At 40.7% G+C, this 72,089-nt stretch overlaps 1 long non-coding RNA gene across 1 annotated transcript; it reads right to left on the bottom strand.

The window, feature by feature from the left end:
* Positions 1-6,643: 6,643 nt before the first annotated feature.
* Positions 6,644-35,750, bottom strand: LOC137152222 (uncharacterized). The gene is made up of 3 exons (XR_010919490.1): positions 35,385-35,750; positions 33,779-33,849; positions 6,644-6,950 (listed from the first exon to the last, which is right to left on the bottom strand). It is a non-coding gene; the product is annotated as an uncharacterized lncRNA (long non-coding RNA).
* Positions 35,751-72,089: the final 36,339 nt, after the last annotated feature.

Here is a 72,089-nt window from a genome sequence, read left to right on the forward strand (position 1 = left end):
TGATCAATACATGCAACATCCTACAAGCATTTTATAAAGTCTAAACACTAAACACATTCTTATCAACTTCACATCTAATATCTCTATTGATACTGCTAACACACAGGTAAGCAAGACTGGTTTCCACCTGTGCATTTGTAAGTGTTCAGTGAGGCCTGAAACCTTGGCATAAGTTGGCATCTGGTCTGCCAGCATCATAATATTGATTAGCTAATCCAATTACAAATATCCATATAATGTTTATGATAACTCAAAGGGAATACATGGAGAGTGACTATTTGGCTATCTACCATAAGGCACAAGAAAGAGAAAGCTATTCTCTAGCCTCTAGCAGGGGTACCCATTCATTTACAGTGGACCCTGATTGCAATGAACTCTGATACACAGAAACTATGTTTATAGTCACGTAGCGTAAATGTCAGTGCATTGCAATGTGCAGACAGCAATTCTGGTTTAAAGTGAAACTTTACAGTTAATTTTATAGTGTTTACAGTGAAGTTGTTCTGTGGAAAAAATGACTTCAGCCTGGATAAAACTTACACTTGTAAGGATGATCAAATCAAATTCCAGGTAAGTCACATATTTTTATTTTAATTTGAGGGTTTAACTGGGCATACTCATAAAGAGGGGAAAAGGCTTTGTGCTGGCTCTCGGCCCAATAATGAATATTACTCTGTAAGAGAGTTCCACTGTGTGTATCTCCTAGACCTCATAGTGTTTTTACTCATATTGAACATACCGTATTACTTTTGGCATGACACCTCACATTCTTCTTTAATGTATGGTATTTTAGGTATAAAATGCTCATGTTTCAATACTTCTAAATTTAAGTGGCTACTAACAAAAATTACCTTACTATTAATCAAAAGGTCAGGTACACCTTTCAATGTAGGCACTCAGATCCAAGTACATTTGTTCAAGTTGTACTGTGCATGTGGTTATCTTAATGGTACTTTTAGAATATTTTTTAAGTGGACAGCCACCTACAGTTCATTGATTGATAGATTCCAAGGCCAGAAGAGACCACGCTGATCGTCTGGTTTGACCTTCTGTAGAATACAGGCTGTAGAAATCTCCCAAAATAATTCCTAGAGAATATCTTTTAGAAAAATATCCAATCTTGATTTTAAAATTGTCAAAGATGGAGAATCCACTATGCCACTTTGTAAATTGTTCCAAAGGTTAGTTACTCTCATTGTTTAAAATGTATGCCTTATTTCCAGTCTGAATTTGTCTAGCTCCCACTTCCAGCCATTGGTTTTCTGATTTTCAGTAGCCTCCCATCATAAAGACCAGATGATAAGTGCTGAATTGGCTAAGGGGACTGTGTTTTGGCTTCTTGTTAACCAGTGTGGTGCTGCAGAAGTTCATTTTGTAACTGGTTTGGTGAATCTAATTATAGAATAATTGAGTTGTGTTTACCCTACCCTGAATGTGGCATTCTCAGTTGTGATCCACACTAGGCACCAGTCCACAATATTACCCCCCTTTAATTCTTTATTAAATCGAGTCTCGTATCAGCCACTCCATTATCTTGCCCAGAATTGATATCAGACTGACAGGCCTGCCCTGGGTCATGCCATTTACCCTTTTAGGCTTTCTTCCAATCTTCTGGAACTTCCCCAGTGTTCCAAAAGCTATTGAAAATCAACATTAATGATCCAGTGAGTGCCTCAACTTTCTTAACTCTTCTGGCCATAGATTTCTCATTGTGTCCTTTTGGTTCCTTTATCAATTTTCTATAATTCCTAACTTCTGATTTATTTTAATTACTAACAACTTCCTTTTCTTCCATTTCTTGTATTTTTATATTTTTATAGCTATCTGCACTTCTCTGTTAGACCAGGTGGGTTTTCTAACCAATATGGCCTTCTTCCTCAATTGTGGGACTGTGGCTTTTGGGCCATCTAGTAAAGTCCCAATTATCATTATTCAATTAAGATTAAATAATCAATTATGATAAAATTCTTCCTCCTAGTTATGACGTATCACAAAGCTAAAAACAATTATGAGCTATTGGTCCTTTTAAAGCATAAAGTTTATATATCACTGGTCTCTATTGTAACCTGCTTGCACAATAGAAATGTGATTAAGTCATAATCACTTGTACCTAAGCTACCATTAAATTTTGTTAGGTGATCCGTTCCTCTGTATCTGTCAAGACAAGGTCTCATACAGAATTCCCCTATGTTGGATGCTTCACTTTCGAGTTAGGAAATTGTCATTCATAGTGTTTAGTAAGTCCACAGTTGTTTCAGTGCTGGTAGCACATGCTATGCCGCATGTCTCTCAAATTGAAGTCCCCCATGATTACAAAGCTTTTTTCTCTACAGGTTATATATAGGTGTGTAAAGAGCTGGTCGTCCTGTTCCCTACCATGGTTTGGTAGTCTGTAGCAGACACCGATTAATGTCCCAACTTGTGCTTTATCTGTAAGGACATTGATCCATAAGCATTCAAGATCACTTTTTCTGAGTTAACAGTGGTTTAGAAAAGGGTAATTACCATTTTTGACATAGAGTGCCATTCTCCCCTTACCCCTTTCTAAAGAGGTTATTACTATTGATTTCAACATTCCATTGTGCAAATCACCCTGCAGGTTTCAGTAATACCAATTAGACCAAATTTATGTTCATAGACTCATAGACTAAAAGGTCAGAAGGGATCATTATGATAATCTAGTCTGACTTCCTGCACAAGACTTCCTCAGGCCACAGAACTTCACTTACCCACTCCTGTAATGAGCAATTCCAGTTCCTCTTATTTGTTACCTAGGGTTGGTATAGGCAAATAAATAATTTCTTTTTTTCATCTCCTTTGGGTCCTTGATTAATTTTGTTCTCAACATTTTGATTATGTGCTAAATGAGTGTTCAGATCTTCCCTATTTTTACCTTCCCATTTTGTTATTAGTTTTATGCCCTCCTGACTACTCTAGCCAACTTGTACCTGAGGACATATGTTGCCCTTCTATTGAGATGGAAGACATCAAAACTGTACAGCCCCCTCTCACCATCGAAGGGGGACCAATGTTCTGAAAAACCAAAACCCTTCACCACTTACCTAATCATCAGTTCACTTCCAGAATCTCCCGCCTTCTTTTGTAAATGGGAGAGAAAGGATCTCAGAGAAGATCGTTTGGACATTCTTCTTTTTCGGTATGCTTCTGAATTCCCAGAAGTCTTCTATTTTCTGTGAGATATCCCATTTTGTAGTGTCTACTGCTGATATGAATCATCACCAAGGGTTCCTTACCTGTCAACTTCAGAAGCCTATCAATCTTAGAATGACAACTTGTGTCCTGGCTCTGGGAAGATACCACACTGTCCTGTTGTCCGCCTCGCCCTTGCAGAATGTTCTTTCCATTCTTCTGAGTATTGAATTCCCAACAAAAATTGTCTGTCATTCTTCGACAGTTGGAAAAATTTGTGGGCAAGCTTGATTTTCATACAAGTTAGGCTGAGCTGCCATCTACAGGCATGCCACGCCCCTCTCACTAATTCCTTGGACCAGCAGGATCTTGAAAAGTATCTTCCCTAGTTTCTACGTTGAGGATCTGGTATCATCTAGAAACTTCTAGTGGTTTGGAATTCCTCCTGGTCCTCTTCTCTCTGGTGAGCATAACCTGCCCATCCTCATCTGTCTCTCAATGTGAAGAATGCCAATGTGGTCTCTTGCCTCTGCTGAGTTACAAACTGACAGGCCTCCTCTGACTTCCTGTGTCTCCAACTCCTCGGTGGCCAGCTCCTTTCTTCCTGGAATCTGGGGCATGGATGTGTCCCAAGCCTGGGTGTCTAGGATCTCATCAGCTTTTTTAATTCTCAGTAGCATCTCTATTTGCATCTCTTTTCCTCTAGCACATCCACCATTTGCAATTCTTGATTAGGAAGTGTCTTCTGCTTTCAGGCAGGAAAGGAAACCTGGCACATCTGTTCAGGTCACCACCTCTGTTCCATTGCTGGCACTCTTGAAATCACACATACAGCTTCTCACACTTCTTCTCAACTATGTCCAAAACTCTACTGTTAGCTGTCTCAGTCACTAGCTCTTGAGTTCAACTAGCAAGTGACTTTTTATATAAAATTTCCCTGCTTAACTCACCTCAGCCCTACACCTCAAACCAGGGAGCCATTAACCACATAGAGACTTCAAACAGCTGGGTTGATCAAAGCTCCAAGGGTTGGAACTTTGCTCCAAGGGTCACAGCCTCATGGTCTTTATCAAGGCACAGTTAAAAGACCATTATTTAACAGCGGAGCTTAAAGTGGTAAAATAAAATTTTAAAAAATAGCATGGAGACGTATGGGATGTAGTATGGAAATCATATGTACATTTCTCAGCATTTAAACCAAGAAATGGTATGTACATCATAAACATAGTCCTCTTTGAAACTAGTGGGCAAATGTAATGCACATACACGTACAAACTGTCCTTTTGCTATATATTAATTATTACATTTGCTTTGGAAATCTTAATCACTTGTTATTTTCTCTGCCAGCTGATACTTAGATGGTGGAAATTTCTGACATTCTGATTTTCATTTTATGTTAGACAAGACATCTCTTTTCCACTGAGCTATATATTGTAAATTGCGGTGGGTGGGGGCGGGGGAGGCATTAGGGGAAACTTTATAATATTCTTCAAAGTGTATTTGAGGCTGCTAATGAATAGCAAACAATAAAAAGATTTCCATTTTTTAAAGGACAGGAAGAAGCAGTTACTGCTAGAAACAGGGTCATGTGCTCTGGGTATGATATATCACTGAAAGTTTGATCTGAAAATGTAATGTTTTTCTAACTTGGGGCCTAGATCCAAGCTCACTGAAGTAAGTGAAAAGACTCCCTTTGACATCGATGAGCTTTAGATCAAGCTCTTTGGGTGAAATTCTGGCCGCACTGAAGTCGATGTGAGTTTTGCCACTTCTTCAATGGGGCCAGGATTACATTTCTTAAGAATTTCATTTGTTGCTGGTGTGGTTGCTGATAGCCTTCTGGCTTCTTGTGGGAGGTCAGAGAATTTTCTTTCCTGTCATGAAATTCAGTTCACCTCTTATTAAACTGAGTTATATTTTTAATCTATTTACAGACAATTAATTCCCGTGGCCCCAAACACAACAGATATTAGTCCAAATTAGTGAGTTGGATTATTAACATGCAGAAAATCAGTTATTTTTCAGAGCTAGTTTATATCACCTCCAATTCTACCCTCAAATACTCACTGTTTGATGATTTTAACCCAGTGCTCATCTAATATGTTGTTTGTTATATATTAGATTCATTAACTCTCCTTCACTACTAATGTCTCAGGCCTGTTTGTAGAGGTAACAATGAGTTAACTATTAGTGCTCCTGAGGGTGTGATGTGCTGTGATTTGCAAGTGAGTCAGCAATGTTGGATATGGAACACAACAGTAAAATAATTGTTCTCTTACATTTTCATTTCTCTGAACTTGTTGCTATAGAGAGAAAACACAGACCGTTGATTCATCCAGCCCTGCCTGAGAACCTGACAGAGCCAAATGGCAACCTATATCACCAACCTTTCTGCACAACAAAGAAATTCCATCCCAAATTCACTTCCCATTCTGCAGAGGGTGATTGCCTTTATGGAAAAGTCCTATAGAACTTAAAGAATGATAATTATGGAGAGTTATCATTCTCTATTATTTTAGGTATGTTTTTAGAATAATTGCTATAGAAACCTATTTAAATTCTGTACAACCTTTTGGTTTATTACATCCTTATTACATTCCAAATGACTTTTCCATAAAGGTCTGATCTTTTCCAGAGATTTCTATCACATGTCCACCATCACATCAGTTTGCTCCAAAGAAACTTATTCTAGCATTTGAAGAATTTTCCTTTTCAATAGAGAACTGAGGCATGTCACTGAGGTATATGGCTCACCATTGGTTCAAAATTTTTCTGTAATTTATTTCATAAGTTGCAGAGATCCTATCACTATACCAAACATAATGCTCTAATTACATTTTTAAATTATGCTTAGAACAAAGGAGACCATGGGAAACAGGGAGTGTATGTTAGAGCAGCTTTGGAGCTGCTTTAACTTATGCTTTGGGCTAGGCAGGTCCCTAGATGCCATTGAACACAGAGAACACACAGATGGCTTAAAACTACGTACTCCTGTGCTTAGTGTAAAGATGGGGGAAACTCAGAACTGAGACCATGAGTTTTATCTGGACGGTATTTGTTGACTATGTAATTGTTCAAAGCAAAAGGGCTCAAAGTACAATGAATCGACCTGATTGTGATTTCACTTACACTAGTGTAAGTCAGGAGCAACTCCATTAAAATTAAAATTAAAATGGAGTTACACTGGAGAATGTGATAAGGGCATCGGACTCAATAGCTCTACTATTCCTTTTAAAAGAAAGCAGCACAAATGTCTATTTCCTTCTTATCTGAAAGGAAACCTTCCAAAGTTTGAACATGGCTTCACATATAGCTCCACTGGAAATCATGCAACAGGAGCTCAGGAACGTTATTTCCCTTTAAAAATTACATTCCTTCAAATATTGTTATATTTCTACACATTCAGCTTCTACCGTTTTCTTTTCTCTCTGCTCCATTAAATGGAAAATGCCATAAATAAACTAGCTTTGTAATCCAGAGACAATATGAGATTTTAATATTTTATGCAGAAGACTGCCCAGACACAATTTCCCATTAAAGGAACACAGACGAATACAGATAGATCCTTTTTTCCAGCTGTAATTTTTACAGATTTTTGAAGAAAATCCAAGTACAGATGTACCAAATACTAACAGTGATCGCTGAGCTGGGTAGATGCTTTCTTGGCAACCAAGAGCCAGTTACATTCTTCTTCTTGTTTATATCTTCAGCATCTTGCTTTGCATCATGTTGGTATCATATCACAATGAGAGACAATTTGCATCCTTGTGCATCCCCACATTGTCATGCAGCAGCTAGATCTAAAATGTCCAAAAGAAAAAGAGCCATGTAATGGATAGAACCTCTCCTTCAGGCATTGTTGCATTTTTAACCTAGGGCTAAAAAGGATCCCAGCAACATGCCAGGTCAGTCATTATCCGGCATATAATCCCAACAAATCATTCTGTAACTCTCAGATTCTTCACTCTTTCTATATGCTTAAACCTTGTCTGAATTAAAGACATTTTGTATTAGTGTAGCTATGAACTTAGGTTTTTAAATCCTTTTCCTCCTTACTCTGCCCTTCTTGCTGTCTGTGATGGGACTGGCTTATATTTTTCTCACTTCTTTTTTTTAAGTAAGGGAAAATGCAAAATATCAAGCCAAGTTCAAACAGAAAAGGGCAGGGGGAAGCCCCTTTTCTTTCAGATCAAACATATGCTATGCATTCACATAAAAACTGTTTAGAGAGCATTTTTGAGTTGATTGTTGGAAGACAGACATGGAAACACAGATGTGTTTTTGCTATTTGTGTCCTTGGAAGGATGAAAGCAGTGCTGCTGCATTGCATTCAGATTCACAGCAGGAGCATTGCAAGTGATGCTCTTGTCATGCCATGAGTCCCAGGCAAGCATTCTTCATGTCGCCCTCTAGTGGCAGAAATAAAAATATTATCTTCATTGTTATACAATAGTGCTCACAAACATGTTAGGAGTGTCGTTGCATATACACAGAAGACAGGCTCTTCTCCCCTGAAGAGCTTACAGTGTAAATGACAGACAAGAGAGTAGAACTGGATGAAGATTTGTGTTGAAAAAATTCAATGAAAAACTGGCAACCAAAAAGTTTTCAATGTTTTGGGCTCCCTCCACGCCCCGTTCAACTCACCCCCAATACACTCACACTTCCCCCTTCCCCTCCCTTTTCCAGTATAGAAAAAAAAATTATTAAAAATATCCAGTGAAAAAATTCAAGTTAAACAATTTTAGTTTTGTTCAAATTTTTTCCATTGAAAATAGATATCATTTCTGACCAGTTCTAAAAAGGCAGATACAATATAGACCAGGTGGGGGAATAGTAAGAAAGGACACAAGTTACAGAAAAATGATATACTTTGACATTTAGCAATGTTTTATGTAGTTTATGTGGGACTTTAGCCCTTATTTCTGTTTATCATTCGTTCACAAGGTAGATTTTTTACAAAGGTCTCCTTCATTGTTCAAACACACTCTTTGTATGCCTTTCATCCCTGTGCAGAGGCCAGTACTATATCTGTGCATCACTCACTTCCCATTTAAGCCCTCAAAATAAATCATATAGATGTCTTGTGCTGGTTTTATTCATGGGGTAAATTCTAATTTAATCAGGCCCTATATCAAGAAGGGAAGGAGTTAACTGCATTTAAAGGGAAACAGGCTAAGGACCTATCCCAGCTGGGAGAAGTTGCTCATCCTGTCTGTTAAAAAGAGTAGATCCCCTCCTGACCTCATTAGATTATAGAGACAACAGCAGTGACTCCACTGTTAAAATCAAATTGAGCTTCTCATTTACTTTGGAGTTATATATACTTAGCAACAGCTTGATCTGGCCTTACTCACTCAGATTTTAGCCTGAAATTGGTTCTCAAACAACCTGCTTTGGCTATTCATTCACCTATTCACTGTTCATTATTAGTGGCGTGGAACTGGCCACCAAAGTCACAAAGTATTGTTTCTGTTCATTGACTGTATGCCTGATAATTTTACAAACAGGAAAAAAATCAAAGGGACTTCCAAATAGCCAGGTGGATACTTCTGCTGCAAAGTTTCACTTGAGCACATATTTGCACGAGAATTCCTTCAACTTTTGCTTTCTGCAAATGTTCATCCAAACAAACGTTCACTTCTATCCATGTTTTTTGGAAGACAAAAGGTCTCTAGATACCATCTACATTGAATGCGTGTTTTTTATTCAAATAAATGTTTGTGTATATCTTTTTACACAGTTCATCCCAGCCAGAGCCAGTGCAAGAATATTAGGCGCCCTAGGCGAACCTTCAGCCTTGCCCCCCCCCCCACACAATTACCTTTCAAAGATGAATATTGTGCATTAGTATGAATAAAAATTCTGCATTTATGATTACAGATTTATTTTACATGAAAAAGAGAGAATATTATGATACTGATTGTACATCCTCATTGGCCTTTCATTACCACTGCTGAAGCCTGTTTATTTACTTATGTAGTTTCATGAATAGTTCATTAAGCTTTTTGCCACCCCCCCAAATTTTGCCAGTTTAGGCAACTACCTAGTTTGCCTAGTGGTTGCACTGGCCCTCACCCCAGTTCTAGTTGTATGGTTAATGTAATAAATTTGTGCATAAAAACAACACAAAAAGAAAGGTTCCCCATTTATTAACATGATATAGATCCAGTTAGTGTGATTTTTTAAATTGGAGACATACTGCTTATGTTTACAATCTCAGTCCAGATTTTATCCATGTATTCACCATGCTCTACTTACGCCCATATTCATTCAACATGGAAGATGGATGGGGGAGGGGGAAGGGTCAAATTTTTAAGTCTCGGTGAATCAGAATTATGGCTACTTCATTATCCCTTCTGAAGTGCTGACTTCAGGGGCAAGCTTCCAGGAATATATTGTTTCAAAGTGGTTCATGGTGTATATGTTTTCAAAGAGTTGCATTAAAACCATACATTTCTGATTTACATTAATGCAGCATTGTATAGCTAAACACTGCTTTGCACATTGTGGTTGGGAATTTACATCATGATGAATCCCTCCCCTCTAAACAGATATGGTGTCTTACAGACTGTAGAAGAGCCCTGCTGTGGATGAGCAGGCCCCATGTTGATCCTTATATACTTCATTATCATCTCTATGAGGGGAGATATAGCTTTTCTCTCAATATATATACCTTTCTCAAATATAGAAACATACGGCAGCTTATTACAGAAAACCACATAGCAGATTTTATAATGTGTGGGGTTTCCTCGTACAAAATGAAAACTGCACTTTCACATTATAGTAATTGCATCAGGTATCACTATGCACTCTAAACAAATACCATGAGGTGTTCCTGTCATCCTTGTGAAGCAGCCTAGGAAATGTCCATTAACCTCACTCACAAAATCCATTAAAAATTCTAAAAGTATTGTATGTTTGTAGAGGTTTTTATCGTTAGACTGTATGATCCAGGGGATAATGACCCATACAATATTTCCACATAATTACTACACGTATGACTGTATGACTCAGAAAATGCTTATTAAGGAATGGCAAATGGAATAATGGAGACATGAAGTAATACGATTTGAGAAAAGAAAATCGGGGACACAATAAGACAGCACCAACAAAATGTCACATGATGAATTGTGTTCAATGAAATAACACTTTCCCATATATCAGCAGTGAGATGGTACCTGTAGTAATTAGGCTCTGATCTCTCTTAATGCTATCAGATCCATAATAATTTTAATCACGTATTCTCATATATGTTGTTGCCTATAATATAACTGGCGAAACAAGGGTTTTGAACCTGGAACAATTGCCTTTTCTTTTTGAAGATTTTTGAGGCAAATGATTTTGCTTCTTCATGAACTACAGAAAGATGTTTTTTCTCCAGTTTTGCTGACAGTTAGCATAATTAGGATCAGAATTAGCACTGGAGAGATTCCACAAGGTTTTCTGTGCACGCACTTGGCAAAGCGCCTCACTTCTCACATCTCTGCAGCTGTTCAACAAGTCCAGCTTGTTTGAGTCCAGCGATTGATTTTGCCAGCTAATTGTGTTTATAACCATAGCTGATGCAGAGCCTGCGAAGCTAAGCTAGTTTGTTTTCATTGCCTGTATTCTTATTCAGGATGTCTATGCAGGGAGCTATGATAGAACAGCAGTTTGGTATCATGATAAGATATGGGCTCAACCAAAACCCCAGCTCTAAACATCCCTGAATTTTGAGGACATTTATAATCCGTGTTCTGATCTAGATCTGAATTTCGTGGCTAGTCTATATTTCTATAATTGTGTATGAAGGATACTTCAGGAGCGTAGCACTGGTAGCAGCAAAATGGGAAAACGTAACAAAAAGGACACTATTATACCACAATTCTCTGCAGACAGCCTCTGCTCTGGACAATTTAGAGCTCGTCTACACAGGGAAGTTATTCTGAAAGAAGGTAGGATGTGAATTTAAAGTGCAGCCCAATAGAATAGCTCTTGCCCCCCCCAGTGGACACTATAATTCTGGGAAAAGAGCATCCATCCAGAGAGCTATTCCATAATATTTTCTGTAGGATAGCTATTCCAGTCAGTTCCCCCAGATAGGCAAGCACTTACAAACAGTCAAGGCAAAGGCTTTCCTCTGTTTGGTCCAGACAAACATAGGCAGGCTTGCTTCAGCCAGAGAAATCCAAAGTAATGGGCAAATAAAGCAGTGTTAAATTAAAAGTCTGTGGCAAGAAGTATCGTCCTGTGGTGAGAAGATAGCAACAATCAGTTTCCCCAAATATTCTGTGCTACCTGGTCAGAACTTAGTCTGGGAATCATCTGACTATCACCTCCCTGTACTAGAAGACAGAAAACACTTTCCTTCTAAATCCTCCAATTTACTTTCCTTTTCAGTTTATGTATTCCCTACCCCACCCCCAGCTTTCCAAAAGTGTCAATATACAGTTATGGTTGGTAAAGTACAAATCCAATGAATAATCTCACCAAAAAACAAAGTTCTCATTTCCAAAGTGAAATAAACTAAAACCAGTCTAAGGTACTTGAATTCTGAATAAAAATGTCTACACAGAGATTTAATATTGTTTAACTAATCCACTTCAAATTCACACTTCAATTAAGTTGGATGAACTTTACTGGATGTCCCTGTGTAGACAAGCCCTAAGTGGGTTTTGGTTTTTTTGGTTGTTGGTTTGTTTGGGTTTTTTTCATATTCTGAGTAAAGATCAATTTTGGAAAGTATTGTGTGCATAAGGTGTAAAGATACATAAATAGATCATCAAGCATCTTTACAATCATATGTTATGGAGTATCAAAAAATAGAGAGACAGTGAAAGCCAATTTTCAGAAATGTAATTTTTACATGTATTTATATATTCTTAAGGAGACAGTATGACACGGCAAAAATGCCTCAGTAAATGAAAAATGTGCATTCTTTTTTATAACCTCATTGCAAATTCCAGATACCATCAATCTTACTCATCCTGCATAGTATCTTACTCCTTGGGCAGCCTGGCTGCTCAGAGTAAAGTGAGTAAGGATGGCTAGATGAAGCTGTCCCTAAGTACATACAACTCCACACTAAATGAGAAGCTCAATTCAGTCTTAACTGTGGAATCACTACTGCTGTCTCTATAATCTAATGAGGTCAGGTAGGAATCTACTCTTTTTAACAGACAGGATGAGCAACTTCTCCAGGCTGGGATAGGTCCTTGGCCTGTTTCTCTTTGAGTGCAATTAACTCCTTCCCTTCCTGATACAGGGCCTGATTCAAAGCCCTTTGAAATCAATATAAATCTTTCTATTGATTTCAATAAATGTTGGATCAATCTCTAGGGGTGGGGTTGTGAACACACCATTATAAATGGCTGAACCAAAACTTTAGTCAAGAGGACCTGATATCCATATCAGGATCAGATATGTGTGGCCTGGGCCCACCTAATCCTAGCACCAAATCTTGTTTTAATCAGCAAAATGTCCATTTTAGGAACATTTGTGTTTCATGTAGATTTGATCAAAAATGGAATTTCCCACGGGACAGAAATTCTATTATTTCACAATTTGTTTTCATCTTCTATTGGGACAAAATTCAAATATCAAAACCTTTAGCAAAAAGTTCCCAAAAAATTTGGATTCAGAAATCTCAAAATGAAAAATACTGAGACAATCAAAGCAATATATTTTTACACAAATGTCTGTTCAAAATGTATTTTTTTCATTTAACAATTTCCCTTTAAAAAAGACCACAGAATTTAATCAAAATGATATTTCTGACAAAATCAGGAACATTTTTTTCATCAAAGAATTTCATCAAGCTGAGCAACATCTACTCCCATTATTTTCAGTGGGATTTGTTGGAGGCCACCTGCCTTGAAAGGTTGCTGTAAGTTGGAATTGTAGTCATTTTCCAAAAATGAGTTAAAAGACATTTCTGGTACTGAGCCATTTATATTTTGGTCTTATAATAACATTTTACTATTTAAAAAAAAATTCTCTCTTCTTCGTGCTATGAAAAAAGCCCACCAGGACAACAAGGAAGAATGGTGAACATTATAGTGGTAAAAGTAAATCTGACAATACACAGAATGCAAGCAAATACACAAAGCAAGCAAACTGGAAAAACAGCATTTTTTCTAAATTTTCAGTTACAGTATTGTAGGTGTTACTTGCAATATTAAGAGGTAAAATGTTTTCAAACAAGAATATCATTTTTAAGTTAGCAGTGTCCTTTTAAAGTGACGTTATCTAAATTAAAATGTATCTACTGTGGTGATTATTGAGACAGATTACTGAGGCATCTAATTTTTCTGACGACTGCGGGGGAAAGCAGTCATACAATGTCACTCCAATATAACATGGGATAGTGAATCTAAAGTAGAGTACTAGCGTGATCAGTCATACATTCAGTTCATTTTAAGTTGACAAATCTTTTAAGACAAGATAGTAAATATTTCTTAAACCCAGATAATGTTGATTCCTGGTATAATGAATCTTGTGGCTTATTCCAGCTCTGTGAAGCTAAATCACAAAATCCTGCTTTCCAAAGTCAATTTTAGCTGTAGGCACTTTAAAACTAAGACTATGTCTACACTGATGGTGGCAAATTTGCTGCTGTCAGATTGATTTATCCAATTTGATTGAGCTGCAGTGAAGACATGTCAATCGATCCGGAAGTCGATTATTAAAACCACCTCCAGAAAAAGCATAGCACTGCGTCAGCGCAGCATAGTGGAAACAGCACGTAGAACAGAAGTTAGAAAGTCGACATAAGTTACACAAGCCACTCTACATAGCTTGCATAACTTCCATCGACTGCCGCCAAATTTGCTGGTCAGTGTTCGCTTTGAGTGTGTATTTGCTGTCATAATTGGGGGGAAGTGAACAAGAATCAGCTGGTGTCAAAATCTGAATTCATTTTTTGAAGTAGAAGTCAAAGTTCCTAACTTGACATGAAGACACTCAGCCAATTAAACTGATTAAAACATCTATCAAGCAACCCATGTCACTCACATACACAGATCTGTGCTCATTTGGGAGTGTTTTCCAGTCAGATGAATGGTATGGGATGATATCATTACCAATTATTTCTCTTCCTGATGTTCAAAATATAAACCCTTTCACTTCCATGACAGAACGTTTCTTAATTCCTACAGTTCTCTTATTGTTCTTTAGACAACCAAACATCTTTTCCCCATTGTTTGCTATCTGGCATGGCCTCTGAATTGTCTTATAAGGGAATAAGCTACCTATCCTGCACAGAGTACTCATCTGACATCTGATTTGTTATACAGAACATGGAAAAAGTGCTGTGTATGCAAATATTTTAAAGGTGGAATAAGTAAAATAGCCTGGGGACAACCAGCTCTGTTGCTGTTAGTGAAAAAATTGGTAAATTTTCAACATTCAACTCTAAGACAGTCATAGCTGACTGGGATATGTTTTCCTCTGATCCTTAAAAGCAGTTCAGGCAGTTCAATGACTGAATATTTTCTTCCTATATTCTTACAGAAATCTAGATTATTCACTGGGAGAAAAACTTTCCTCAATTTACCCTGCCACCTCAATGAGGCAAAAGCCTTTTCTCCTATGGGACAGAACGATTTACAGATAAGTAATGCAAGACAGTTCAATTATGCTCCATTCTCACTCATTTTTCTTATATGTGTGCTTTGTAGAGGAGGGCTGAACAAAGACTGTTATTTGAAATGGTCAAGAAACTGCTTAGTTTGACAATAAGCAATAAGTGGTGTTTATGACTTCTATTTGGTATGGAGCCAAATTTATGCTTAGCTTTGATTATCACAGACACACTATTTACTGTGATACAGAATGATAAGCATCTCTGACACAGCTACTTCTAAAAACATGCTGAGGATGGAAGAAAGTGTACAAGCAAATGTTTTAGGGCCCAAATTATCAGTGAACACAATCAATGCCTCTTTAAGTCATCATTAAAAATCAAATGATGATCAGAATCTAAATACAATTTTAAAAAGTCAGTGTCAAATTAGATAAGGCTTTGCCTTGAATTTGTGTACTATAGAGGCCTAAAAAACTGCAGACATATGGAAATGTTTTCACAATTGGTTTTAAGAAAGTTCAGAAGAAATAATATGGCTTTTTTATTTAAGAATTCTCATGCAGAGTGGTGAAACCAAAGATAACAACTTTGAGTTCATGGGGAAAAATAAGAAGTGAAAATGACACTCAAAAGAAAGGGAAGCAGACCAGTCGAGTTTTACTGTCCAAGCTGAGTGAGAAACAAAGAGTAAACAAATGGCATAAATAGTGCAAAGTAAGTTAGATGTTAGGTATTTTTAGAAATGTAAATAAACCGCAGTATTAACAACAATTTTAACATAAGATTTTTATCTTTACACAGTCGTGAATATTTCAATCTAAAATCTTTTCTTTGTAAATTTCAGCCCCATGGCATGAAAGGTGATGGGTTAAACTCATTCATTCATAGGCTGTAACTCCTGCTGTATTGAACAATGATTTTATGATTTAATAAATGCATAGGCTAGCCAGATCGAAGAATAGGGGGGTAGTACAGAACCATTTAACCCCAGAGGGATTGCACCTCTGAGGCATAAGTGCCTCAAATGTTCCTGGGTGAGCAGATGAAAACTTTGCTACATAACATTTGCAACACAAAGTCAACAACATTACTTTTCAAGTTCAATGCAAATTTTGCCTGGTTCCACAAAATTCATGACCAAAAATAAAAATCATCTTTTTAAAAAGTGAAATATTAGTATTGTGGTTTCACTTAGAACTTTTTTCATTTTCCACATTGAAAAAAAAGCAGTATTTGACAATGAAATCTGCCTTTTGTTTTACCAAATGCTCTATATTCAGTTTCACCAGTGCAGAAACCTATTTACGACTTAAATGGAAATTTCACTGATGGGTGATATCAAGACTACTTAGTGTTTTGAGATTCTCACCGACTCTTTCTATTTTTTTTTAAACCAGGAATACATCCAATGCAATGTTATCTGTTAATTCTCCTCTTTCATGGCCCGCTAGGTGACCAAATCTAAATCCGTACAGTACATGGGGATGGCATTTGCTCTCCCCCAAATGCCAAGAGAGCAGAAAGCTTACAAAGTAAACAGTAGAAGTATCTTTCCAATGTAAGAAAACTAACTACAAAGAGAAAGCTTAGTTCCAAAGCCAGGTTGACTTCAATAACATCACTGAGAACTTCATAAAAAAATAGGGATGCAAAAATCAGAGCCAGATGACCAGAAACATGGAACCAAATTGACTTGATTTGCATCAGTGGGTGGAGGGGCAGAATGAGGGAAGAGAAAGAGAACAGATTTAAGACTGAAACCCTGCCAGACCTCTCACAAAAGCTTGTGTCCCATCCACAATAAGTGCCAAAAAAAAGTGCCCTATGGTCTGTGCAGCCATAATGTCCTTCTCCATTGGTTGCAGGGGGCTTATTCTCTCCTTATATCAGAGTTGAAGCCATCTTTGGTTCTTCTTGGGCCAAAATATTTTACTAAGTCCTTCTTCTCAGTTGCAAGGATTTCTTATCATCTACAAATGGCATCATAGGTCAATCCAGGACTTTCCTTTTTTCCAGGCTCAGACCTTCAGATACAATGGAGCAGCTGTCCCCTACTTCATAATGCCCAGGACCACTGCTGCTGCTCTTCTCCTAATCTTTACCTAGGCCTTCCCAGGCTTCTCCAGCCAGGACCTTCCAGACCTCCTCCCCCAGCTCTCTCAGCAGGGAACCATTCTCCAGTGAGCTACTCCAGCCTACTGCTGCTCTCCTCAGAAGTATCTCCCTTCCTTGCTCTGACAAGTCCCATGGTATGGGAGGCTGTGGTGTTTCTGGGTTCTGTATAAGGAGACTCAGGACTTTAGGAAGATCAGAATACATTGTTTATTATAGATTCAGCTCAGCAACTCAGAGTCTGGTGTTACTGCTTAGATGGCTGTATCAAAACTGCTTACAGCTTCCCTTAATGTATCTATTCAGCTAATCTGGGGCAGCCCTTAACGGGACATATCCTCACATCTCCCCTTTTCCAATTAAAGAACTTAGACCATTTGACTGTGAGTATGTAGGACTCACTGTAACATGCGTGGATTCAGTCTTACAATTTTTTTGAATTCATAATCAGCAAATTTTGGACCATTGTCTGACATTATCACTGCAGGAATACCATGTCTGGCCATACTGATTTCATGTGTGCTATTAAATGCTTTGCTGTGTGTAATGGGGTTCATTCGCCACTAAGGCACCTCCTCCTGGCTGCTCTGGGAATTAGCTCTTTCCAGCTCTGACACTCTCTCCTGTCACTTGTCCATGCACCCTGAAGCCTCTCTTTCTGGGCACGTCTTCACTAACAGCAGCACATTTGCTGCTGTCAGATTGATTTATCCGGCTCAACTGAGCGATCAGTGAAGACCCACTCAATCAATCCGGGAGTCAACGCGTTAAAACCTTCAAGTGGTGCAGTGCAGTGAAGATGCCACGTAGAAGAAGAGTAAAGAAGTCGACAGGAGTTACGCAAGCTACTCTGTGTAGCTTGCATAACTCCCGTTGACTGCTGCCAAATTTGAAGGTAAGTGTAAACCAGGCCTCTCTCTGTGATTCAGGATGCTTTCTCTTCATGGCTTGGCTGCTCCCTCTTTATAGCATGGCCCTTCTGCCAGGCCACTATGTGTTTTCCCCTTCTGGGGGCGTATCAGAGTATCTCCACACAAACTGTCTCAGGCAGTCTTCCTATTCACTGCCCAGACTATGCCACTTCCTAGTGGGTGGTAGGAGAACTTGAGCCTGTTTTCTACAGTGGGTTCAAGCGCAGAGACGCTCTAAGCAGAGGCCAAGGTCTGCATCGTCTTAAACCTTGCTGCCATTTCCCTGAGCCTTTTCCTATGAGTATGAGTAATAGCCTAAAATCAAAACAATCTTTACCAGCGTAGTTGAATCAATCAATACCAACTTTATTTCAAGCTTCTAAAGTTTCCTGAGATCCCAGCATAGGCTCTTTCACAGGCTTAGGTTGGATTTTTTTTACGTTCATTCATTTGAGGCCAATAGAACACACCTTTGGCCCTTCTTTTGTAGTTTTCAATTCCTAAATGTCCTTAATGAAGTCTAAGAAATATGTCAGGCTGTAACACTTTGGGGACAGTTAATCGGTTGCTTCTAAATAAAAAACCTTCAATCACTGGAAGTTCTTCTTTGAAGTTAAAATATGGACTAAGTATAGGGTGTCCAGGCCAACTTATGGATATAGCTTTGATCACTCTTTGCAAGGTCTCATCTTGTGCTGTGGCTGCTGCAAATGCAGTCCACATTTTGTCAGAGACTGGATAACTTTTCTTGAGAAGATTCACATGCACTATATCATCTTCTGAATCATTTTCTGCTACCGCATTGTTAAACCCGCTAGACAGACTGTCCGCTTCCACTGAGTCCCTTCCTGGTTTATATTCTATTTGTAAATCATATCATTGTAATTGAAAAAAAACATCTCTCTGTTGTGGGAGGAGTGTCAGCCACTCCCGTCTTTACAATGGATATGAAATGCTTATGGTCTGTCTCAGCAATAACTAGTCACCCATAGATGAACATATGAAATTTCTTACAACCATGCACCAAAGCTAAAACCTCCTTCTCAATTTGTACATATTGACACTCAGTTTAGTGAGGGCCCTGGAAGCATACATTGTTGCTTTCCAGCATTCATCATACTTTTGTAGTAAAATTGCCCCTCTTCCTTCCTTTGAGGACACCTCAATCTGTCTCTTGCAATCATAAAAATCTAAGGACAGGAATCCTGTAAATTAGTAGTTTCAAATTTTCAGATTCCTTGTCTAGATTGGCATCCCATGTCCATTGGTGATTTACGTGCAAGAGTGCACTAAGGTTGCTGGTTTTAGCGAAATGAGGTACACACATTCCACTAAGTTGACCATCCTAAGAATCTTTGCTCCCCCTTTTTTGTCTACTGGGGTGGCATGTTGGTAATTGCCAGGACTCTATTAGGATTCTGTGACTCTTTTCCCAAGTATGTGATATCTCAGACACAAAATTTACATTTCTGCTTGTTTAATTTTAATCCAACTGCTGTAGCCCTTTTTCAGTGCTTTCTGTAACCTGTGGTCATGTTCTTTTATTGTTCTTCCCTATATTAGAATATCAATTTATACTTTAGCACCATCTATACTTTTGAATATTTGTTGCACAGTCTTATGAAATATCTGTGGTGTGGATCCTAAGCTGAATGGCAGTTTGCAAAAGCAGTATCTTCTAGATGATGTATTAAAAGTACACAACTACGTGCTAATCACATCTAAGGGGATTTGCCAAAATCTTGCTGATGCATCCAATGTGGAGAAATATTTAGCACTAGCCATTTCTCAAAAAATTATTCCCTAATGGGCATGGAGAAATGTGCTTTTTTGACATATTTGTTAAGCTCTTTAGCGTCTAAGCATAACCTAAGGATTCCATTTTTCTTGTCTACAATTACTAATGAACAAACCCATTCTCTAGGCTCTTCAACTTTCATAATTATCTCTAGTGCCAATAATCTGTCTAGTTCCTCTTTGAGGTTTTTTTCTCAGGGCTAGAGGAACATTCCTAGGGGGATGTAAAATGGGATAATAAGGCTCTGTCAATTCAATTTGATAATCTATTGTCAGTTTTCCTATACCCTTCAAGACATCCCAAAACTGCTCTTCAATTCCTGAATCCCCTTATCCCTCTAATGAGTATAGTCTGTGTACTAACCCTAGTGCTTGACATGTTTTCAAGGCTAGTATAGGCGCATTTTTTTCTTGGCACAATTCCAAATATTATTTCAATCTTATTTTTTAATTTTACCTCTAGTTCCCATATGACCAGAGTACTATACAATCATAGAAGATGAGGGTTGGAAGGGACTTCAGGAGGTCATCTAGTCCAACCTGCTGCTCAAAGCAGGACCAAACTCAACTAAATCATCCCAGCCAGGGTTTTGTCAAGCCGCAGCTTAAAAACCTCTAAAGATGGAGATTCCACCACCTCCCTAGGTAACCCATTCCAGTGCTTCACCACTCTCCTAGTGAAAAGCTTTTTCTTAATATCCAACCTAGATCTCCCCCACTGCAACTTGAGACCATTGCTCCAAGTTCTGTCATCTACTACCATTGAGAACAGCCTAGCTCCATCCTCCCTGGAACTCCCTTTCAGGTAGTTAAAGACTGCTATCAAATCCCCCCTCATTCTTCTCTTCTGAAGACTAAACAAGCCTAGTTCCCTCAGCCTCTCCTCATAAGTCTTGTGCTCCAGCCCCCTAATCATTTTTGTTGCCCTCCGATGGGCTCTCTCCAACTTGTCCACACCTTTTTTGTAGTGGGGGGCCCAAAATTGGACACAATACTCCAAATGCAGCCTCACCAATACCGAATAGAGGGGAATAATCACTTCCCTCGATCTGCTAGCAATGCTCCTCCTAATGCAGCCCAATATGCTATAAGCCTTTTTGGCAACCAGGGCACACTGCTGACTCATATCCATCTTCTTATCCACTGTAACCCCCAGGTCCTTTTCTGCAGAACTGTTGCTTAGCCTGTCGGTCCCCACTCTGTAGCTGTGCATGGGATTCTCCCATACTAAGTGCAGGACTCTGCACTTGTCCTTGTTGAACCTCATCAGATTTCTTTTGGCCCAATCCTCCAATTTGTCTAGGTCACCTATCCCTACCTTCCAGGGTATCTAGCACTCCCCCTAGCTTAGTGTCATCTGCAAACTTGCTGAGGGTGCAATCCAGTAGGAATTATTGAGTAGGAATGATCACTCCAATGTAAGCCCTTAACTTTACTTGTCTATTGTTAATATACCCAGTTTTTTCTTCAGACCCTTTAAAATATATTACCACATTTGCTTGAGCACAAGTGTCAAGTTTAAAAGTCACAAAAACACCATTCGTTTCCAAGGTAATAGTCCAAACATTTGGTGTGGCTGCATCATTCAAAGCTTCTAAAGAAACCGCTTTTTCTGTCCTGCTAGCACTGTTCTTCTCTTGATACACAGCATGCATGCATTGTTTCTTTTTGTGCTCTGGCTGTTCCTGCGTGCACACTCTTGCAAAATGATTGACTGTGTAATGTTGTCCAAAGTCAGGACATTGCTGAGGTTTCTGCATCCACACGTTAGGAAATTCTTTATGTTGTATTCAAGAAACTCCTTTTTTGAAAACTCACTTTTTGCAGGCTTGTTGTACATTTCTCCTCTGTACTGCCTTTGCATTGAGGCTTTGATTCTGTCCAACAAAGCAAGTGTATTTTTCCCCTCCAAAGGTGCCACTCTATTCTGCTGCTTGGCATATTCTTCTTACCTTGTCCAAGTCCAAATCTGGATCTTCCAACACTCTTTCTAATCTTTGAATCTCAAATACCCATCACTATTTGATCTCTGATTTTTGAATCTGTGAGCTTTCCCTAATTATGTTAGGCTCATTAGTTGGAGATCCACCATCAATTTTTCAAACAGTTCTCCTTTTCTCTGAGTTCTCATGTGAAATTTATCTTTCAAAAATTTAATTTGTCTTGGGTGCATAGTAGTCTTCAAACTTCTGCATAACTGTCTTCTCACAGGCTTACTCTGCCTGACTTAACTGCATAGTGTTGTAAACATCTATTATGTCCAGCCCTGCAATAGTTAAAAAATAACAAAAAAGCCCAAAACCCAAAAAACGCACACTTTCTGATTCTTTTCTTTTTCAGTGAAGCTGCTCGTTGTCATGTACAGGCTGATATCTCTGTTGAAATCTCTTCCCGTTATCTGCTGCATTGCCAGATAACTTTAGCTCTGGTGGAGCTCTCAGCTGCTCCTTTTTCTTTACCCCTTTTGTCCAGAACTTTCTTCTTTGATTTCTCTTATCTGTCCACTCCTGGTTCCATGGGGTGTTTGTGGGTTCTGTGTAAGGGGACTCAGTCAGAACTTTAGGAAGATCAAAATATATAATATGTTATAGATTCAGCTCAGCAATTCGGAGTCTGGTGTTACTGCTTACATGGCTATATCAGAACGGCTTGCAGCTCCCCAATATATCTGTTCAGCTAAGCTGGGTACAGCCATTAAAGGAACATATCTTCACAGACACTAGCTGGGCTTGAACGTCTCTTAAAAGCCTAAGTCACCCTGAGACAAGAGCCTTGAAGGCCAGGACAAGAAGTTTAAACATGATATGCTGGAAAGAAGGACGCTACTGGAGGGATTCAAAGAGAGGCTGACATGGTCAGATTGTTGAATAAGGAAGATATTAGTGGTCATGTTTTTTTACAGATTGTTGAGGGGAAGTTTAGGCATGATAGAGGCCAGAGGTTGCAGCATTCGGAATGGGAGGTGATTGCTGGGATAGCAAGGAAGGTCAGGTTTATGAAATGTTATGTAGGAAAAAGACAGTAAGGCTGAGGAAAGGATAGCCAGTGGTTAGGCCACTAGCTTGAGAGTGAGGACACCTGGGGTCAATTCCCTGCTCCAGCACACACTCAGTTTTCCATCTATAAAATGGGAATAATGATACTTCCCTACCTCACAGGGATGGCGTGAGGATAGATACATTAAAAATTTGCTCTTTAAGTTGTTCAGACTGTTGTGCAGTGGTCCTTTGGGACCAGCAGGCCTGGTATTTCTGAGAGTGTTGAATGGATAAGGGGCTGGACACTATAGGGAATGCTAGGAGAGGATTCGGGGGATGGTAGGTGCCATTCACTAACCTGCACAAAGGGAGCAAGGCCCGTGGAGACCTGGAAGGCAGTGCTTGTGCTGCCAGAGGCTGTTGGTTTCAGGGAGCTGAGCCATAGCAGGAATCAACAAGGCAGGTAGTAGTGAGGAGCCTCACAAATCTGAGGTGCATTGCAGGAATTACTGAAAAGAGGTCCAGGTTATAAGCCATGGGGACAAGGAGAATACTTGTGTTGGCAATGGTAACAAAGAATAAGGAAAATGGAGACAAGGAGGAAAAATAAATGGCTCACAGTTTTGGCAAGTTATGCAAGTTTTGCTACTTGTCTTAGGTGTTTCTAATACACCTATCAACCAGGATGTCTTTTGCTTTGGGTGGGGGGACAGTTGCCCCCCAACATGCACATTGGTTTGTCACCTAAGCTTTTCATAGGTCCTCATCAGCCAGTGCTCCGGTGTCTCCTCCAGGGCCACTGTGGGGCAGGCCAGGCCTTTTAATCGCTGCATTATCAGCACCACCCCCATACACCACCTACCAGACAGAAAGCAGCGGTGGCATGCCAGGGCCAGAGCTGAGCACAGAGAGAACAGGGCCGTCACCCCTGCCCCAGGCTGGCCAATGGCGAGACACGCCCCTCCCACACCCACTGTCAAGGGCACCCAAAGCATTGCAAAAGTGATTGGGGCCCAGGTTGCAACATCACTCACTGACATTTGGCCCAGCCACCCCTTCATAATGACCATGGGATGGGCAAGCCAAATGTCAGTGAGTGGCATTGCAATGAGGTGTGCAGGGTTGCATCACCACTTATATTTGGCCCAGACACCCCTCCATCATGCCAACAGGGAAAGGGATTTACCAGGGGACCTATGGCTCTTCCCAACACCATCACCTCCAGTGCCCATGCCCATGGCCCCCCAACTCTGCCCAGGATATGACTAATATGCCACCTCTCTGCCCCCCTCCAGGCTGGGACCAGCCCATCAACCCCCAAGAGCAGCCATGGCCTCAGTAGGGAGGCACAAGTGGGGATGCTGACACAACTTTGCTCCCTACCCCAAAATTTTTCTGTAATGATGCCACTACCTATCACCATGGTGTCCAAACATTGGATACAATATTACGACTTCCACAATGTTAGTCTATGCTAGTACACTTTTTAAGTTAATCTGTACTTAGTCTATGCCTTGTAAAGTGCTTTGACATGTCTGGGTGAAAAAGTACTAAGCACTTGAAAAGAGCATATTGGCACAACTGGGGGAAAAAATGAAAAAGAATGTGATCAAAATTCACAGACAGTTGAGGTTTATTTCAAGGTACTTAGGCTGTTGTGTGAATTTTTGGTTTGATTCTTTTTTACAGGACCCGTTCCTCAGTCCCGCAGCGAAAAAAGTAATTGAAATCAGACCAGTATTTTTGAAGTCAGCAACACCCTTATTTACAATGTGGCAAACAGTAAGCTCAAACCGGCCAATGAATTTGTTAAAGAAATTATTTAATCTCCATTTACAGGTCAGTCAGTCATCTGTGAAAGTGTATGACATAGACCAAAGTCAAAGGAATGAAAAACAGCAGGGTTAAAGTGTCACTTTCCCATGCTACAGTACCCAAGTGATTTTTTTTTCTTTTTTTTTTTTTTTTTACTCCCAGGAAGAAAAAGGCAGTCCAAGGTCACTTGATATTAAACCTGCACACGAAAGACCTTATTGATTGCTCCAAGGAGTCCGATGATCGGGTAAGAGGCCAGGGCATTTCAGCCAGCAAAGCATCTCAATTAGGAGCAAACTCCTTGCCAAGTTCCTCTGATTGCTACATATGATGTGACTCCTTCTTACTCTTGTTCTCATTCTATCAAATCCCCTCAAAATCTTAACAAATGGGACCAGGCAGAGGGTGGGTTACAGCAGAAACTGAAGGAAACAAATTACAACATACAGTAATTCTTCTCTAACGAAGGACAAGTCATTCTGTTGGAGTTGGAGGTTTTTCTCCTCTAATCAACTTGCAGGACAGAGACATTTTGACAGAAGTTTACTTACTACCTTCAAGTGATACATCTCCAAGGATAGAATGTGTTTGTGAAAGCAGGTGTCATATTGTTAAAATAAGAATATGCACAAGCAATGAATGAAGTATAACAATTTATTTGATGCTGTGAACATTTAGGGAAATGAATGTCACACCGAGTGAAATGTAGCATTTTTAACAACAAAATGTTAATAACTGAAATTGTGAATTATATAGAGTCTCTGCTTTATATGTCTAGCTACTTGGGGATGCCCCTCAGGATCTTGCCTTTTCTCCTCTAACTGCCCACCCACTCAACAGCGCCCCATTGGGCTACACCATCTTGATCACTAAGGAGGACTGAATTATTTTTTAACATTAGCATAACACAAGAAATGTGTGTGGTTCTTTATAGCAAAAAACCCAAAAACAACCAAATCAAACAAACACATGGTCCCTAAGGAGTTTACAATCTAAATCATGCAGCTCACCCATTGACCGACAACATCACTCCCATCTTGGTTAGATAGGGTCACTACAGAGTCATGCTCTGCCACCACATTACTCCTTGTACAGGAAACACAGAAATAAGGTTAAAATTCAACCCTTGTGAAGACAGCCAGTTCAACTACTGGTTGATCAGACATGTGGGATGCCTGTAATCCCCCTATGTGCAAGAAAACTGATTTCTATGTGGAGTGCAAAAAGTCACTTTGGGATCTAGCTTTGCCTACTATATATATATATATATATATATATATATAGGGCTTGGTTCCGATCTTCAGCAGTAACTGTACTGAAGTTAGTGGCACTACATTGATATAAATGAAGGGAGAATGCTGGGGAAATTTTTCAATCATATAAAAAGCACAAGAGATCTATCATCTTATGATGGCATGAGGAAATACATGCAGAACCTGCTTATTGTTAACTCAGATAGATTCAGACTCTTTTTGTAGTAGAGATGGGCCAAAAACAGAATTTGTGTCAAGATATGGATTCTGCTTTCCCCCTCCATTTCCCTACCCAAAGTTAAGGGGTATTCAGATCCAGGGTTGTGGTTTGGCCCAGCTGCAGTTCACAGAGAAGTAAAATAAAAATTCCAAATTCTTACTGGAACTGCAATATTGTAATGCACTGTAAAAGTGAACCTCTGCTCACAGTAAATTTATTGTATAGGAAAAAAAAGTGATATCACTTTAAGGAAGTTCCACTGTAGACCATAACTGTAAACAGTTTACTTGTTACTAAGTAGAGTTAAGAGAATATATACATGAAGCAACCAGTGTTCACAAAATAGTCCATACTAGGAAAATCTATTAGAGATGAACAGTGTCTTGACTTGTTTTGACATGAGATTGATATTTGTTCACTGTTTTAAGTGGACTCTCATAAGTCAACATAATGGACTAGCTTATCCAATTCCAAAGGACATAGAGAGATGAAAAAAGACAGGCTGCTTAGTAAAATAAAATACATGTTACCATTTCTAGCCAGCATGCAATTAGAAGACCTTTTAAAATGTTTTGCAGTTGCTTTATATCTTTACATGCCCAAGTTTGGTCATTAGTTAAGTTTGTGTAAGTAACAGAAATTGTGTTAATACTGAAATATTAAGTACCAAATTTGCAGTCTTGTGTCTCTTGGCCTTCAATCGTGTGTGTGCACAAAATAGTTCCCTCTCACATACCTGAACCTAGACAGATGCAAATAAAGTTTACAATTCTAACACCTGCAAATGTGTAAGTTTTGGGTACAAATTCTCTTCGTCTTACTAAATTTTATAATGCAAATTCTAACACAAATGTTAAACAGTAGTTTGAATGTGCATGCAAACGTTTGTACTACAGGGTGTAAGCATATATATGTGTTTGTGCAATTTTGCATGTGTGCAACTGGAGAGTAGGGATCTGAAAATTATGCCCCATATGAGTGACAGTGACAGTTATAATATTGAGTAACCTATCAAGAGATGGGATGGTGGGAAGGAAGTTATAGCTTTTATTTAGCATACAATCACTCTGCTTAGCCTGACTGTGCTCAGACTTCTGGAAACATCTAGTTCACAGTGGGCATGCTCAGATGCTGAACATAGGTATTAGCATAGTCACTCCCGTACTGCCATTGCATAATCTCATCTCTATAGTCAGTCCTATACTTATCAAATGATACCTATTTTTACAAGGGTCAGCAACACACACGAATTGCATCATTAGAGGTAAAGGTCTTTTGTTGGAGAGTAGGAGGCATAGAGAATTCAACCAAAGAAGACAGCAATATGAAAAAAGAGGATTCAACAGAGAAAGAAGCAAATGGAAAAAAGAGGGAATCCTGGAGTACAATAGAGTAGAGGTAGAAAAATGAGGGATTACTAACAGAGGGAGATGTCCTGAAGGCTGAAAAGAACTAGTTCAGCTGCTGAGACAGAGAAAGCTTAGGAGCTGGGATCAAAAAAGAGATTGGGAAATGAGAAGAAAAGGGCCGGTCATGTGAAAGAAAATAGTATGACAGCTGAAAGGGAGAGACATGGCCCTTGGAGTGGAAATTTGTTTCATATACTGCGTGTTGGATAAGAACATGAAAGGACTCCATGTCTGTGAAACTAAACTGGCTCTTTATTAAGAGAGTTATTTCCAGAGGTGCTGCAACTGCAACTAGCATTTAAGCTATACAGTCTACCTTCCTGGTGTCTGCTCTAAACTCTTCCCTCTTACAACCTGTGCTCCTTCCTCCAAGTTCCATGCAGGCTGCTAAAATTTTGTGCGAGTGTGAGTGAGAGTGTGAGCGAGTATACACAGAAGGTAGAGACAGCTGGAGAGAAGGTTTAAAAATCAATACCAATGCCATTAACAAAATGGTATTTAGTTTCTCATGGCACGTGTGTAAACAATGTATTTGGTTTAAAAAAAAATCAATACAGTTATAGTTACATACCAAGTCATTTTCATTTGACAACAGTTCCCATAAATTCAGTGAAACATCTAGAACGTTTCCTAACACGTTTCACAAAACTCCCAAACTCTCCAGGTTTCCCACATTTTTAAAGGAAAGAGCTTATAGGAAGAGATGATATTTTTTAAGGGTCACACTCACACTTCACACAAGTTACATATACAGTGAAAGTACAATATTTTATAATAAAATCTGTATCTGACCCAACATGAAAAGACTGTTTATTAACTAAAGGTCAACCACGTAATATGGTATCATTAATATTTAGCCAATGGGCGAGGTAATAAATATTATAAGAAATGTCTAAAAACTCATATGTAGCCACTATATATTTTTCCTGAGGAATGAGAATAAAATGAAGCTAGGGTAAAGAAATCTCTTTTTGATTCAGTTAGGATTAGACATGTGTAACTTGGTCTGAAAGACCTCTCACCATAAGACTTCCCTTAACCAGGTATTTAAATGAATTTTCAGAGAATGTATTTTAAGCTTAAAATGTTGCAAGCAATTCATCACCAGTATATGAAAGAACCTTGATTTTGTATGGTAGATTGTACTCAAAACCTTAAACTGGATTAGCTGTAAATCTGGTATTTGTTGAACAAGAAGGGCTTTCTGCCAAAGATTATCCAAATTGATGACATCAATAGAGGTGCCGAATTCCCTAACTATACAAGTTCGTCTCGTTGCAGTCTTTGTAGGAGAAATCATAACAGGCATTGGCAACACTCATTTTGCTACTGCTTGATCCTTTTTTAAAGTTTGAACTTCAGTAAAAACCAGGATAGCAAAAAATGTGCAATTAGTTGAGACCTGTGATCTTAAGCCTCATTTTATTGTTTCATTGCTTTCAAACTTGCAACAAAAATAAGCAAATATGTATTTATGGAACTGCATTTCTTCCTAGAACAAGTTAAAGCATTTGTCTGTAAGAGTTATGATCTGCTTTAATTTCTTTATTAGACTTTTTTAAAAGATGGAATAGAGAAAGAATGTATACTGCATTTCAGATTAGGTGGATTCAGTGCTTTTGTTAATGTGGTATTAACAAAAACCAACCCTGCACTTTGTGAGCAAAATTTTGCACTCATACGCATTGTAATATTCGGCTTCAGTGTGCTACATTCTTAGCTCTCTTAGTATGTAGATCTATGATATTCATGGGAGACTGACACACAGAGGCAGTGCACTATTGGATAATTCTAAAAGCAGAATTTTGTTTTGGTGAAACTAATCAGAAGGAAGAACATGATACTTTCTCAAAACATACAAAGCAAGGTTGTCGTCTCCATTTTGTTAACAAACTCCCTTGTACAAAATAAATTTTTAACTGAAGAAAATTTGATATTCAGGCTTTCCTCTGAAAATCTTTTCCATATGCAGCGTCTCCCAAATCATTTTCATTCTCTTTAATCACTTATAGAAAGAGAAGTTCAATTCAGGCTGTTTTCCTGGATTCTGTTTCGCTTCCACTGATACTTAAAAAAAAAAAAAAAACGGATAAGAAAAATGTAATGATGTATGATGAGAAAAATCTCAAGATTCAGATTTAGGCCTTCAGTGAAGCCAGTGGAAAGATTCCCTTTAACTTTAATGGGCTTTGGATCAGGCCCATTATGAAGCTTTGTTTTTGGGGGGTTTTTTTGGACATGTGTTTCAATGAAATTTAAACTCACTCATACGATTTTGATACCTTCCTCATTCACAGCTTGAGAGCATTAGCTCTCATGATATTTTTAGCTAATTCTGCATCTACTTAGAAGCAATTGGAATGAAAAACATTTACCAAACTTCTTTGAAAGTACAAAAAGAAGTTCACATTTGAGTTTGGTTTGAATTATGGAGGTGACAGGAGTAAAAAGTTATATTAAAACTGGTTTATTCACCACTGCTCACACTTTGAAAAAAATAGAATTTAGTTTCAACCCATCATGTTTTTGCCAGATCTAGAAATGGAACAAAACTTGGACCTTTTATCCAACTCCACTGAACATTGATGGAGTGAATAAAATGGAACTCAGATATGAAGCATCCCTCATTTTGTAAGATCAAAACCACACCTTGTTTCACCTTTAGTTTTTAATGTATTTGAATTAGGTCACTGATGCACAATAATTGCTGGAAATGTGGTTTCTGAATAGGGATGGGGATGTTTGCCTTAGAAATAAGCAATAATAGTACTAACACCAATGCCATCATCATGATAATGAAAGCTGTATTTTAGGGCCTAATCCTGCCAGATAATTAATGGGATAATGTGTGGCAAAAGTCCTTGAATGCAAACTGTTTGCAGCAGCGGGTTGTTACTGAAGTCTCTTGTGGACTGATGTACATCCTCAAGGGAAAAAACCTTGCTATTACTAGGAGGAGTAAATGTGAAAGAAAAATAAGAAAATGATGTTTATAGGCAATTCATGTCTGGAATTTGTTTTCTTGCATTACAAAGGAGTTAGTTTAAAACTAATAATAAAGGTAAATTGAAAAGAATCCTAATTGCGTTGTTTCTTTTAATAGCCAAAGTAGTATATAAGTCTTATGGAAGAGTGGAGGAAAAAAGATGAGGGAAGCCATCTATCAATAAGAAATAATGCTTGTATGCTGTCATTATCTATCTAGCTATATTTATGTAGATATATATGCTTGCATATTCTAGAGATGGATTGATAAGGAGTTGACTCATGTTGTTTTATGGTCAGATCACTTGAATTGTTTCATTAAAGGGTTCATTTTTTCAAACATGAGCCAGTGAATTTATGTCCAAGACAAATCGCATTGTGATATAAGGAATGGCGACTATGATAATAAAAATAATAACCAAGAAAAGAGATTACTGCAATAGCAAATATAAATAGAGAAAGGAGAAAATAAATCAATGGATCAAAAGAAACCTTCTATCCTTTGGTCTAAGACCTAGCCTAAGACACCTGTGACTTACCGGTTATCAACATTAATACTTGCTTCCTCAATTACAAAGAAAGCTTAAAGGGAACATTTAAATAAATACTATTTTAAATGTGATAGCTAATTTATATGCTGGCTTCTGGAAATTAGTATCTAGTCCCAGAAAATATATACTTCAGTCAATTATTGTGTTCTCTGTAATAGGTCTATCTAGATTCTTACATAGCCTCCTTCACAACAGTAGCTGAGATCCACACAACATCCCAGTGGAGAAGAGAGGTAGTTAGGCTGTAAGAGCCAGCTTTTTAAAGGTATTTAGGCACCAGGAGGTGCAGATAGGTACTCAAGGTATGTCTGTACAAAGAAAAACCCATGACTGGCCTGTGCCAGCTGACTCAGGCTCATGGGGTTTGGGGTGCAGGACTTTTTCATTGCTGTGTAGACTTCGAGGCTAGGCCTGGAGCCTGAGCTCTAGGACCCTCCAACCTCATAGGGTCCTAGAGCCTGGGCTCTAGCCCAAGCCTGGAGATCTACACAGCAATGAAACAGCCCCACAGTCCGAGTTGGCTGGCACAGGCCAGCAGCAGTGTTTAGCTGCTGTGTAGACATACCTTCAGTGGGATTTTTCAAAAGCACTAGGCCCTGAATTCCCAATGAAATTATTAAAATTAGGTGCCTGGGCACTGTTGAAAATCTCACTAGGCACATCTCTGCATCTTTAAGAACCTAAATACTTTTTAAAAATCAGGGCAGGGACCATATTTTACTGCATACGGCGCCTAGCGGAAAATGGTGTCCAATCCTAATTGACACTTCTAGGCTAATCCCCTAATACAAATAATAAATAAACCCAATCCATCCAGGTAACATACATGAAACTCTGTCTACAATTATGTTTAATGTGGAAGACATGTATTTGAAGGGAAAAATAGAACCTTGTGACCTGGTAGGTACTAACCTATTGTCTCTCTGTTCTATGTTATGGTTTGATGGAAGTCAGTTTGATGTGGTACAGCACATCTTAAACTCAGAGGAAATGGCATGTGGTATTTAACAAACAAAATGTTTCAAATGAGACTCACTGCATCACTTAAGAAATACCGGGAACTAAGTCTGATAACTGTGTCTCCAATACACTTGCACACTCAGATGTGTATCCTATAAAAGTAGCCAGAATAGTTTGTTTTGTAGGAAACTGCAATATATGTCCACAAATTAAAGAGTGGGATCAGTTGTTTTGTTTTAGTTTTGGTCAAAAGTTGTAATTCCTTGCTTGATTTGTTGTACATAAAACATTTCCTAACTGGCCTTTTACACCGCACTATCTGCAGAGAAGAGAAGGGATGTTTCTTAGTGACATACTTCAGAGTGACTTTCTGTCAGCCTAGTTGTCTGTCCTTTTTATTAGAAAGGAAGCGAGTTCTCTCTAGTCCTCTGTTTGATCAGATTTTGTCTGACATTAAATGGCAGTACTTCATATACCGTAAGTCAGATGTCAATATTTCTCAGCAAATGCTGTACCAGTTACTGGCATTTCATGTCAAGCAAAATGTCAACTAGAAGCTCACTTGTGATCTCAGAAACGAGAGGGAAGCTTAAACCAGGTACAGGAAGACTTGACATAACAAGAGAAATGCTTTTGTGAGATGTCTAGCCCAGTTTTGCTGAACCAAGAATGTTGGATATTGTAGTGTGATGGAGTGTACAAACCCCAGGAACTACTCGGTGCTCAGCCAACTCCGCCCCACCACACCTCTTACAAATGAACCCACTGGAGAAGCAGCTAAAAGGCAGGAGAGCAGCTCATTTGCGAGGAAGACCAGGGAGAAGAGCAGACATGTTACTGGCAGCTCTAGGGAGACGAGCTGAGGCAAGGCATAATCCCTCCCCTGAGGGAAGGGAGGGCCTGCTGCAGAGCCAGCCTGAATGGGAAGCACTGCCTTCTATGAACTCTCAGATCCTTTTATTTTTGTTTGGATTACCCCAGCAGGGGAAAGCCTTGGACTGAGCTGATTTAGGAGGAGGCAGTTGCCCCCATGCTGCCTTACCCTAGAAGGCAACCTTGGTACAATTCTAGGAAGGTGGTAGGAATTGGCCCAGGGAGGGCTGCCTTACACTTCCCCGGCTGTCAGATCACCGAGAGCCCTCAAAGGAGCCTTGTTTGAGCCCAGTAGAGTGGGAGGGCCCAGGCTCCCCTACCAACAACCCCCTGCATGACACCAGCCTAAGCTCTAGCCATTAGGAAGCGCTCCCCTACGAACCATCCCTGAGTAAGGGCCGTCACATAAAGATATAGCTTTAGGTCAATATCCAAAGTTTTGTAAGCTTGCACCAACCTCTCAAGCTTTAGCGGTTCACCCATCCAAAGGGACATTAAAATACCAGCCATTTAAAAAACAACAGCAAAATAAAAAAAACCTCATCCATTTCCAACCATGATCTTCATTTTGTAGAACAATTCTTGGCAAACTGCACACTGCCATTTTGAATATTTCTGGTTTGTTTGTCATGTATTACACTGACAATCCCATTTTCTGCCATGCGTTGGACCCAGAAAACTGTAAAGCTCTGTGGTTTACTAAAATCCATAGCTAAACATGTTTTTTTAGTAAAGCCATGCCTCTGTAGCTTGTTGTAAAAGTATCTGATTTTTGTTGCTGCTCCTATTAACTCGTTGTCACTACCTAATCAGGAATTTTGAGCACACATAATAGGGATGTACTATATCTCCAGTTAGCTGGATGATGACATTTCAGAGGAACATGAGAACACTGTATTACATGCCATGATGCTGGGGGATGCGACTACATTTTCTTTAATCAGCGTATGACATAATGGGGAGGACCTGTGTTGTTCATTTTTTTTAATTGAAAAGAGCTCATACAATGAGGCCTTAACGGGTTAAGATAAGACTGGATAGCTCAAGGAATTAGGCAACATTAGCTATAACTCTTCACATCTAGATCACCAGTTTGAATCCAGTTCAAAATAATTACATCTGATTACTATTTAGTGGCTTATCTTAAAGGACAGCTTTAGTCCATTTAAACAGGATGTGTCCACATCACAAAACTCACCCTAAAACAGATCACTTATTGATAATCTTGTGGAAATTCATAAATGGAACATCATTATTGATGGGAAGAACCTAAACAGGAGAGACAGGGGTTTCGTTACATGTCAAAAATATTTACAATGCCAGTGAGCTACTTTCAAGAGACAATAGTGAAATTCTTAGCATAGGATGAAGGCAAAAGAGCAGAGGAGCAATGACAGTGGGTGCTACAGACCATTAAGATTAGGAGAATGAGAAGGGAAAAAAAGATACTAAAAAAACCTCCCACTGTGTTTGAAACCACAAGATATTTTAACTTCCAGAAATATGCTGAGTAACAGTTGTAGCCAAATAGGCATCATTAAAAAGATTCCTAAGTTATATAAAAGGTAACTTTTTACTTTCTGGATTTATAGACTAACCAGAGGAGAAGTCTTCTTAGATTTATTTCTCACTAATAGGCAGGAAATTATTTTGAAAATGACTAAAACAGGAAAACTCGATGCTAGTGATCACAAGATACTTTAGTTCAGCATACTGTGAGGTCTCCTTATCTGAGTCAGTTTTACTGTAGATAAAAACAGTGATGGAGTCAATTCCTGAGGACTTATGGGAGTGTCACAGGAAGTTAATGGGAATTTGACCTCTTCTGTAACACACTGGGCTGCCAGTAAGTCTTTCGAAAACTCCCATGAGCCACTGCTTCAGGAAGCTGTGCTAGCAACCATGGGATAGGTAGTCACAGGACAATACTACTGCAACAGTGCAATATGGACACAAGTATGGACTTGGGGCAAAACTGCTCCTGAAATAGAGTGATCAGATAGCAAGTGTGAAAAATCAGATCAGAGGGTGGGAGGCACCTGTACAAGAAAAAGCCCCAAATATCAGATCTGTCCCTATAAAAATTGGGACATCTGGGGTTGGAAGGGACCTTAGGAGGTCATCTAGTCCAATGCCCTGCTCAAAGCAGGACCAACCGCAACTAAATCACCCTATCCTGCAACAGCATGGCCAATTCACAGTTGCCAACGCTTGTGATTTGTATCATGAATTCCATGCTATTTTGTGTTTTTTTTAAAGGCCTGAAGCCTTGTGATTATGAGAGAATCTCAGCTAGTTGTTCTCCTACTTGTGGAGAAAAGTTTGAAAACATGATCCAAATGCACCCAAAGGCTCAGAAACCAGAAGGCAAAGAAAAAGAACACAAATGTATTCTTTTTTTAAAATCTCATGATTTGTTTGTATTGGGGACTGGCAATACTGTGGACTACACCATTTCAATTACTAATGGTTCACTTCTATAATGCAGAAGCAGCCTCCTTCTCCCTCTCTCTCAATACTTCAGTACTTGTTCATTTATCTACTGGTCTCATAGTTTGATAAAAGCTTGCTATTCCAAAGTAGCGCTTGGCTTCTAGTAAGTGGAATTCCACAGAAAAGTCCTTATATTTTCCATACAATAAAAATGTTGGCTGAGGTACATTTCTCAAATGCAAAACAGTTTAAAAAAAACATATCTGTAACAGGGCTTGGCTCACAGCACTGGTGCCTCCTGCTGGCCATCATGGCTGTCATGGGGATTAGCTCTCCAGGTCAGCTCTGCCCTCTCCAAAATGGTGCCTCACCCGCTGTCACTTCTGCTCCTGGACCCATGTCATTCCAAGGACTGTAGTGTCCTCTTCACAACACAGCCCTTTGGCCATGTCATGATCTGTGCTCCACCTTTCTGGGGGTGAGTGCTGCAGTTAAACTGTTCTGCCACTTCCTTAGCGGCGGCTGGGCGTGGGAAGGGACCCAGGCCAGCCCACTACTCTGGACTGTGGCCCAGGGACCCCATAGATGGCAGCCACATGCTGCATCCCCTCCAGCACCTCCATACATTTCCCTGGGCCACTTCCCCATGGCCCCAGCACCTTCCTCACCCTTCCTCAGGGCCTCAGCCTACCAATCTCAGCAGCCAGCCATGAGCTTGCTCTAGCTCCCTCAGTCCCTGTTAGCTGCACTGCTCTGTCTTGGGTACTAACTGCTTCCTCCTTGATCTCGTTGACCCTTCTCTGCCCTGCCGCTCTTCTTATATGGGCCTCCCTGATCCTAATTGGCTGCTCCTCTCAGCCCCACTCTAATTGGCTGACTCTTGCACAGCCTTCCTAGGGCTCTAACTCCATAGAGGCCAGTGTGGGGCCAATGCACAGTATCACTTGGTGGCTTACACATTTAATGGAAGTCACTGACGGCATTCAGAAATTGTAGGTTGGGTTGGCTTAAACACGTTTTGATTCTATATCACACACAAGATGAAATGATTCCCTACAAAATTCATTGTTTCCTGTTAATGTTCTTTACTGCTTTATTGTGTAATTGCATATAGTTTGCCATGTTGTCTTTTCACATTAGACAGATGATTAAATTACAGTTAGAGGATGATTGCATTATCAAATCATAATAATTTCCTGCCTAAAACTATCATAAAAACACCACTCTTTCTTGTTAGACAACTTCTGAAGAAGAGCAATATTGGTTCCTATACCAACCGTGATGCAAGGTTTTTTGTGTTTTTTTACTGTTTATATTTGTCTTGAGAATAAGTAAATGTATGTGACTCGTAATTTGAAAATTATTTCTCATTCAGCTTTTGCTAATGAACTTACTATGTTCTGGCAGTTGCACTATAAACCACGCATATTAGATCTGGTTTAACTAGAAGTCCTCCACAGTCTCCAATGGAGACTTTAAATTCAACTGTGTACCAGCAAAATACTTTTTAAAAATTTAAGAAAAATCCATTATTTCATTTTGATTGCTTCTATTTCCTCTCAACTGGCATATAGGGGGAAAATATAGGTTTCCATGATCACCGTATATCTAAACTCTGTTCTTTGAATACTACCAAAAGGGAGGACATATATATACCGCTTGCAGCAGAGAGCTGGATGTCAGAATTCCTGGGTTCTTTTGCCATCTAAACCAGTGTGTGCTTGGTGTTCAGCAGAGTGGAGGGTGCCCTCCCCCAACTCTAGCCATGGTCTTCTTAAGGACCAGGAGAAACTGCAGACTCTGAACTCTGGGGAGCTCAGGATCAACTCTGTCCCTGGATGTGTCTGATGGCCCCAAAAGAGAGTATGGAGAGGTAGACAAGAGGTGGAACCCTGGCTCTAACCTTACCCCAAGACCAGGCAGCAAAGTTTGCTGGCTATGCTGGGGTGGAAAGCTGTATCCCACAAAGGGGTGCATAGTAGTGATGTGCAGCATCTGTGTTCTCAGGAACTCTGCCTTCCCATGGCGGAATGGTGCTATTGCACTGCTCTACACTGTGCTTTGCTCTGCACTCCCCTGTGGCCTTCATGCAGATGGCATAATTGACTCTACTGTGACCTCAGGTGTATCACATAAGCTTAACCTCACTGTGCCTTGGTAAGATGAAGATAATATATTTACTGATCTCAAAGAGTGTTATGAGGCTTCATTAACAAAGGACTTTGAGATCTTTGAATAAAAAGATACACTGGCCAAATATTGGGAGCAAAGTGACCTTAGAGTGATGTGTTCTCTGGATTTCTCCTTAGCTAGTGAAAAGGTGTGTATTTCTGCATCTCCTGGGATTTCATTGCTCCTTTTACATGCCACTTTTTTTGTTTAAAAAAACCCAGAAACTGTTAATAGCTTGCACTTTTTAGTGTATGTGATGAAAATTAGCCATGTTTGTTAAATGTGAAACAGGAAATCTGTAGGAAAATGGGTGCGGGGAATGTTCCATTCCTCTAAACTGCATGAAAGCACTCAGAGCTAACTTTTCCAAGCACATCGTGTACTCAGAATATATTTGTGGTTTAAACCAAGAGTGACCATTCGCACTTTGCATTCTATTGGATTTATAATTCACAACTGCATTTTGCTCCCTAATATTTACAGCGTATATTCAGGGGGAGAGTAAATAGTTCAATCTTCTGCCCCCCCCCCCCCTTTTTTTTTTTTTTGCTACTTTACCACATTGAATAACATGTGGAAAATTGGTACTTCCAATGAATAAAAATGAACTGGAAACTTGTTTCCTCTTGTTTTCTTTTAGAGAAACACTTGAGAAAAAGAAAACTCAAGGAGCCCGTGAAGCAACAAAAGCACTGGCAGTGTTTTGGCTTTTTGAGAAGGTTGCTAATCTGAGCTTTTCAAGGGAAACATTCCTTAAAAAAACAAAAACAAAAACCTTCCCTTATTTAAAATTAATTCTATTAAATCAGTTATTTGTTACTCCAGCCACCAGTCCTATAGCAATTGGAGGTGGGGAGGGACCTGCCCACTACTCCAGGTCCTGGCCCAGGGATTCTATATGTAGTAGCCTTTCACTGCATCTCCCCCCAACTCCTCTATAGCTTTCCCAGTACTTTCTCTGCTTGCTTCAGGGCCTTTAACTCTGCTGATTCCCAGCAGCCAGCTATATCTCTATCCAGCATACTACCTCTCTTTCCCCTTCAAGCTTCTGGGAGACACTGTTCTTGCTCTGCTCTGTCGCGCCTTATATCCTGGCTTCCTGGGCCCTGATCGGCTGCCACACAGCTCCTTCCTATTGGCTGCCTTTCCAAGGGCCTTTGTAACCCTTTCCTGGCCAGTGTGGGGCAGATGCCCAATCACAGAAGGAACGGGGGTCTAGGCATCCTAAAATTATCAGTGATAGCAGGAATCATTTGGAGTGGTATTAATAGAGATAGGCAAGAAGATTGTAAGTTACATATGAAAAATTCCTGTTTTAGTGAGATTTGCAGTTACTGATATCAGTGCTGTGCTCTATTTTTTACTGTGAAATTTAACTTGAGGTCTAGAAACAATCCATAAAGTCCATCAAGCCCAGAATTCTCTGAAAATGAATTTACAAGTATATTATGTGAAATATTTTCCCCCTGCTTGTGAATCTTGCCACTATGGTCTCTCTGGGGTATGAAACATGGTTATTTGGGGCCACATTTCCATACTACTCAGACTTCAGCAATTGTGGAAAGCAATAGGTTGATTAAAAACAGGCCTTCACAGGGAAGAGTTGGTGACAGCTGTGCTCCATGATCACTCTTAGGCCTGGGCTACACCTAAAATTTACATCAATCTAGCTACATTTCTCAGGGCTGTGAAAACCTCTAATTAATCTCCAATTTTAATGCAGGTAGGCCGATGGAAAGATTTTTCCATTTACCTGCCTATCACCTCGAGGGGGTAGATTTACTACATGATGGAAAAACCCCTTCCGCTGCTATAGAATTTAGTACAGCAATAGAGCTGTATGGGTGTCGTTGCACTTCTAGTGTAGATATACCCACAAACTACAGCAGCTGCAGATAGTGACAACCTGATTAACAATGGGCCTTCAAATGGAAGAACTGGTGACACCTGTGCTCCATAACCCATGCTGCCTGCCTTTTGTTTATGAGGTTCTGACCAGTGCTTTACCAGTGATGTTTAGAGCCATATATAATATCCCATCTACCTGAGGGATGGTTTGCAGCTGTAGGGTAACATCTTGTGATTTTTGCTCTTAATGGCTTGTCTAACTTGTAAAAATTTACATATGAAATTATTTTATTCCATTGTGTCAGAAAATAAATCAATTACTTTGATATGAAACCTATGTTGTATTCTGTCAACTCATGCATTTGATTCATACATTTTGCATATGTTCCTCTTTTGTCCCTCATGGATTTCAAAAGGTAGAAGGGTATTTTTTATTGCTTATCCACTTTTGCAATTTTAAATCTTGTGTCTTCATTGGGAATCTACATCATCAGCTATTACTTTCTATTATGTTTCCTCAGAACAAAGAAGCTCAATCAAATCTCCTTTGAGAACAAAATGTGTGTGTGTCTTAATCTTAACAGATACAATGCATCAATTGAGTGTTCTTTAATCTGTAATTATTAGGCTTGAGTGAACATCCATTGAGGACATCTGCATTGTTGGTATCCGGGTAAGATCACTTAAAAAGCAAAATGATTAGTGAGGTACAGCAAGATGCTAAAATGCCCAGAGGAATTAGGATAGTTAAGTTTTGCCTGTAAACTATTTTACTGGCTTACTTTTACTCTTGTGCATGCCATTCATAATTAACAATAGTAAATGATGGCACAGTAAAAGGAAAAAGATTTATATAAAAGCCTCTATTCTTTCTTCGAAATGCATAATGGGCCATTTTGCACTTACAATTGCCCAGCACTTCCTTTTTGTTTGCAAAATAATGATAAGCTTAGCTCGAGTAATAGCAGAGCTTCTTTGCAAGATCAAAGATTACAGTTCAACATAATAAACTTGCACTGATCTTTGCTGAAACGGCTTCCAAACTGGTAAGGAGTCATTACCCATCCTGCCCAGAAATGAGAAGTGTGGTGTGATCCAAACATTAATTATTATGTATTCCAGCAGCTGCCTCCCAAACTGCATAATTAGGGGCCTTGAATCTTTCTGGGACAAAATAACCATTACGTGGTACTATCCACACTGTGCCAGCTCTGCTAGTGTTCCCTTGTCTTTAGAAAAGTAATTCCTTTATCAGCTGGAGGCACTTTGGAGCATTTTGTTGTTTCTAGGTACTCCATATTAGATTGTTGGAATCCTAGAGAACTTCTGATCTTGTGCAGATTCTGGTTGTGGGAGAGAGTTTTCAGTCTGGTAGATACTTTCAGAAAAAATGTGTACAGTATAGAGCAAGATAACATACCTCATAACAAATGAGAAACCTTGTATATCTTCCACACTTAGTTAACAAGAGCTGACATGGACACAGGTGGCCCAAGTCTGCACAGCATTTCTTAGCAGTGTCAATGCTTTAACAAACCACATGAAATGATAAATCATTGCTTCATCACGCAAGGAATGGCTCAGATTTATGGCTAGTTTTATTTACACCCATTATTATTAGCAGACTGGAAGAACAGCCTAGTTCAGAAGACTGGGAGAGAACTATTGAGCCTTTGGTGGGTTCAGGTCCAGCCGGGGGCACTGTAACTGAGAAAACGTGTGCAGATGGGACTGATCCATGTGGAAGCAGTGAGTGACACTTTTATTTAAAAATAAAGGAATGGATAAAAACTAACCATCATGAGTAAGAAAATATTGAACAGAGGACAGGGAGGCTATATGTACTGTTTCTTTCAATGAGTAGGAACACAATAAAGAGGAAGGCTGGTGAAGGTTCAGGGCAAAGGCTTGACTATGAAGCAGAGAGAAACAAGTTAGCTCTACAGATAATATCGTTTTATAGAATCATAGAAAATTAGAGTTGGAAGGGACCTCAGGAGCGTCCAAACCCCTGCTCAAAGCAGGACTAACCTCAGCTATATCATCCCAGCCAGGGCTTTGTCAAGCCACAGCTTAAAAACCTCTAAAGATGGAGCTTCCACCATCTCCCTAGGTAACCCATTCCAGTGCTTCACCATCCCCCTAATGAAAAACTTTTTCCTAATATCCAACCTAGACCTCTCCCAATGCAACTTGAGACCATTGCTCCTAGTTCTGTCATCTACTACCATTGAGAACAGCCTAGCTCCATCCTCCCTGAAATCCCTTTTCAAGTAGTTAAAGGCTGCTATCAAATCTCCCCTCATTCTTCTCTTTTACAAACTAAACAAGCCTAGTTCCCTCAGCCTCTCCTCATAAGTCTTGTGCTCCAGCCTCCTAATCATTTTTGTTGCCCTCTGATGGGCTCTCTCCAACTTGTCCACATCCTTTTTGTAGTGGGGGGCCCAAAATTGGACACAATACTCCAAATGCAGCCTCACCAATGCCGAATAGAGGGGAATAATCACTTCCCTCAATCTGCTAGCAATGCTCCTCCTAATGCAGCCCAATATGCTATAAGCCTTTTTGGCAACCAGGGCACACTGCTGACTCATATCCAACCTCTTATCCACTGTAACCCCCAGGTCCTTTTCTGCAGAACTGTTGCTTAGCCTGTCGGTCCCCAGTCTGTAGCTGTGCATGGGATTCTCCCATCCTAAGTGCAGGACTCTGCACTTGTCCTTGTTGAACCTCATCAGATTTCTTTTGGGCCAATCCTCCAATTTGTCTAGGTCACTCTGTATCCTATCCCTACCTTCCAGGGTATCTAGCACTCCCCCTAGCTTAGTGTCATCTGCAAACTTGCTGAGGGTGCAATCTACCCCATCTTCCAGATCATTAATGAAGATGTTGAAAAAAAATGGCCCCAGAACCAACCCCTGGGGCACTCCGCTTGTGACCAGCTAGGCATGGAGCCATTGATCAGTACCCGTTAAGCCCGATGACCTAGCCAGCTCTCTATCCATTTTATAGTCCATTCATCCAACCCATACTTCTTTAACTTGCTGATAAGATTACCGTAGGAGACTGTAACAAAAGCTTTGCTAAAGTCAAGGTATATCACATCTATCGCTTTCCCCACATCCACAGAGCCAGTCACCTTTTCATAGAAAGCAATCAGGTTGGTCAGGCATGACTTGCCCTTGGTGAATCCATGCAGACTGTTCCTGATCACCTTCCTCTCTTCCAAATGCCTCAAAATGGATTCCTTGAAGACCTGCTCCATGATTTTTCCAGGGATTGAGGTGAGGCTGACCAGTTTGTAGTCCCCTGGATCCTTTCTTCCCTTTCTTGAAGATGGGCACTATATAGTCCTGAACCTGCTCCTTCAGCAGGGATGTTCACCTCCTCCCCATTCTGTGTCGCCCAGTGCAGTAGTCTGGGAGCTGACATCATTTGTGAAGACAGAGGCAAAAAAGGCATTGAGTACCTCAGCTTTCTCCACATCCTCTGTCACTAGGTTGCCTCCCCCGTTCTGTAAGGTGCCCACACTTTCCCTAATCTTACTCTTGTTGGTAACATACCTATAGAAACCCTTTTTGTTCCCCTTCACATCCCTTGTTAGCTGCAACTCCAATTGAGCTTTCGCCTTCCTGATTTAATTCCTGCATGTTCGAGCAGTAATTTTATAATCCTCCCTAGTCATCTGACCAAGCTTCCACTTCTTGTAAGCTTCTTTTTTGTGTTTAAGCTCACCAAAGACTTCTTTGTTAAGCCAAGCTGGGCACCTACCATATTCGCAATTCTTTCTGCACATCAGGATGGGTTGTTCCTGTACCCTCAATAAGGTTTCTTTAAAATACAGCCAGCTCTCTTGGATTCCTTTCCCCCTCATATTAGCCTCCCATGAGATCCTGCCCATCAGCTCCCTGAGGGAGTCAAAGTCTGCTTTTCTGAAGTCCATGGTCCATATCCTGCTGTTCTCCCTTCTTCCTTTTGTCAGGATCCTGAACTCTGCCATCTCATAGAAGTGGGTGGCAACTTAGGCAGCAGTGACCACTTCCCTACCAAATCTTCCCTGTTTGTGAGCAGCAGGTCAAGAGGAGCATGGCCCCTAGTTGGTTGCTCCAGCACTTGCACCAGGAAGTTGTCCTCATCATTCTCCAAAGACTTCCTGGATTGTCTGTGCTCTGCTGTATTGCTCTTCCAGCAGATGTCAGGGTGATTGAAGTCCCCCATGAGAACCAGGTCCTGTGAACTGGAAACTTTCCCCAGTTGATTGAAGAAAACCTCATCTACCTCGTCCTCCTGGTCCTGGTCTATAACAGACACCCCACAACATTACCCTTATTGTTTTTGCTTCTAAGCTTAACCCAGAGACTCTCAACTGGCTTATATCCAGTTTCATACTGGAGCTCAGAGTAATCATAATGCTCTCTTACATACAGTGCAACTTCTTCACCCTTTCACCCCTGCTTGTCCTTCCTGAACAGTTTATACCCATCCATGACAGTGCTCCAGTTGTGTGTTACCCCACCAAGTCTCCGTTATTCCAATCATATCATAGTTCCTTGACTGTGCCAGGATTTCCAATTCCTCCTGCTTGTTTCCCAGGCTTCTTGTGTTTGTGTACAGGCACTTGAGATAACTGGCTGATTGCCCTACTTTCTCAGTGCAATTCAGTGCAATTTCTTCATTTTAATAGATTTCCTTGTTCAGTGGCAGAAGAATTTGCATGCTTTCTGTGATTCTTTACCATTGGAACATGACTTGGATATCTTTCAAGAGAACGCCTTTTGGTTTCAGTTACCAGGATATATTTTTTTCCATACAAAGGATTCCAAATATTGGTTTTTACACAGAGTTCAATGCTAAACTTAAATATAGGACAGCCCTCTGGATTGTTGTGCTTGTGATCAAAAACAACAGTTATCAGTAATGTCAGTCCTATGATGGCATTTAGCCACCTGAATACAAATATATAGTAAATACTGTGTAAATCATGGGGGAAATGTACACCTGGGCAAGGGGCCAGCACACTGCTTATTCATCAGTTACATCCTACTTAAAACTGAAAATAAGATGGAAGTGGGATTTAAATAGTGTATAAACCTTATGGGGGTGAATTTCATCTTTAGAGAATATATGCACAATATATGTTTCTGACTATGGAATATTTTTAACTGTTTTTTTTTCATGTAAATACTAATTTAATTTAATTTTTTAAATGGAATGTAGCAGATAACTTTAGTAGGCACAGATGTAGGATGCCATACTAAGTTTGATTTCAGGTGCTTCAGTATGTCTATCCACTGAACTGTTGTGGGGGGTCTATTTCATCAGTGCCTTGGGCCTCAAAGCATAATGTCAAGGACATGTAGGATCTTATCCAAAGTCCACTGAAGTCAATAAGAGTCTTTCCGGTAACTTAAATGAGATTTGGATCCAGCCATTAATTTACAGATCATTGACAAGGTGGACTGTAGAGACCCACTTGCTGCCATAACAGTATATCGCCTCAGTGAGAGCATGTGCGTTTATAAAAAGTAATGAATTACTCTATTTTGAGCATAGATAAATTCTGCATCCTATAAATCCCTAGGAAAAATGTTTGCTGTTGCTATTTAAAACCCAGTATTTCAGCTACAGCCCCCCTCCCCTGCCCCAAAAAAGCACATTTACAAACATGACATAAATTTATATTTTAATTGTAAGCCATTTAGGAGCTAAACAAACCCAAAGGTGTGTACATCTAAAAACCATTTCTGTCTTGCTACCTAAAAATCAACCAAATCATGGTGATTCCAATTGAGTTTCAAATGATCACTTCTGCACCAAGAGCTTTTTTTACTAAATTTTAGCAGTTCAGAGTGGTTATTTTGGCAGAGTTATACAACAATAAAACAAGATTTATGTAGTGGAATGCTTACAGACAGTTTTTAACTATCACAGCTCTAGAGAGCACTCCTAAAGTACTGTGGATTCCACATACTGCAAAGTTTATTATCCCCAACCTTGTAAAATGACCTGCTTTATCTTGACTCTTTTCTCACTGAATCATTCAAGGATTTTACAACATGTCATTAAAGGTAAAGAGAAAATGTTTTGTGAATTCTCAACATGTACAAAATGTCTTTTGCTTAGATTACATTCCCACATAAAGGACATTTGGGTTCAGAGTATCTGTTTAGCAAAAGAACAACAACACTCACATTAAAAAATGCCAAGGCCCATAGCAAAAATAAGTGAAAATTGCAGTGTTTGGTTGTATGGTATTGAATGCAGTAGTTACACTTAGCAAAAACAGAATTTTCATCATCTAAATAACTTTCAAAAACGACATAATTTTCTCCAAGCTGATGATTTAAAGGATTCTCTGTAGCACAATTTTAACATTTTTTTGTAAAGTCATATCTAATCATCGTATTTTCTTTATTTTTCCTATGACATATAACACCAAGTAAAGTGAAAAGGACTGCTAAAAGTCCATGACAGCAGATCAGTCAGAGTCTTCTGATTGTTGGTTGATGGCCTATAAGAAATGAGCGGGTGGTTTCAGTCAGGTTTCTCACTGACAGGCACCCAGTCCACATTGCAGAAACTAGGGAAAATGTACTATCATCTGATACATAGAGAGATAATCCCTCCATTGAAAGGGCTCTGCAGAAATAGTGGATCAAATGCTAATGAAAGGGCATATTCTAGTCTCTCCTCACATATGCAGAAGGATGCTTGGAAGCAGAATCAAGGCTAACACTTTGTGCAAAGGGAGGGGTTGGCATTGTGGGAGCATGCATAGGGAAAGTGTCAAAGTCAGAGGATCTGGCATTATGTGGATCTACTACTCTCCCTTTCGCCCTACAGAAGACACACTAAGGACTGTTTGGGGTACTGCAGCCTTGAAGTGGCCATGGAGTAATTCAGCAGCAACTCTATGGCCTGAGGCAAAGATTACTTCCTCCTACCCACCCCGGCCACTCTTCTCCCCAGTACCTGACTGAGCTACTTCAGCTGGGTGCTGGGGACTTGCATTGCCTCTAAATTGTTTTCCAGCTGTAAACCTGTTGTATATTTCTCATCATCATCTCTGCATGCATTTTCCCCCAGTATACTTCAGCAGACATGTTTTCTGTTGCTTTAAAGGACATTCCAAAGCTTTAGTGATATAAATATATTCAATATTTATCAGGATTTCTTTGCATGCCTCTTCTTCCCATCCCCACCCATGTGCAGTACTTGGATGTGGTGAGGACACCTGATGAGGTCCATAAAGTAATTAAGCAAATGAAGAACAATAATGCATTAGATCCTGATGGCATACCAGCTGAAGTACTGAAAGCGGGATGGGGGAAGGGAACACTGACAAACCAGTTCCATTTGCTGTTCCTTAAAATCTGGCACACTGAAAAAATCACCTCTGATTTACACAATGTTAACATTATCACCGTTTTTAAAAAAGGAGAGAGGGCTGACTGTGGCAATTACCAAAGCATTGCCCTCCTCTCCATCACTGGGAAGATTATTGCTAGAATCTTGTTGAATTGTCTACTTCTCTTGCAGAGGAAGTACTCCCAGAGTCCCAATATGGCTTCAGACCATTACAAGGCATCATCAACATAATATTCGCAGTTAGGCAGATCCAGAAAAAATGTCAAGAACAACACCAGGAGCTGTATATTGTCTTTATCAATCTGACCAAAGCCTTCAACTCTGTCAACCATGAAGCTCTGTGGAAAATCATGTCAAAATTCATTGCCTAAGTAAATTTACCACCATTGTAAGACTCCTCCATGACCAGATGACTGCCTCCATCCTGTGTAGTGGCTCTACCTCTGAGCCCTTTGCCATTTTAACTGGCATAAAGCAAGGTTGTGTACTGGCACCCACTCTTTTCTCTATTTTCCTAGCAGCTATGAAAATGCTAATCCAAGACTGTCTGCCATAGCGTATCTAAAACAACATCGACAACAGAAATCAAACTTCAGTATGCAGATGATTGTACTGTAGCTGCACATTCAAAGGAGGATTTACAAACAGCCCTCAACTGCTTCTCAGAAGCTTACAAAATCTTAGGGCTAAACCTGACCATTGGCAAAACAAAAGTTCTCCATCAACCTGCTCCAAGTCAATCATCAGACCCACCAAGGAAGATTTACATTAACAGAGAAGAACTAGAAAATGTAGAACTCTTTGCCTACCTTGGCAGTCATCTTTCACAGAGTGCAAACATAGACATCGAGCTTCAGTACAGAATCCATTGTGCCAGCCATGCCTTTGGCAGACTGTCCCACCGAGTGTTCAATAACCACAATTTCAGAATACACACTAGACTTTTAGTTTAGAAAGCTGTGGTAATTCCAACACTCCTCTACAGCTGTGAGACTTGGGTGACCCACAGAAAACACCTGAAAAACTTGGAACACCAGAACCAGCTCTTTTTCCATGAGATCTTCAACATAAAGTGGGAGGATAGCCATACTAAGTCAGTGTCCTCACAGAGGCCAACATCTTCAGTGTTGAGGCCCTGATTATCCAGCACCTGCTGAGTTGGAGTGGGCACTGCCTGATGCAAACCTATCAAAACAATTACTGTATGCCCAACTCACCAAAGGAGAAAGGAATAGGGGAAGCTAAAAGAAATGCTTCAAAGACACCCTCAAGACAAACATCAAGAGATGTGGCATTGACATCACACATTGGGAGACAGTAGCTCAAGATAGGATGAAATGGCGAAGATTTGTCAGAGAAGGAAAACCATATTTGAGGAAAATTGCCTTGTCCTGGTCGCAGAAAAACACCATAAAAGAAAGGACAGACAACTGTCATGCAGGAATCATGGATCAGTCGGCCTTCCAACACCACCTGCAATGTCTGCCAACAAGTCTGCGGCTCAAGAATTGGACTCCTCAGTCACCAAAGGACCCATATAAAATAAACCCTGTAAAAGAGAGCATCCTTGACTCGAGGGATCGCCGACTATGTTACGGAGTTTTATCCACCTATGGTGAATATAGATCTCTTTCAGAATGCCATTTTGCACAGCAGAAAATGCAATCCATGCTAATATTAGAAACTCCCATCAAAATCAAAATAGAGGAAAACCTAGAAAATTTTGATTTGCTTAAAAATTATTCCACATACGTTTACCCTAATCTTAACCACAAAGCACATTTCTATGTTCAGCTGTCAGTGCTGCTGTCAGTGCAGGACTATGGTGTGAACAACATGATCTGAAGGGTCACAGCAGGATACTTTCTATCTTCACTTTTGAACATGACATAAATGGTCAGAAATAGTATGTGCTTTTATCCTTTAGCCGGCAATGATGCCCCATCTCATTGGGCTGTTCAGTAGAGTTCATGGGAAGACACTGTTCAAGTTTCCCAGCAGCTGCTCCAGGTTCCTTCTGTAATTGTCTAGGTTCACAGATTTTAAGGCTAAAAGGGATTGACTTCCTGCAGTTTGACTTCCTACAGAATACAGGCCATAGAATATTTTTCCCGTGATTACTGTAACAAACCCAATAATTTGTGGCCCATCAACAGTGTATATTTTAGCAAAACATCTAATCTGAATTTAAAAATTTCAAATGATGGAGAATCTACCACCAGAGCTGGTCAGCAATTTTTTCACAAACTTTAAAAAAAAAAAAATGCAGATTTGTCAAAACCAGATCTGTTTGTGAAACATAGTTAGTTTAAACAAATCTTCTGCCTCAAAAATTTTTGGAAAAAAAAGTTTCGAAAGGACCAAAACATCCTATTTTGTGATTTTTGATCTATAAAATTTGCAAAAAAAATTAGTAAAAATTACTTTTTATTTATTAGTAAGTGTAGACTAAACAAAGTTAAAGAAAAAAGGTAAAAATCAAAATGAAACATTTTTAAATCAGGTTTGCAGCCCACGAAAACTTATGCCTGCAGAAATTAAATTTGTTAGTCTTTAAAGTGCTACAGGACTCTCATTGTTTTTGCTGTATACAGACTAACACGGCTACCCCTCTGGAACTTTTCACCATGGAAGGCACTGAATTTAGCCATATTAAATGGAAATCTACCAACTTCATGAAAAATCTCACAGGCAGAAATTAAATTTGTTGGTTTTTAAAGTGCTACAGGACTCTCGTTGTCTCATCGTATTTGTTGCTCTCCTCTAGCATTGTGTATCAGTGATGAAGTAGACTGTAAATAAATTAGAAGTCAAAGTTGCAGGAACTATCTGAAGCCTGCATCCCAAGGAAGGGGAAAAAATTCATAATCAAGAGTTGTAGACGAAGCTGGATGAGTAAGCGTCTCATACAGGTGATTAAGAGAAAGCAGAAAGCCTAAAAGGCGTGGAAGATGGGAGGGATCAGCAAGGAAAGCTACCTCTTGGAGGTCAGAACATATAGAGATAAAGTTCCTCCATTTTGTTACCAGGCTTCTCGCATTGGTATACAAATATCTTAATTTTTGCTATTTGGCTTCGCTCACGTTCCTTACCTGATTTGGCACAGTCATTCTACTGCCAAAATCACCTATGAGACTGGTATCTACACTACCCTTCCTCTTAATGTCCATTCTGCTCCCCACTGCTGTGCCCTTTCTTATGTAACCCTTCTGCCAGACACAGTCGGCAGCAGCAAGGGCCGGGTTCTATATCTAGGGTCCCTGTCAATGATACAACACCAAACTGGCTCAAGCCCCCACACAGTCACCTGAGAAAATCACACACTATCCCCTAGGCGTCCCAAAGAGCAATAGTTCCCTTCTTGCAAGCACAGAGTCTGAGTGTAGAAAGTAAACCTTTTAATAACAGAAGAGAAGTAACACAGCACTGGTTTGGGAAATAGTGCAAACAGAATTAATTAACTCAATGAGCCGAACCCACCCCAGAGTATGGGGCATGTCCTTCGCCTCTCCCTTCTTGCTTTCCCCTGTACTGACCATCGTAGTTGCAATATCCACATCTCAGTTGGGGCTCAGCCAGTCCCTCTCTGCAGGATCCTGCCGGATGCAGGCTTGACCAGACCTTCTCCACTGCTGCCTCCTACCACCTCTGGGCCTCACCAAGTCCCCACTGCTGCCTCTCGATGTCTGCTGGTGCCGATTGCTCCTGGCTCCCGCTGTCTGCAGGCCCCCCCCGCTGTCTACAGATGCAAACCGATCCTGGCATCTGCAAGTGATGACTGCTCCTGGCTCCCACCGTCTGCAGGCCCCCCACTGTCTGCAGATGCTAACCGATCCTGGCGAGAGTGAATTTTTCATCAGAACAGGCTAAACACAGATCTGATGTCATCTGTTCATACAATCGAAGGACAACATTTCATTACCCCTGCAGTTAACACAAAAGTGACTTGTAACACAATACCAGACACATTGACCATTTCCCATCATGCTAAACACCTTGTGTGCTTATGCAATATGCTGAGTACTTAATTGTAGTCATGCAAATATAAAGCCCATGCAAATAACATGTCCCCCTTTCAGCTGTTGAGCAGGGAGAGTGCCACTCAGACACTCAGATCTTGCTTACACGTACTTCATTTTCCTCCTTCTCAATGCTAAAATCAGGCATGGAGATTACCTGGGCATCTCCCAACCATCTCCTCCAACTCCCTAATTTAAAGCTCTCTTAATCAGTTGTGCCAGCCTCCATCCTAAAAGTGCATTTCCCTCCCTACTCAGGTGAAGTCCATCCCAAGAGAACAGTCCTCTGTCCACGAAAGCCTCCCAGCGACCATACATCCCAAAGCCCTCCTGAAAGCATCACTGCCTGAGCCATCTGTTCATCATCAGAATCTTGTCATGCCTTTGTTGTCCTCCTCTAGGTACAGGCAGAATCGCACTGAAGATCACCTGAGCCTCGATTTCTCTGAGACATTCACTTTCTTATCCATCTTATTTGTTTAAGCTATTAGGGTATTTAATTTATTTTCAGCAAAAGTCACAGGACCAAGAGAAGGCCAGGTTTAAGAAGGCACAGCTCTGTTGGTGTCAGTAAAATTGAGCCTGTTTATGCCGGAGCTGAATTTGGCCCAGATCACCTCTAAAACTGACATGTTTTTCATACAGTAAATCCATGAAAGTTTCAACAAAACTCTTGGTTTGCTGCCACTTTTGCTTGACTCTGCAAAGTCGGCTGATGGGATGGGCTGTGTGTGAGGCAGAGGACTGCAGGATAAACAAATCACCTTTTTACTCATGTTTAAGGTTAAGATTTTGTCACAGTTATTTTTAGTAAAAGTCACAGACAGGTAATAGGCAACACACAAAAATTCATGGAAGCCATGACCTGTCAGTGACTTATGCTAAAAATAGTGAGGGGAGGGAGGCTGACCAAATGCCTGGGGCGGGGGAGGGAGAATGAGAGCCCTATCCACACTGCGGAAGAGAGAGGATGCCGCAATCACGGCTAGTGGCTTCAGTCCCCCACAGAGCGCTTCAGCACCCAGCTCCGGGTTCCCCATGGTGGATCGGGGATCCAACGTCCACCCCGGCAGTGGCTGATGTCTCTGGGGTCCTCATCTGAGGCTGTGGGGATAAGGCAGCTGGGAGATGCGGGTGGCCCCGTGGCGGCTGGGAACTGCAGGGGCCGATAGGACTCTGGGGATTCCCCTAACCTCCCGCAGCGGCAGACGGCAGTGGGGTGCCCTCATCTCTGCAGTGGCTTGGGGTTCCAGGGTCCCCTCACCCCACACCCCAGATTGTGGCTGCGGAGCCGCCTGTGGGTCCGCGCTGCCATAGGTGGCGAGTTATATGGGCCCGTGGTGCCTGGGCTCCACCAACATTGAGGATGGTGGGCCTGGCTCCACCAATATTTCTGTGGTGCTGGAGGGCTAGCCGTGGAGCCTCCAGTGGCACTTGGCTGTAGAAGTGCAGAGCACAGCGACTCATAGCGCAGCCCGACCATTCTGCTTCCATCCCCCCTCACCCACCCGACACACTCAGCGGCTGGCCAGGATGGACGGAGCTGCTCCGACGCTGGCCCCAGCCTCAAGCAGCACGCAGAGCGGCAGCGAACACTCCCTCCTCCCGGCCCCTCCTCTTCCCCCCGCCCCTCTCCTACGTGGGCCCAGTGCCCTGGCCAGGTTCCATTATGGAATTGGACACCATCAAAAATTATACGAACCTGGCTCCCATGCCCACTGCCTGTGGTGACTCAGAGCTGGAGGGTCTCTTTTGCCCACCCCAGCAGAGAGCAGCATGGATTCTACTGCCAGCAGTGGCTCAGGGCTCTGAGGTCCACCCACCATGGCTGGAAGCTCTGTCTTCATCCCCATGGCAACTGATGGCTCCGAGATCCATGTTGTCCTCAACCCACACCGGTGGACAACAACAGGGTCACCGCCACTGGTGGCCTTCAAAACCGTGGGTCCCTGCTGCCTGGTCTTTGCCCCCTGTGGTGGCTTGGAGCCGGGGGTCCTGCTGCAGCTGACTGCAGTGGGGCCCCCACCAGCAGCAGGTCAGAGCTGCAAGCCCCCTGCAGAGGCTGATAGCTGCTCCCGCCCCCTTCCCGAGCTCTGGGACCCTTGCTGACTATGGTGGCTGAGCTCAGGCATCCTTGCAGCGCCCCCACAGCTGAAGAGGATAATTTCTTGGAAGTCTCTGGAAGTCATGGAATCTGCAACTTCCATGACCCCTGTGACAAAATCTTATCCTTACTCATCTTTTAGATTCCTCAGTGGATTCCATCAAAACTCAGTGTCAGTTTTTAGCCGGACATTTTACATTTCCTATCATTACTAATTATTTTCTCTGTTACAGAGCATGGAGCTCTCATAAAATATATCAGGTTAATAGTGCACTGGCCTCCATCCTCTCCAGTTAAATGGGTTTGGTTTTTTTAATGTATTGTCAGTTGGATTAGATGTAACTGTATATATTGTAAATGAATGTAAATTCAAACAGAAAGATGTAGAAGACTGTGTCTGAATCACTCAATCCAGTGAAATCCTGTACACACCTTTATTATTTTTTAAAGGTCACAGCTCCTTTTACAGATATACAACATATCAGCTCTTGATATGTTATGGAAAAGATAACAAGGCATAAAAAACAATTCTTCTAGAAAATATTGTGTATTTTGAAAGTGATTAGTCATGAATCAGTGTGGAGTATTAATGTTTATTTCCCCCTCCCTTATTGCTCTGAGGAATGGAACAAAAAAAAAAACCACCCTGATAATAAAATAGATTAAAAACTGTGAAATCACACTGTCACTTTTATATGCTGTCGTTGCATTGGTAGATGGATAGCCATAAAGATAAGTACAGCTGTACTGAGTATCTCTGCTCTCCCACATGCTACCACCCACATTCAAATTCTGATTCAAATGTAGCATGACTTCATTGCCTGTTCAGAAATCTGCCAGCCAGAGGTTTCCGCAGTGTTCACAATCAGTACCACTAAAGGAACAGAAAGCTTTGTTTGTTTGGAACTGCTCTTTTGTTCCATCTATGAAGGATACCTCGGTCATGTCCAAAATATTTTGGCATGCTATGATTAGAATAAATACATTTCTTGCATACAGCTAACACATATGCCTTATATTTTGGGGGGAGCAGTGGATCATCTTTGGGAAAGTGAAAGTCCTTCCTAACAGATATATTGAACTTATTAGCAGGTGTCTGATCCTGAGGCAAGAGACTTTGTGCTTTTTTGGCAATGGACAATGACCTCAGAATGTTTTCATTTAAAATCATCCTCATCACTACTACTACTACACAAGAAACTGAAACTGTACAAAAAAGAACACTTAAGAAATCTAATATCTTAAGAGACGGCCCCAAATATGCTAGCATGATACTGTTCAACACCTATTAGAAGATCATCTTCCTTAAGCAACAGATTTTTGACAGACCTATGAGTGGTCCCAAGAATTGTACAGACAAATAGAAACAAAGTACTTGCCTGGAGATCTCACAGACTAGATTAAGACCAAAAAAAAAAAAAAAAAAAAAAAGAAGTGATAAAACATTGAAAATGGGAGGGGGAAGGGGTAAAACCAATAAGATAATGGGGTAACTGAAATGAGGTGATACTTTTGAGGTAATATTTTCCTTTTTATGTTTCTTATATTAATCTAGAAGTGAAGGCTCAGGTTCAGACCTGGCTGAAACCAATCATGAAACTTATGTGCTTTGTGTGCCAGCTGTGAAAGTAGCACCAGTAGCTAATGAATGGGGGACTCTTTGTTCATGAATACAAAGAGAAATAAGTAATAGCCTCATGTGAGACAAGCATGGATCCCCTCTTGGCACCCTCATTGCAGGCACTTGTGTCCTAGTTTCTACAGTAAAACTAAGAAACTGGGAGCCTGTTAAACTCTTCAAAGAACCAGACAATTGATATAATCTGGATCTAAGTGACAGGAATCTATTAGTACTGAGAGGCAAATTGGCACCTGTTAATTTCTGATTGGAGGGGAAAGCACTATATTAACAACCAGCCAATGATGGGATGGAGGTGGATGCACAGACCTTGTCTATACTCAGGAATAATCCTGAGTCAGTAGTTGATGTTCAGAGATATATGTAACCGCACCACTGATAATCCCTAAGGTTAAGATTCTGTCATGGGATTTTTACTAGATGTCAGAGACAGCTCATAGGCAATAAACAACAGTTCATGGAGGCCTGAGACCTGTCCCTAACTTTTACTAAAAATACCACCTGGAGTGGTGGGGGTGACTAACAGTCAGAGTGCTGCTGGGGGCTGACCTCGGGCAGCTGCTCCAGCCCCAGAGGGGTTGATCCATCCCCGGCTGCTGCTCCAGGCAGGGCCCAAGCATAATTTTTTTGGTCCCAGTAAAAATGTGTAACATGGGCCCCCTCCCACACACATACCACAATCCCTCATCCCATACATACAATCTCATGAGCCATGAAAATTTTTTTCCTCATGATAATGGGGGTTGCAGCCTGGGCCAGGCCCCTCAGGGCCTCTGGGCCCCGGTAAAGTGTACCCTTTTCCCCCCTATGTGGGGGTCCTGGCTCCAGGGGCCCAGGCCACTGCTTCGGAGGGTCAACCCACTGGCCAGCTGCTCCAGTGGCCCCGGGGCTGAACCCTGACCTCCGCTCTAGTAGCCCCACTGTGGCCAACTGCCACTCTGGCCCTGCCCTGGAAAAAGTCATGAAGGTCCCAGAAAGTCATGGAATCCATGACCTCTCTGGCAAAATCATATCCTTAATGATCCCTAACTGTAGACTTTGCACCGACTGAGCTAATCTGTCATATCAGATCAGACCAAGAGCCCATTTTATCCAGGATCCTGTGACAGTGGCCGGTATCGAATGCTCACAAGTACATGTAAAACCCCTGTAATTGACGCTTATGGAATAACAACATGCCTTTGGGGAAAGTCTTCCACAACCCCAGTTTTAGATCTGCAGGAGGGATAATATCCCTTATGCATTTCTGTCTTACACAATGGCAGAAGAGAGTCAATATTCGATTGAAGTCTTGGGGAGTCAGGTGCTGTGATGTCAGGACCTGTGGTTGCTGGAAAACTCTAGGGAAGCTATTGGCTTTCAAGGTCCTTCCCTAGAAGGCACTGAAAAGGGGGACTGATGGTGTCCAGATGGTGGCAATCCTGGCATGGACTGTTGTCCTTGGAATGAGTATCTTTGGCTCCAGTGACAGAATTGTAGGAGAGCAAGTCTGGCAGCCATCACTGCCACTTAGGGGCCTCTGAGGAAGTTGGGTGATGAACCTGAGGATTTGCTTTTAGGGGCTCTCACCATGACCCAGGGTCCTGGATCAAGGTCCCCTCAGATCTGGTGGAGGATATAGGGAGAGCTGGAAGTTGGCTCCTGCTGGTGGTGAAAATTTCTGTGGAAGCTGAGAAATTTCAAGCTTCGGCTCCAGAAGGCTGAAGGAAAGGCAGGGCTGGGAGGAGGGGGCGCTCCTCTCAGGACTCAATGTATCTGCATTGATTGCCTTTGGTCCAGTTGCAGGTCAAGAGAACAATATAGATTTATAATGACAATAATAGTAATTGGAAATAATGTATTTGAATAACTGGGACAAATAATAAATCCACCTCTCATGGCTCTGATATAATGAAATGCCAGATCTTCATTTTCTTGTTACCATGGTGTAATCCAGTAGATCTTGATTGTGTGTGTTTATGTGCGCATGCCCACACTTTTATTGCTTACAGTTACCTATAAAAAGCATCTCCTCTGTTTCTTTATGGTAGAGATATGCGAAATGTTCAAACTTCATTCCCATAGTTCATACACCTTAATTAAAAAAAATTAATAAAAATAATGCAGTGCTCTATTATACAGCTGGATGGATTCTATTCTTTCTGCTGAGATGTGTATGTATACATACAAGCCTCAGTTAGACTTCCAACTGCCTAAATGGTTTCATCCAAGATAGCTGCCGTTCACTGAAACTTCTGCATCATTCTTAACTAGCAGGAAAATATATTATTGTAATTTGTGAATGTATCTGCCTAAAATAACCAAAAGATGGCAGCACTCCATTCAACCTACATTTGACTTGTCATGCAATCTATACACCTATGGAACAACAAGATTATACCGTGCTTTGGAAACAAACCAACTCAACTTTATAGTCATCCAGCACATATATCATCAAGTCAGCCCCCACTCCCATCTAAAAAGAGGAATAAGGAAACACAGCAAGGATGAAACAAGTGTTTGATGGAGGTAAGGGAGTCTGATTGTTCATAACAACCACTGCTTTCCCACTGTGATAATCTCAATCATCATCTGTAACATTCATAAAGACCCCAATTCTGTTACCCTTACTCCCTTTTTAAATAGTGGGACTACTCACAGAGAAAGGTACTGGTCAACATGAGAAAAGGTGGCAGAACCACGATTGCATTCCAAAATGTAATTTTCAGAAAAATGAGGACAGCAATGTGTACTCTTTACCACATCCTTGTAGTTTCAGTAGGATACATTAGCTTGACTTCCTGCCCTAGACTGTGGAGCAGAAATTAAGGGCCAGTTTCTCTACAAGCTTTTTCACCTTGTTTAGTCATTTGCCACACTGCAAAATGGGTGAGACATTCTGATATGGTATTCTTTTACATGCACTTTGGTCGTATTTTGAACAGGGTAAATAATTATGCAAGGCGAATGACAGGTAGGTGACATGCTTTGGGATCTCTGGGGATGAGAGCAGTTATGTGAAATGTATGGTTCAAATACACTTGAAGTCAGCCTTGGTTCAGCTGTCACATGCCATGGTATGCGTCCAATATTTATGTCCACATTTTCTTTTAGTTCACTGTGGATATCCATTAACACCTTGAGACTGCTGTTCACTAGTGCAACTTGGGTTCAAAATGTGCTTGTTGGTACAAATCACAGAAATTCACATGAGAGTGTCCCTGTGTCCTTAAATGTCTGAGTGTACCTTATGTTATCAGAAAGTCATTTTTCACTCCATTCCTAAGACTACGTCTTCACTGCCAAAAAGGTCAAGACCATGTTGATTAAAACTGCTCTCAACAGATGGTAGGAGCTGTTGGCCTGTCTACACGAGGGTTCACAGTCTTCCTAATTTTGTGGAATTAAAATAGTTTGAGCAACAGTGTAGACAGAGCCAGAGAGTAATCACCACTACCACTCACCACATATTAAAAGAGACCCCAGTCTTTAAGACAAAGGTCTGGCAATGAATGTTCAAGTAGCCCATCTAAATTCCTATTTAGTATAAATAACGAGAGTTCTGTAGCACTTTAAAGACTAACAAATTTAAATTTAATTTAAATAGTCTTTAAATTGCTACAGGACTCTCGTTGTTTTTGCTGTATACAGACTAACACAGCTACCCCCCTGGAACTATTTAGTATAGTTGCTAAAGTGGATATTCCCTCTTCATCACATTTTAGCTACAGGAGATCATCACTCTTTTCTGTAGCCCACTAATTTGTACATAAAAAGAGCCCTCTCCACAGTTCTCAGCAAAGCCTTCATAGCAAAGACCACTTGGTAGTGAGGTCTCCAGTCACTAAGGATTCCTTGTATATAGTTATAGGAGGTTGAGGCCATCCCTCCCTTACCATATGGGAGGGAGACCACACCCCCTTGCTATGGTGCCTCTGTAGGAGCAAAGCTAAAGGGGAATTGGCTCAGGTGGCCCTGGCACTCAGGCTTGAATGGTGTCAGATCTCAGGACCTCAGGCAAGGCAGAGCACCAAACAATTTAGGAGCTCTGGCCTTCTGGCAGGACAGAACCAGCAAGCAGTCTAGGGCGCTTGGGCTTGGTGACAGGGCATAGCCAGCAATCAGGCCTCCAGTGGGCTGGCTGCCACCTGAGGGGTGGGATTGGAAGAAGGGTGTAGGGGGACCTGGGCCCATCTTACTCCATCAGCTCCCAGACCAGAGCTCTAGCAGTGGTAGAGGGTAGGGCCCTAACCAAAACACGCTGACTCAGGTTCGGGCAGCAATGCAGACTGTAGTCAGCTGTCCCTGGGCTACTTCCTACACACCCTCCATAGGGTATCTGGGTCTCAGGTTCATCCTCCATCTCCTCTGGGTAAACAGCTAGCAGCAGTCCCAGAAGTTCCTTGGTGCAGTGCACTTGAGCTCCAGCAGTGGCAGAGAGACATCTTTCTCTAGCATTTCCCACTCAACTGAGCTACTGGGAATTCTCTTGATACTTCCTGTCCTTCCCCTCTGCTTCTGGCGGGGCAGGCCTGGCTGTTCTGGCTCTATTCACCAGGGGGTGGGTAGGGTGCTCACCCTGTCACTTTCAGAGAAAGCCACGCCTCCTTGGTACAATAATACAGTCCAGTGTATTCAGAAGTACATCATGAGGTACAAGCATAAGGCAACAGGATCTTTGATTGCCAAAAAAAGGCTAAGGACCTGTTTTACATGTCACCTGAAAGGCAGCCTTACCACAGCACTGCTCCCTCCACATCACACAGTACTGAAGGCCTGCCAGATTTGCCCTAGCCTTAAGATGTGTATGTAGGGTTTGGGGAGGTTTCAAGTAGCCTCTCCCTTTGTACACTCTACACGTAAGCCAGGAACAACTGCAATTGCTGTGGTCAGGGAAGCACAGGATGTGCTCTCTCCAAGCATTCCAGGGGAAAAAAACTACCTTAGAAGGGATGGGGAGGGGAAGGAGGAGGAGGAGGAGAAACAATGACCCAACCTCCTCTCTGCACAGAACTTCAGAGCTCGGTGATGATGGATAGAGTGAACTAAACCATCTCTGGGCATGGTTCAGTGCACACAGCTACCCCTGTTCACTGCAAACTCTGGTAGGGATGGAGCCTCCTGAAGCACAGTTCTTCTCTCTGGTCCCCCAGGGGCTATCACTAAATCCTACCGTTCAGTTGTATGTGAGGAGTACCACCAGTACACCCTGTTTCTGGGTTTTCTCAGTACTTCTTACCTTCAACCTTTAGTCAGGCTTAGTCATGCTTGGCTCAGGGCCTGAGGCAATATGTCACATTTAATGTGCATTAACTTAAGTGTTGGTTTATTTATTGTGGGGAAAGGAAGAGGGAAGGTTCAGTATTTGGAGAAAGCTGAAAAATTCATGAATTTATTCTTATGGTGCTTGTGGATTAATATGTTGCTGGTCAGAATAAAAGGGAGATGAAATGTTAGATAAAATGTGACCAGACAAAGTGATAATGAATGTAGCAGGTCAAGAGGCCAGGGTTGGAAGGACTGACAGATTTGGGCAGTAAGGATATGTCTACACGGGTCAACTGATTTGGGCTTACTGGGCTTGGCTCTGAGACTGAAAAATAGTTATGGACACATTTGGGCTCAGGTTGAAGCCCAAGCACTGTGACCCTCCACCCTTGCAGGGTCCCACAGCTAGGACTCCAGCCTGAGACCAAATGTCTCCACAGCAATTTTTCAACCCTGAAGCTTGAGCCCTGAGAGTCCGAGTCAGCTGATGAAAGCCAACCATGGGTGTTTTATCCTCATGTAGACATATCCTCAGAGGGTATTGGAGAAATGGATTTGTTAAAAAAGGGTGGAAGCATATAGAATTGATGTTTCTGGAGGGGTGGAAGGGAGGGAATATGTTAAGGAGGCATGTCACTGCAGGTAGCACATCACAGAAAGGAGAAATCTGCAACACCTCACTGTTTCCAGCATGATTTCTAGACCAAAGAAGAAGTTCAGATCATCTCTAGATACCAAACTGCACTTTTGAGCCATCAGAGTCTTTCACTTGCTAGTATTCTAAAGTATATAGATTTTTTTAAGCTGGCTGGGAATACTCTAAAAACAGAAAAGGAGATTGCAGACTAATCCAAATCCAAACAGAAGCAAGTTGTTCAAAGCCAAATTCCTTTTACAATCCCTTTATAGCACTACACATTTGCCTCTTCCTTTAAACATTTAAAATGCATAGTATCTGGGCCAGTCCTGCTAACACTCTTTCACACGAACAGTCATTATGTACACAAGTAGACCATTTAACTTACTCACACAACTAATGGTCTGCAGGACCAGGCGTGAAATCTTGGCCCCACTGAAGTCAGTGGGAGTTTTGCCAGTGACTTCAATGGGGCCAAGATTTCATCTCATGTCCTTAGATGTGGCAGTGTGACTTCTTAAATACAATTCCACTATACATTTCTTGATGTCCAATCATCAGCTCATGTCGTTGTTCAAGAAGTCAGTTTCCTTTACTTTTAAATTCAAAGTGATGAGACTGTGGAGCACACCTACTTCCTCTTATTAAGAGTGAGTCCTTTTATAAAAAGTATGGGAAATATTTAATTACACAGAAAAACAAATATTTTCCCCATACCCAGCCTCTTCCCTGCATGTGAGCAGCATAACCACCCATGATTTGGAAATGCAGCGGCAAACCACTGCTACTTTAGCTCTGAACAGGCACATAGCAATGGTCTGGCTGGAGGGTCAGAAGTGAAGCATGTAGACCACAGACTTCATGTGGCACTGGCTCCTGCAGAATAGATGACCAGCCACTAATAAAACACTGTCTGCCTGACATGCCTTTGGGACTGACATGCTAATTGAAAACAGCAGGGCACTCTCTTAGTTTTACTACTTGGAGTGTTTTATATCCTAATCAATAATGCTCCATTTAACTGTTTCAAAGCACCCCAGCCACGTAGCTATAGCAAAGGGTTTTTCACCCTTTCCATAATCCCCTTTTTTGAAGATTTTACAGTTTTGACGTCTTTTCATTAGCTTGAGGTGAAACTTGACATATAAAATTTCAGACCAGAAGCTTTTTTTTTTTGCCAATATCAAATGATTTAAAACAAATTTTGACTTTGGATTTGGACAGTCACAGAAAAATCCATTACATTTTTTTGATCCTGATGTTTTAGGTGCATTGTTCAGAACCCCCAAATGAAAATTAGTTGAATTTAAAAAAATAAATTGCAAGCATATATCCTCAAAACTTTTGTGCTAATTTTTTAATTGCTGACTAATGCAGTTTGAACATCCTCAGTTGGCATGTGTGCGCGCGTACACACACACACACACACACACAGAATACAGTAAAATTGCATCAGAAAGTTTTATGATAAGAAAAAAGGAAGTAGACCAGATAATGTTATTCTGCTTTATATTTTTTCCTTAGAAGCTAGAAATATTTTTTTTTAATGGCCAGATTTTCAGTTGGTATAAATCACTGTAGGCCCATTCATTTCAAAGAGTTGCGTCGCTCGCTCTGTTAAACATTTACTATGTTCCACACCAGAGGTGTCTGTATTTCAATTATGCATGAGCTGAACCCTATTTGTATAGATAGCACTTAAACTAATGACTATAAATAATCACATTAATATAACAACCCTTATCTTTGCAAAATGTTGTTAAAATTCTGACAAGAACACCTTAAATCCGATAACCAGTGGAGCTGACCCAGAGGTCATGTGGCAGTTAAGTGAACTGCCATGGGGATGATTTAACTACCAAATCTGTGTAGATATAGAATATATCCTGTGACAGGCCCACTGCCTTATGTAGCGCAAGTGTCATATGATCATAACACCCTTTATAGTGTTAAAATATCCCTTGGTGGATGCCCAGTGAGAAGGCTTACTTCTCCATGCATTTACTTTGGTGTGCATCAGGAATAACTCTACTTCAGTCAATTGAGTCTGACTGTGTAAAACTGATGTAAATGAGAGGAAAGTTAGATCTGCCAAAACGTTTACCTCCTCAGTAGAGAAAACATAAGTGATTTCCTCTGGACACTTCACAGCACATCTCCTAGCACAAGGAGAGGTCATCACAAAAGCTTTGTGGGGAAAGGAGTAAAAAAAAAAAGAAGAAACAGGCTGGATCTTGTAAGAGCACCTCCAAAATAAAAATAATAAACAAAATGTTAGTCATGGCGTTACTAAGAAGTTGGTTACAGAATACCACTGGGGAAAGATCCATCTCTTTTATCAGGCCAACTTGAAAATTGTACATATTGTGGTCTTTTCCCCCCACTTTTGGCTTCTTGGGGTATGCCTACACAACAAGCGCTACAATGGCACAGTTGCAGCTACACAGCCATAGTGTAGACACTTACTACAATGATGGAACGGGCTTTCCATTGCTGCAGTAAATCTACCCCCTCAAGAGGCGATAGCTAGGATGATGAAAGAATTCTTCCATCAATTGAGCACCGTTTATATGGGGACTTTCACACCCCTGAGCGAAGTATCTAGGTTGACCTAAGTTTGAGATGTGGACTAGAACTTGTTGGAAATTTATTAAACAAATAAAAGCCTAACTCTCTCTGTCCTTTGGATTATTGCTTACATAATGAAAACAAAACTTCTTCTAGGACTTCACTATCAGATTAACCTTGTAGAATCATGAAAAAGGCTATATGCAAAAAAAAGGCTTGCCCCAGGCTCACAAAAAGATACGATTTGGCTTTCATTACAAAAAGATATGCACAGCTCTAGTTCTGATCCTCAGCTCTAACCACTAGACAATGCTCCCATTTTGTTTCTTTTAAACAGTCCATATGAAAAAGATATAGATTCTCTTGAGGAAGTACTATATCCTCCCTTATTTTATTTAGGACAGAACAGTAATTATTCTACCAAATTTATTTATTCCTCAGGGCCTTCCTTTTAGTAAGTCTTTTGGAAAGTAAGCTAAAAATCACGTATGCTGCTTTGCAAATGCTTTAGTCAGCCCTGAAGCCAGAGACAAAATGACAATATTTCTAAGCAATAATCCAAGAGACAGAGAGAGTTGGGCTTTTATTTGTTTCATAAGTTTCCAAGAAAAAAAATAAAAGGATCATGATATATAGTTTTCAAATTTCTTCAGCATGAAGGAACTCTTTCCAACTGTCAACCTTTTCTTTATTAACTGACAACTTTATATCGACTTATATTTCATTCTGGCATTTCCATAAATCATTTCATTTCTGTGATACGCAGTGGGTAGCAGATTAAGCCTCTTGGCATTTTTCCAGCTGTAACAGGAAAAGGTTTGACGCTCTGAGGTTCTCAGTGTGTTTCAGTGAGAGAGGTACAAAGTACATTCAGCCTCTTTGCACTCACATGTCTTCCCCACAGGGTTGTTGAGGGCGCATCAGATAGTTTGTCAAATTGCCAGAGAATGGAGCAGAAGCAAACAGAAGCCAGCTTCAAAGAGCTGTGCTGGCCAGGAGAGGCAAGCAAAAGTTCTGCACTCGCCTAGCACAGTCCAAGAGATCAGCAATCTAGATTTTTATTTACATAACCCCTGCTCCTTTCAGATTGTCAAGAATAGCATACACAATGCTAATAACAACGAACAAATCTGTTTTGTGTCAATTCCAGTCCCCTTAAATGTAGTTTCTCAGTTTAATCTAATCCTGTGCCAAATGCTCTGACTGGCATGGTTAATATCATTTATTTTCTCTGTTGTTAAATATCCGAAGCAGCAGTCTTCTCCCAGTGTTATTGATGGAAATACCTCTGTAAGCACTCTCCTCTTGGTATTTCCATTGAAAATGCCACAGGATTACTGTCCAGCCTGAAAAATGGAAGGGGTAGGAGAAAAGAGATTTGAGTTTTGGGTTTATCTTCTTGTGGTCATTACACAGACTTTAGGCTTTAATAGCAGGCATGCTGACAACAGGGAAACCACTCATTCTGTTGCATTCCTGCCATTAATGAAACTAAGGTGAAGCCTATTTGGAGCTCATGACCTAGCTCCAAATCCTTAGCATTAAATAACTGCACCTTGTTAGGACTCCACTCACGAAAAAGGTTTACAAGCGTTTTCTGTATGGCAGGAAGCCTGGACATTTTTGTGTCTCATCCACCATAAACATTTGGCTCTCATTTGTGATTCATTTTGTTACAATGCCAGGGGGCACCTTTTGGCAGGGAGTCTCCCATGCACCAATAAAGTGAAAATGTGGGCCCAGAGTAAGTTTCTTTTCTGACTATACAACATGTAGCCTTATCAAACCACAATGAGCAGATTGCAGTGTTGCCAACTCACATGATTTTGTCGTGAGTCTCATGATAAATATTGTTTGCTTTAATGCTCCAGCTCCTGGAGTCAAGGGATATATGATGATTTCAGCCACCATTCTTAAAGAAAAAGTAAGTTTTCTAGCCCTTGTGGCTGTGGAGGGAGCTTCAAAATGTGACACCAGTGCACAGTGAAGGCTCAAAAAGCAGAAGGCAAATAAAAAGAACACCAAATCTATTATTTTTACATAATCTCATGATTTTAAAGCCAATCTCATGATTTTTGGTGAGCCTGACTCATGATTTTGAAACATTTGGGGTTGGCAATACTGAGATTGTCCCTCACCCATATGAGGGACATGCAAAAAGTAGCAGTCCTGGCACTAAAAAGGGTACAAATACTAAGGGCAGACTCTGTGTAAGCTAAGAGCTTTTCTCTCTCACCATCAGAAGATGGGCCAATAAAAGATATCACCTCCACCACCTTGTCTCTCTAATATTCTGGGACTGACACAGCTACAACAATACTGCATACAATAATGTGAACAACAGGGCTTGAAGGCATATGAGTCAGTTAGGGAAGAGAAATAAAGATAAATAAAATATATTTGTCAATGTAAAGAGTTGAGGAAGGAGAAGACAAATAGGTAGTGGTGGGAGTTACACATGAGGTTCAGTATTTTGTGTATGCATTACTGCAAACCCCAGCAGATGACAAAGACAGCAATGATTTGCACCAGTTGAATACACTGCTGCTTGAAACCAGTGCAGTTTGAGATTCTCCTTTGCTACAATTGGGGTTTGCACCTGTGCAGCTACACCAGCTGCTGAACTGAGGCTAATTCCAAGCATAGACAAGGCCTTAGTGTGACCTGAGACGTTCTACAGAGGCACTCAGCAGGAATGGAGGAAAACAGGTGTAAAGGAAGAATTGAGACTGTGAATTGATGGAACAGTCTAACTGCTCAGAAAGAGGATGATGGAGGAGAGGGGAGAGAGAGCACAAAGAAGCTATCTGTTGCCCCATTTCAACTCAAGTGGCTAGTTAAAGTTTGGGGCCCTGTGGGTGTTCCAGCTGGGAGTAGAAATTTGTGATGGGTATTTCTTTGCTGCAGTTCTGTTTTACAAAGAATGTACAAAGTCCTGTGTCTCTGACCACAGAGTGCATCAAATGGCAAAAACAGCTTATTTAGCTCACCTTTGCCCAAAAATCTCTTCCCCGGTTTCATCTTGGGTCATATAGAATATTATAGTTGAAAGGGACCTCAGGAGGTCATCTAGTCCAACCCCCTGCTCAAAGCAGGACTAACCTCAGCTAAATCATCCCATCCAGGGCTTTGTCAAGTCACAGCTTAAAAACCTCTAAAGATGGAGATTCCACCATCTCCCTAGGTAACCCATTCCAGTGCTTCACCACTCTCCTAGTGAAAAAGATTTTCCTAATATCCAACCTAGACCTCCCCCACTGCAACTTGAGACCATTGCTCCTAGTTCTGTCATCTACTACCATTGAGAACAGCCTAGCTCCATCCTCCCTGGAATCCCCTTTCAAGTAGTTAAAGGCTACTATCAAATCTCCCCTCAGTCTTCTCTTTTGCAGACTAAACAAGCCTAGTTCCCTCAGCCTCTCCTCAAAAGTCTTGTGCTCCAGCCCCCTAATCATTTTTGTTGCCCTCCGATGGGCTCTCTCCAACTTGTCCACATCCTTTTTGTAGTGGGGAAGGCCCCCCAAAACTGGACACAATACTCCAAATGCAGCCTCACCAATGCCGAATAGAGGGGAATAATCATTTCCCTCGATCTGCTGGCAATGCTCCTACTAATGCAGCCCAATATGCTATTAGCCCTCCAGGCAACCAGGGCACACTGCTGACTCATATCGAGCTTCTTATCCACTGTAACCCTCAGGTCCTTTTATGCAGAACTGCTACCTAGCTCATCGGTGCTAGTCTGTAGCTGTGCATGGGTCAGCCACCATGTTTTCAGCTGCTTCTTCAGGCAATCTCTCTGTTCTTGTCTGAGTTCAGTTTCTGTGTATTCTCTCTTCACACACGCACATCCTCAGTCAAAGGCTCCTGGGAGGGTTCACACATACTTTTTGTCTTATGCTTATAGTTATGTTAATTGAAGGGTGTGTTCATACCTACTGATCTCAACCCATAACATGGTTTCACCCAGCTCACAAGAGCTATTTTTGGTAGCTACAAGGCACCTATCTCCTCAAACAAAAGGATGAAGCAGCATAAAATCCAGATCAAATGGTATTTTCTCTCTAGATGGAGAACTGAGAACTAGCCCCAGGCTCCGTCTTTCTACAGGCATTTCACACACCAGCTGTGAAATATCACAGACACCTGTCAAATGTTTAACAAGCCAGCTCTGTTGTCTTTATTCCTTTCAAACAGTACTCTGTTGGGGGCCAGCCCCCCTAGGCAAATATGTGCAGGGGATGTTGATGGGAGGAAAAACAGAGTGTTATAAAACAAAGGCATGCCAGGCTGTGCACAGAAGCACAAGCATGTCTCTTTAATTTTCTCTGGGCCCAGTTCTGCCCTCTGATATGCAGATGCAATTCCCAGAGGGTAGAATTGGCAGCTAAGGCTTTAAGCATTGCCTTGACTCACAAATTAATTCTGTCATCCAAGTGTGAATGCTGGTTGTATGCTCCTTGATTAGAAGACTGTATGTATTTAAATTATTGCCCAGCATCATGTAAATTGCTGTGCTAGGAGCTAATGAAAAAGGATTTATGCTGCATAGTTCTGCTGTGGCCTCATTTCACACCAGCAACTATTTTAGCTCAGAAACAATGGAAAGCTTGTTTCACGAGATGGCCAACATATAAACATATTAATATTTGGCCTCAGCTGTATGATAACCAAAGACATCAGATTTGCTTTCTCAGACAATGAATTATATTACAGTAATTCCTACCTATAAGCCTTAAATCTTTATTTTCAGATTCAGAGCTACTTTAGAACTACCTAGAGAACCTTCATGTTACCTTTATTTTCATTGATTTTATACGCGTGTAGACAGGGGAACATGTAGTGCTATCCCTGTGCCCATGCCTCCTTTTCTATTGGCATGCCCTCCTTTCACTTTGTGCAGTGGTGGAGTTATGTGGATTACACGCAGTAGGCCAAATTCTCTACTGGTCTAATTCCTTTTTGACGCTATCATGCTAACCTTTGGTAGATTACCACGCTGACTTTTTTATTAACATACATGGAAAGCGTAGATATCAACCCATACGGTGTATTGCAGTAGTTTAATCTCAGGGTAACATAGGCATGGATTATTGTAGACAGGGTCAAATGCAAAATAAAAAAAAGAAACACCTTTCTCACCAAGCCCAGATGGAAAAAGCAGTCATGCTCACCTCAATGACCTGAGCAGCCAGGAGCAGCTTAGGACCTAATATGATTCCACAACTGAAAAGCTGAGGGTTATATATACTCTACAAGTGCGACACTGGTACAAATGTAGTGCTGCACCTATGCTGCTGTCATGTAGACAGAAGGGGATTTTCCATTGTTGTAATAAATCTACCTCCTCGAGAGGTAGTACCAAGGTTGACAGAAGAATTCTTCCATCAACCTAGTTGCAGCTACAGTGGGAATTAGGTTGACCTAACTACATCACACAAGGAATGACATCTGCTGGGAAAAAAAACATGGCACGGCACAGATTATCCAACAAGTTTTTGGAATGTATTTGAGACAATTTTTTATTTCAGAAGATGGAGAAAGCCACTAGGGAAAAGGCTGCTTTAGATTTGATTTTGACAAATAGGGAGGAACTGGTTGAGAATTGGAAAGTGGAAGGCAGCATGGATGAAAGTAACCATGAAATGGTAGAGTTCATGACTCTAAGGAATGGTAGGAGGGAAAAATAGCACAATAAAGATAATGGATTTCAAGAAGGCAAACTTTAGCAAACTCAGGGAGTTGGTAGGCAAGATCCCACGGTAAGCAAATCTAAGGGGAAAAACAGTTCAAGAGAATTGTCAGTTTTTCCAAGGCATATTATTAAGTACACAAGGGCAAACTATCCCATGAAGTAGGAAAGATAGGAAGAGACCACCCTGGCTTAACCAAGAGCTCTTCAATGATCTGAAACTCAAAAAAGAGTCCTATAAAAAGTGGAAACTAGGTCAAATTACAAAGGATTAATATAAACAAATAATACAAGTATGTAGGGAGAAAATTAGAAAGGCCAAAATGAGATCAAACTAGCGAGAGACAAAGTGTAACAAGAAAACATTCAACAAATACATTAAAAGCAAGAAGAAGACCAAGGACAGGGTAGGACCATTAAACAATGGGGGAGGGGAACAATAACAGAAAATGTGGAAATGGCAGAGACTGGAAAGGTTAGTACTGATTGGATATCAAACATAGTGAATGCTAGTGAAAATGATGTATGATATGAGGCTAAAATAGGGAAAGAACAAGTTAAAAATTATTTAGACAAGTTAGATGTCTTCAAGTTACCAGGGTCTGATGAAATACATCCTAGAATACTCAAGGAGCTGACTGAGGAGGTATCTGAGCCATTAGCGATTATCTTTGAAAAGTCATGGAAGATGGGAGAGATTCCAGAGGATTAGAAAAAGGCAAATATAGTGCCAATCTATAAAAAGGGAAATATGGGCAACCTGGGGAATTACAGACTAGTCAGCTTAACTTCAGTACCCAGAAAGATAATAGAGCAAATAATTAAGCAATCAATTTGGAAACACCTAGAAGAAAAACAGGTTAGACAAACACTTGTCAGGAATGGTCTAGTTATTACATACACCATTACATATTATTACATAGTGCATGCCTTGACTGCAGAAGACTGGACTAGAAGACCTCTCGAGGTCCCTTCCAGTCTTATGATTCTATGATTCTATTAAAATTTTTAATAGCTTTGAGTTATGTCTTCAAGTGGACCTAAGTTTTAGGTGTAGACCAGGCCTCAGTAACAGAATGTGCTCTTTCACTCAAGAGAGTTCTGGTAGTTTCCATCAATCTATCAACATTAGATCTAGAGTCTCTTCTATACAAAACACTTATACTGATTCAACTAAATCTTTTTAGAAACTAATTTAGTTAAATCCATTTTGACACAGTCCCATATGACATTCTGATAAGTAAGCTGGAGAAATGCGGGCTTGGTGGAACTACTAGTAAGTGGATAGATAAGTGGTTAAACAATCACAAATGAATAACTATTACTGGAATGATGTTAGATTGGAAGAATGTCTTGAGTGGGGTTCCACAGGGATCTGTTCTGAGTCCAGTGTTATTTAACATCTTTCTTAATGACTTGGATGTTGGAATAGAGAGCATACTGATCAAATTTGCAGATAATACTAATCTAGAGAGGGTTGCCAACACTGTGGAGGATAGAGCTAAAATTCGAAAGGATCTTGATAAATTGGAGAACAGGGCTATTGAAAATGAAAAGAAATTCAACCAAGACAAACGTAAGGTGTTACACTTAAAGAAGAAAAAACAAATGCACAAATAGAGAATAGGGGATAACTGGCTTGACAGCAACGTGGCTGAGAAGGATCTGGAAGTTGCGATGGATACAACCTCAGCATGAGTCAACAATGCTTTGCTGTTGGGAAAAAAAGCAAATGCAATTTTAGATTGCATTAACAGAGGCATAGCAATCAAGTCATGGGAAGTGACAGTACTGTTCTATTCGTCCTACCTCATCTGAAGTTTAGTGTCCAACTTTGGTCAACAATGTAGAGAAACAATGTAGAGAAACTTGAAAGTGTCCAGAGGCACGTGACAAAGATGACCAAGGGGATGGAATGCAAGACATGTAAGCTGAAGGAATTGGGTATGTTTGGAAAAGAGGAAATTAAGGGGGTCTTCAAATACTTAAAAGGCTGCCATGAAAAAGATAGAGAAAAGTTATTCTCTCTCGTCACAGAGGACAGGACAAGAGGCAATGGGTTCCAACTACAGCATAGCAGACTAAGGTTCAATCTCAGGAAAAACTTCCTAACTGTAAGAACAGTAGGTCAATGGAACAAAATTCCGAGGGAAGCTCCTTCATTGGAGATTTTCAAAAGGAGGTTGGATAGCCACCTGTCTTGGATGGTTTACACACAACAAATCCTGTCTCTTGGCAGGGGGTTGGACTAGATGAACCTTGCAGTCCCTTCAAACTCTATAGGTCTATGATTCTATTACATCAATGCAATCTCCTGCTGTGGATTTTATTTTGGTTTAGGAATGTCCTATATCAATTTAGTTTAATTTGATAATGCTAAATTAAGGTCTAATAATCCTCTCAGGTCCACTAATTTTAAACCAGAGTAAGATTGTTCTTAATAATTAGCCTGTAAAGTCTTCAGGGTATGGACTGTCTTGTACTACATATTTATATAGTGCCCAGCATAATAGGACCCCAACTCCTATTGGGGCATCCAGGTATTACCGTAATGCAAAGGCTAATAATAAAACAAATCAACTGACTTCAGTGAAGTCACTTCCGATTTACAGGGGGTTCATGGAATCAGGATCAGGCCTTTAACCTCTGTCTTACCTGGACTAAATCTCAGTCAGCTAAACTACATCCAAAACCCTCTCTCAGATAGACACAAGGTAAGTTGTCCAACTGTTCCAACTGAATCAGATGAGTGAGAGAGAGAGAGAGAAAGAAAGAGCTACCTGTTATAAAGATACTGAAAGCACTAAAGAGAACATTAATTATCTCAATGGCCTCAAGTATACATTGATCAAGAGCAGCAATTACATAGAATTCTGGTACTCAACCACCACCCAAAATTGAGGCAGATGATCACCACTACCCTGCATCTTTAACAAAGAAAGCAGCAAAGCTATTCAGTCCTTATCCATGGCTAATTCAAGCAACTGAAACAATGTTGCAATGTAAAGAAGCTGATGTTTCAATATCAAACCCTGATATTTTCATCCCCATGTTTTTTTAAGTTTCTCTGCAACTCGAAAAAGGGCAATTCAGAAGCTGAATAATGGGGTAAGAAATGCTAATTTTACTTATTTTGTATTACAAAGTGCAAAATACTATGCAACTTTAACAAAATACCCTGAAAGAACATCAGAAGAGCCCTTTTAAAATGTCAATGATGCTCACATTTGGTCCAGTTAGGATCAGCTCCATAAGGATGGAAAAAAAGCACACTACATTCTGTGCTGTAGAAACGTATGAGAGAGAAAAATCTTTCTGCTTCTCATTTGACCTTTACCATATTGTATGTGTTATAACAGGAAGAAAACTAATTGCTACAAAACAGAAGCTGTAGTAATTGCTGTAGTTCAAAAGTTACCAATCTTTAGGAAGGAAAATACAGAAAAGGAATCATGTTAAAAGCAGCCTATTGTTTTGCTTTGTTCTTCAACAAAACTCTGTTTGTAATGCTGTGGAATTTATGACTCCACTGAAAGTCAGGTCTCATAATTGGCAGAAATGTTGCCAGATAATTTGGATGAGCCTCCCCATTTCTTTCTGTCTGATACATATTCTTTGTGCTTGAAAAGGAATGTGCCTTTCTTTTAGAGGCAACTAGAAAAAATATCTAATATGGCAGAGTATAGTAGGAGACTAAGATTCAGGAAGGTTTGTGTGAGCATTTGAGCCCAGACTTCGAAGACATTTAGGCACCTAACTTCCATGGATTTTAATGGGCGTTA

This window comes from Emydura macquarii, unplaced genomic scaffold (assembly GCF_026122565.2).
Source record: "Emydura macquarii macquarii isolate MOO-44397 ecotype Brisbane River unplaced genomic scaffold, CSIRO-AGI_Emac_v2 contig_1146, whole genome shotgun sequence".
NCBI lineage: Eukaryota > Metazoa > Chordata > Testudines > Chelidae > Emydura > Emydura macquarii.